The sequence below is a fragment of the Ixodes scapularis genome, unplaced genomic scaffold, assembly GCF_016920785.2.
Source record: "Ixodes scapularis isolate PalLabHiFi unplaced genomic scaffold, ASM1692078v2 PGA_scaffold12__126_contigs__length_90152505, whole genome shotgun sequence".
NCBI lineage: Eukaryota > Metazoa > Arthropoda > Arachnida > Ixodida > Ixodidae > Ixodes > Ixodes scapularis.
The window spans coordinates 62,699,265-62,771,353 of NW_024609838.1; the positions used below are offsets into that span (position 1 = coordinate 62,699,265).

General features: G+C 50.3%; 1 protein-coding gene and 1 pseudogene across 1 annotated transcript; both read left to right on the forward strand.

The window, feature by feature from the left end:
- Positions 1–19,972: 19,972 nt before the first annotated feature.
- On the forward strand, positions 19,973–29,443 carry LOC115316849 (annotated as a pseudogene).
- A 1,808-nt stretch (positions 29,444–31,251) lies between these two features.
- Positions 31,252–32,493, forward strand: LOC115316780. The gene has a single exon (XM_040220035.2). It carries the CDS (start codon positions 31,252–31,254, stop codon positions 32,491–32,493), a length of 1,242 nt encoding a protein of 413 aa, XP_040075969.2.
- The last annotated feature ends 39,596 nt before the right edge of the window (positions 32,494–72,089 follow it).

Sequence of the window (72,089 nt, forward strand, 5' to 3'; positions counted from 1 at the left end):
AATTTGAGGTTCCCTCAAGCTTTTTCGTGGTTGTAGGTGCAGTACACCGAAAAAGATTTGTGTCGCTCCCTGTCCACGACAACAAGGAAACTAAGACGCGCAAAATAAGAGCAGCGCAGAAATGATCGTAGAGAGCTTTGGCCTGCTATGCAGCGATGTTTATATGCGTAAAAGAATTAACCGAGAATCCCGTGTCGACAGGTGCTGCGTTTTTTGTACAAACATAAATACATCAACGTTGAGATAGGTCCACTTCAAGTGTGAGTCTATCATCGGTTCAGCATTTTGGGGTATACGAAGTTGATGTGTATTTCCACCTACGTTGAGCACTCATCTGCAAAATAAAAAGCGTGCAGTCGCGTTGTGGCGTTTAACATAATTAACGGCTTTCTTCTGTTGCGCAAGAGATCGTAATTTAAGAAAACCAATAAGGAAACCCACGCTCGGTAACGGGAATAGGCCCCCAGATACTAAACAGCCGTTTACCAATCGCAAATCCAGCTCATGCTTAAAGGCGGCACTTTTTTGTTCTTTTAAAACGTCGTCGCGGGAGTGCGACCTGCAAAGAATACCAACAGAGACTTTAAAAACTGAAACAGCGAATCTCGAAGGAAGTTGCACCTACCTTGCCATATTAAAGGCCCTGTCACACTGAGGCAACACGATTCCAACAGCAGCACAACATGTTGTCCAGCAGTCGGGCGACTTGTTGCTCGTTCCCAGTGTTGTCCGACAAACTTGTCACATCCCGGCAACAGCAGCACAACATGGACGACAACGAAAATGTTCCCTCGGTATGACAGCTTTCGGCCACAAAAACAGCAGCAACTTGTGTTGGACAACGCGTGTTGCCCTGATCACTGGCTGAGCAAATTTCAGGCCGGCAACACGACAACACACATAGTTTCGATGACATAGTTCCCTATCATTAACGTCTTCATTATAGGAAACAGCGCGAAAACAGACGAGGACGTCGAAGAAACACACGGGACGAGCGCTGACTATCAACTGAAATATTTTATTAGGAAAACATGCGAAAACGACCATTCATCCTTGGTCGTACGACCCCCCGCCTGCGTATCACGGGACAAGTCATAACAGCGTGATAGTGATACACGCGATGAAAAGCGATATGACGTTTGCCCCAATCCAAAAACGCCACGCCACTATCTAGCAGTGCCAAAGATGGTTGGTTGGCTGACACAGGAGGATCGGAATTTTTTATTTGATATGCTCTAGGCACTTGGTCCTGGTGCTTTAATATATACAAAACTTCGGGTGTCACTCAATCTAGGTTCGCACTTACAGTCGCGGCAGCATCGAAAGATGAGGTCATGTACGCCCCTTCAATGAACTCTAGTGCTCTCTTAAACGGATGTTCAAACAGCGCCCCGTTTGACCAATTATATACCCGCCCGCATGAAAGAGGTATCTTATACACTGCTCCAACGATGCACGATACGAACTGTGTGCCATGCCTTACGGTGCAACGCTAACCATGCGGTTTTTTCCCTTCACTAACACGCTTTTCTATGGTAGGGGAAATCTGGCTCAGCTTGTTTTTGGCGGAAAAAACGACACTCACTGTGTATCCTGCTGCGACTCCCTTTAACCCGTGCGAAACGCGGTGAACGTAAGGAATGAAGGCCACCATTTTTTTTCTTTCCCGTACCGAAAAATCCGGTATAACTTTTCGCTATCCGGATTATGGAACCGGAAATCTATCTGGACTTTATCTGGAATTTAGGTTTTCAGAAATCATTCCTTTGTCTCCAATCTGGATTTCGGGTTTCCAGTAACAAATTTCCGGTTCCATAATCCGGATAGTGAAAAGTTATACCGGATTTTTCGGTAGGGTCGCTTATCGCTCAGCGCAGTTTTTTGGCGCATTGGCCTTGATACGCTTCTTTACTTTTTCACAGGCTGCGGTAATCACCGGATCTGAAAAACCTGCTCCTCGGAGCCTAGCTGTTTGGGCTAAAACGCTCTCCTTCATTTTGCCGCCTGTACGGTTTTGATCGCTCATTCCGAAGACATGATACAGCAATACCTTTTTTATGAGCTTTAAATGGGCGGACCCAAAATCGAGCAAGGACTTAGCGGTCCTGGGATGGTGAGACCAACATATTCGCGGCGAGAAGTTTCGGTATCGGCGGCTGGTGGAATTTTTTCGCAACCCAGTGTGAGGATACTTCACCTCCCTCTGCCGGAACAGGCGCATGCAAGGCCAAGCTTCTATGCACTAGGGAAAAAAGAAGAAAAAAAAAGAGGTGGGGGGGATTGGTGGCCGAGTGGGCTAGCGCACACTAGCTCGGAGCACGTGGAACAAAAGCTCGCGCTGCGGAGCCCAGGATAGGCCCGTAGCTCTCAAGTTTTAAGCAGCGCTCCAGGCGAGCAAAATAGAATATTTGGCTCGCGTTTCGAACATGTGTAAATACGCTTCCCCACTAGTCTTTTCTGCTCAGTCCCATTCTAAGTGCGAGCGCAGCAAAGGCTACAAGAGCGAGCTCCGAGCTTTCAGTGTCCCTGCCAAGCACGCGCGCTCGTGCAGTGCAAGCATCGTCCTGGGAAACAAGCTTTAGCAAGTAGCTTCGGCTTCGCAATCAAGTAAAGTGAAACATACGGGCTTACGGAAGCCATGAAAGAAACACTAAAATAAAAAAAGCTGAAAGGAATGTTTAATGGGACGCTGAGGCCTTGAGCTGCATAGTTCTTTTTTATTTTAGTTTCTTTTTTTATGCGTTTTGTTATCGCGCGTCTACAGATGCTGACAGATGCTTGCATTCGAACGTGGCACGTGCAAAATCGAACGTTACAGCACCACCTGGGTGGTGCTGCCAGCATAACATGGTCGCGTCTTGCGGACGCTCTCGCGCCCCCTACCCGAGAGCAACGGGTCATCCCTGCCCGTTTCGATCTGGATGAGCATTGTACCGGCGTGTGGTCATGTATCACTACTGCGTGATGCACGTTAAAGACCCCAGGCTAGCGGTTGTACTGCACTGGCTAAATTGCTCCTCTACAGCTGGGAGACTCGTCGCCCGTGATGAAACGATTTTCCTACTTCTTCCTCCTTAGCTTTAATCCTCAACTCAAATGCGAATTGTGAAATCACGTGGTCGTGACATTCCTTCGGCACCGGTACGATGACTCCTAGCTTCTACCGTGCTTTTTATGCACACCATAGAACTTGTCGTTCCCCAGTGACAATAAGTTCCGTCAGGGCACTCATTGGCCACGAACGCGAATCCAAATATTCGTCGACGGAAAACTGCATCACTTGGACGTATGGGCTCGTCAACAATCAAGTTGATTGTTGACGAGCGCATACGTCCGAGTGACGCAATTTTCGTGTCCAATGCGTGAGCTGGGCTCTGCTGACGTCAGTTTGGCGCCGGTGACGCGCTTTTGGAACCGCGGATGTATCATAGTGAAAAGTCGGAGAGCTTTCGAAGGCAAGAAGGTACAAAATAGTCCGCTATATTTTCAAATGTTCGTACCGAAAAGCTGGCTTTTGACTTTCTAGCCTCTTTCTTTTGGCCAACTAAACGATATGCGATTAGTAAAGTCCCAATTTAAAATCCTTCATCCCAACCCAAAATTCGTTTCATGGCCCCTTTAAGCATACACACAGCCAATTGTTTTGCGAAAATTAAAGCATAACAGCGAGGGTAGCACGTGCACCACCCATAGTGAGGAAAACAGAAGCACCCTTAGCGAGCTTCTCATCACGAATATACTCTTGCTTAACATCGATACTGAGATCCAGGAATTAAATCAGGGCCGGCTTGCTAGAACAGCGTCTCAGCTGAGACACGGCGAAAGAAAGCACTGCGAAGGCTGGGACTCGCGAGCGTCTCGAGACGTGGCTTGAGACCCGCTCGGCTCGCGCGCTGGCTTTGGTAGCGCTTTCTTTTCCCCAATCTCAGCTGAGACGCTGTTTCTATAGACAATTGCAAGCATGGCGCCACAAGTGGTGCCCCATGCGTGCAAGCGCGTGCAACGGGCGGGTGAACGTAGCTTTGGCAAGCTCGTAATCGCACGGGCGTGCCTGCTCGAGCAGAGAAATGGCGGCGGCCAGTCGCCCAGCTTACAATCGTCTATAGCAAGCCGGCCCTGGTGTTCTTTGGAGGTCTCGAACGTAAATTTTAGTTCTAATCCTTTTTCAATGAAAGCCTCTAGGACATTCTGGAGTGTCTGTCTAAAATCGGGTTTTTTTACGAATAAAAGATAACCATCCGCGTATCGAAAAATTCTTTCTGTAAGTCCCTGTAACTTGTTTTTAAATGCTGGATTAACTTAAAAAAAAATCCAAGCATTGTCTTGCCATCCACTACAAGTGGACCTTAGATAAAAGGGTATACGACCTCAAAAAAATTTTCGACTGTAACACCGCATTGAGATCTGAAGTCCAAGTCCTCCATTTAGGTCTAAAATACATTCCTACACGCTCCTCATGAGGTGATCGTAGTACAGGTCTTCAACATCTATGCTAAAAGCACCGCAGCCAATTCGGGCCCTTTTCCTTCAGAAACTCAATGACAGTCAAAGAACTTGGGATGCCAAAAGGGTGACCTACTGGTATTACCATCGAGTGAAGGTTCCTTTGTAGGTACCCTGACAATGCGTGAGGTAAGGTGCCTTTCCCCGATACAATAGTACGAAACGGGCTATCAGGTTTGTGTGTTTTAGCCGCAAAGAATACCTCCAACACGAGGTTATTTTTCTTGACACCTGCGCATACGCGCCGACTACGGAGAGGCTCGAAAGTTCTCCCCCCTATCCCGAGTTCTTCGGAAATGGAAGTACCATCGCCTCCTCCGGAGGCGATTTTACTTTTAGAGCCTAGCTCTAGGCGCCCGTTTCCAGCTTGAGCGGCGTCGCCGTCGCCGTCGCAGTCGGCGTAAAGGCACGACTACATTGGCGTCGCGGAGGCCTGCGTCGCAACGGTCGGCGCTGCCGGTTGCCGACCAAAACCAGTTTTCGGGTTCAACGGCGCGACGTACAGCACAGCAGAGCAGCTCCTTGCGCGGTTCAGAGCTCGCCGCCGCTCGCCGCCGCTCGCCGCAGAAGAGAGGAGCCAATGGGAGGTGGCGTAGATAGTGGCGTTGACATGCCATGGCAACGCTCAAGCCGGTCCTCCGCGCGTCTTTCACGTTCCGAAGGACGTGTTTCTTGTCGTCTGCTATCCCTATTCCCCCCCCCCCCCCCCCCCCCCCCCCCCCGATGCGGAGTGGTTCCTCGAAACTGTGCGACTGTTTCCTTTTTTATATGACAAGACGCAGCCAGACTACCTAGATAATGACGCTAAGAACAACCACTGGGAAATAGACCGATCTCACCAGCCAGTTTGACGCCCCCGCTGCCGCAACGCATCGAGGGAACTTTAGTCTTTCTGTGCATGCGACAACCTGGCTAGAACTCTGCACGTGCAGGGTACGAACAATCTGGTACACTGCAGATGGCCTCCTGTGAACTAATGTTATGGCCGCCTCGCGCATGCGTCGAACGCTTAGTGAGATCGGTATATTACAGGAGAGGAATTTGGAATTACGAGTGAGTTTCTCCGTGGCACTTGTTGCATGTCGTATGTGTTGTAACGGATGTCGTGTTGATTTGGTTGCACTTTCCAAAAGTAGCCTTCATCCCTGGCGCACCGCTGGGGCAACAAAGCACCGACCTGTCCTTCGGTGGTTCGGTAGAACCAACTCGGCCGGACCCAAAACCTGTGCCTCCTTCCCTTCAGAGCGCGGCGACGTCGCAAGATCAAAGAGCAGGCTAGGATAATCACATTCATGCTGATCACCAGGTCATCGTGGACACCTAGCACGTAGGCAGCGAGTGCGGTTTCGACGTTGATATATGTGAAAGATGAGAGCCGAAAGAAACGGAAGAATCTAACGAAGAGCAGGCGACGAAAGAGCAGAAAATCCGACGGGAGGCGCGCGCGCGATCGCAAAAGCCAGTGCTGTCACCTGACGCCCGCAAAACGGAGGCCAATGTAGACTCCTGGCGTTGGGACGCCAGACGGCGGTGCCGCCTAGTGGCGCCGTTCACGCTAGTGTGGTCAGGCCTTTACCGTGAGGTCACGTGACCCCCGTGAGCTCACGAGCCCCCCCTGACGTCGCGCGACCCTTGTGAGGTCACGTGACCCCCGTGAGGTCACGAGGGTTACGTGAGGTCACGAGAGTCACACGAGGGTCACGAGCAGGCGACGCCGACGCTGCTCGGAGGGACGAGCAGCAGGCAGGATGAGGAGGCGAGGAAGAGGGAGGAGGGGTATATGCTCCCCTCAGTAGCCTTCCCTCCTCCTCCTCAAGAGCTGCGTTGTAATTCGGTCTTACAGAAAGTTGTAACCGGCATGCATTGTTTTTTTTTTTTACAATTTTGAAAAACTCAATTTCAGGCGTAAAAATAGCAATAAAAAAGAAAACAAGCCTGCAGACGGCAGGAAACAGTTGCGACGGCAATTGTTAAGGCGCTAAATTCGCTCTTGCCTTGCAAAATGAACAGAGAGAGGCGAAAGAAGAAGTCGGGCACCATTGAGGTGCCGGAAGAAACAAGAAAGCAGAAGCAAGACGAAGGAACTGATGAAAAAAGAAAAGTGGTCCGCCCACTCGCACTAATGATAGCAGCGAAATGCCCTTTTCTTGGAAAAAGACGACGAAGTGTTCCCACGCCGAAGCACATTCTCATCGCTCTTCAATATTTAGTTAGATAACTATTCTTAAATTGAACCTGCCGATAGTGAGGTCACCCACCATCGACCTGAACGACGCCATGGCCACGGGGGACAGGAGTCAACCGCCCCCCGATCACCAAACGGCATCTGTCAGCGGCTTGGTCCTTTCACCTGCGACACTCCAAGCTCTATCTCAGCCACCTGCGTTACTGAATGGCAAGTAAACAAACGAGGACGGATCTTTGACGCCTGAAACTAAAATGTGTATCGACTCCCTGACCCCTGGACAACAATTTCCTAATTTTACTGACACAGAAAATGGCTCTACCACAGATGACGAAGGTTTCACTCTCGTGAAATACAAGAAGGCAAAGAAACGGTGTCATGAGGCCAAGTCACTATCCTCGAGCAGCAGTACGATCATATCTGTGGGCTCAAAGAAATCGTCTCTTACTGTCATCTTTATGCCAGTAGACCAAACAAAAGTGATCACCAAATTAAACCAACTAAGACTGTCAGAGCTGCTTGAGTCGAAAGCGCCCGGCTCCATAATTCAGATCAGACCGAACTACAGGCTCAACTTTATATCTGTCGATATACGAAATAGTGACGGCCTGTCATCTCTCCTGAAGGTGACCTCTCTGTTCGGTATCTCTGTCAAACACTTCAAGCCCCGTTCTCAAGCCCAGGCAACTGGAGTCATCAGAGGAGTCGACACCAACATCGACAGTGCCGAAATTCATGCACAGCTAAAGGCCAACAACAATGCATCTGTTACATCGGTTCGTCGAATCGGTACGTCCACCACAGTAGCAATAACTGTCTCGTCGTCAAGACTTCCTGAATACGTTCTCCTCGGTCTAGTACGTCACAAGGTAGAGCCATTTTTGGAAAAGCCAGTTATATGCCATCAATGCTGTCATTTTGGGCACGTTAGGTCTACTTGCCGTAACTCTCCAACGTGTTCACGTTGCGCCGGACCACACCAGCGAAATGACTGTGACGCTGATACAACGACAGTTCGGTGCTGTAACTGTGGTAAAGAACACGAAGCGACATCGCATCAATGTGCAAAATGGAAACATGAGTTGGAAATGCGTCACCAAAGAAAAGAAGCTGGGAGCACATCAGCCGCTAAACCTGCCCAGGAGACGGTCGACAGTGCTCTTGAACAAAACAAACCTGCCCTACTAGATCCTCAACGCGACGCGCGAATCCATAAGAATACAAAGTCGAACACCGGCTCCACTGGCTACAATGAGCAACAGACGACAAATACTTTTATGAAGAACAAAGCCTCGTCTCAACAAGGACGCTCGACTGATGTTCCTGACTCCCGAAAGCATACCCAAGGCCGGTGGCAAATGACTCAAAGACAACCTTACGAAGACGCGCTGGTAGGAACGTTACCAAGAAAACAAGAGTCAAGACCAGAAAAAGACCCTCCTTCTTCGCCAGAAGCAACATCTGGGATCTGGTCAACCATTATCATAATTGCAGAAAGTCGCATACAACAGTATCTCACCCAGTACACGTCCCCAGTGGCTCACCTTGCTCTGCAAGCATTGGATATTTTTTTCCCAATTTTAATTAATTTAATAAGCTAGAATATGGACATATCAACAACTGCAACGCACTAAGATGTGCACTGCCTCCATTGAAGAACTAATTAGTGACTCAACACTATTCCAATGGAATGCAAGAGGACTCCAGTCAAACATGTCAGATTTTCGACAATTCACACATCATCATCACTTCCCTATAATTGTAATTTGTGAACCAAACCTTCCAAAAGATTTTAGGCTCTCAGGGTACGAGATTTTCACATCCCTGCGGTCAAATGGACCCAGTCAAGTTATGCTTGCTATACGCAAAGACCTTACATATGTCAATCATCTCATTACACCCCATGCAGACAATGAATACGTATCTGCCACAGTAAGAAACGGCAATCGCTCCTTTTCAGTTATAGCGGCCTACATATCACCACGTGCAAAATTTGATGGCGCGCACTTTGAAGTTGTGATGAACAACTGCGCTCCCCCTTACATCCTGTCAGGCGATTTCAACGCTCGCCATCCCATTTGGGGAGGTACGCATATAAACAATCGAGGCAGAAAACTTTTAGACTCTGAGCTCACACAGCCTAAACATATTGAACGATAATAGTCCCACATACCTACGCGGCACTACGTACAGTAGCTGCCTCGACCTAACGTTCGTCTCTCAAGAACTGGTGCCTTATAGCTTGTGGTTTACTGATATCGAAACACGCGGCAGTGACCATACCCCAACTTACACCATCCTGAAGGGATTTTCAAGCCGAAAAATTCGCCACACTATTCGTCGTACGAATTGGCAAGCCTACCAAACATCAATGGAGTCTTTCTGCGAGTCTTCTACTAACCTTCAAGACTTCAGTGCTGCTGTTGCTGTTGCTGCCAACAGTGAAACCAGAAGCTACAATGTTCCTGCGACCCGGACTGCAATCGATGGGGAGTTTGAACATCTACGTGCTAAGCGTCGTCGCTCGGAAAGACGGTACCGAAGGACCAAGGATATGCAGGATCTACGTGAATCTCGCCGCACGCAGAAAAAAATAGGTCGATACCTACAGAAACTAGGAAGGGTCAAATGGAGGACGAATTGCTCAAAGTTAGATCCAAGGAAACCTCTTACGGGAGTCTGGCGTATGGCGCGTGGACAACGGACACCTCAACAGCAACGATATCCGTTCCGTGCTTTATCTCTGCGCCTAAACGTGACTGAGATGGAGGTTGCCGAGAACTTCTGCAGCCGTCTCACCCAACAGCCGGCGGGATCTAATTTATCGTTTGGTCTTATGCAAGCAATCGTGCCACCATCGTCCGACGACAGAATGGATTTTCCCTTTCGGCCAGATGAACTCCAGGCAGCTCTGGCTGCAGTGAAGCGGACCTCGACTCCGGGACCCGACGACGTTACGTATAGTGCCCTTGCCAACCTAGGCCCACGAGGTCAAAAACAACTTCTTGATTTGTTCAACAATTCATGGGAAACGGGTCAGGTACCATCAGTATGGAAGAAGGGGCGTATCATATCCATTCTCAAACCAGGAAGGTCGCCTTACGACATATCATCTTATAGACCAATAGCTTTATCAAGCTGCATTGGGAAGCTAATGGAGAAAATGGTAAATTATCACCTTGAATGGTACCTAGAAAATACCGATCAGTATCCGGACGTAATGTCTGGATTTCGACGTGGACGAAGTTCTTTGGACAACGTCATAGACCTCGTCACCTTTGTAGAACAGAACAAGAAGGAACGACGAATAACTACAGCCGTCTTCCTTGATGTTATGGGCGCATACGACAATGTGACCCACAAGGCCGTTCTAAATACGGTAGAGGAACTTGGAATTGGTGGCCGCATGTTCTGCTGGTTAGAGAGCTACCTCACAGGAAGATCTATATATATGTCAACGTTCGACGGAAATACAAGTTCTCACATCCTCACAAAAGGCGTACCACAAGGTGGGGTATTAAGCCCAATTCTGTTTGATATGGTTTTGATAAATCTAATCCGCGAATTACCAACCACGGTACATGCATCTATTTATGCTAATGACATTTGTATTTGGGCGACCGGTGTCACACGCGAGACTCCAAAGCGCTCTGAAAGTTACCCATAAGTATCTCATCGAACGTGGACTTGAAATATCAACTTCCAAATCAGCTGTGATTACGTTTTCCCGCAAGTTAATGGACAGATACCCTATTACTATCTGCGGAGAAAAACTTCCGTACGTCCGGAAGCATACGTTTTTAGGGATAACTTTGGATCGAGGCTTAACGTGGACGCCTCATGTATCCCGACTGAAAATGAAGCTGACATCCATAGTGCATTTCATGGGATTCATCAGTGGCACAACATGGGGCGCAACTGTTGGTTGCCTACAGCGACTGTTCGAAGCCTTCTTCCTCGGACTTCTGAGGTACACCTTACCGGTCATCAACAACACCTGCATTACCAATATACGAGCCCTCCAAAGCATCCAGGCGCAAGCTCTACGAACCTGTTTAGGGCTACCCCGCTCTGCTTCCACGCCCGGGACAATTGCGGAGGCTCGCAGGTTTCCAATTGAAGCATACATGGTACAAGAGACGCTGCGGTTGCACTTGAGGCACCTTACACAACATTCTCGCCCTCACTTAGCAACGTTACCTACAAACAGAACAAAGTCCAGCTTCTCCAGAACGATAAGAAAGCACAATACTACTCTAAATAATTTCAATCGACCATCTATTAAGAGCATACCGCCATGGACATTCTTGACTCCAGAAGTAGTGCCGTACATCAAAGGCATTCATAAGAAGTCATCAACTCCACTGCCTGTACTGAAACAACTGGCATTAAGGATCATTAATGAAACATACGGCTCGACGACACATGTATACACCGACGGATCCTCTTCTGAAGAACAAGCTGGAGCTGGGATTGTAATACCCGCCCATAGTAATTCCTCCAGTTTTGAAATAGGACACAAAACGACATCAACGGCATCTGAGTTAGCGGCCATACGAGAAGCAGTAAGGTACATCCTATGTCAAGCACCCCAGAACTGGACCATCTTCAGTGACTCAAGACCAGCGCTACAAATAATCCAGTCTTCTATGAAAAATAATGCGTACGACTTTCTGGCATACCAAATCTTCTGCACCTGCCACCGGGACCTCCAGCAGGGTCATCACATAAGTCTTCAGTGGATACCAGGTCATTGTGGTGTCGCCGGCAATGAGGCAGCAGATAGTGCAGCAAAATCAACCAGTAACGGCAAGAAAATTTGCATACCCTACTCCAGGTGTGACACGAAAATTCTGGTTAAAGACGTGGCAAAATCAATTTCACAAAACTACTGGATGAATCCACATTACCACCATCCCAGGCTATACTCCCTTGATCCCCAACTTGCATTCCGCGTTCCATCTGGACTTTCAAGACAGCTAGAGGCGGTCCTGCACCGACTAAGGCTTGGTGTGGCATATACACCGCAGTTCCTTTATCGGATTCAAAGGAGAGATTCCTCGAACTGTCCAAGCTGCGAAGTTGAAGGGACAATTTAACATATCCTGTGTGAATGTGATAAATTCGAAGGGGATCGACAAGTGCTGGAACAGACATTAATGGCGTTGGACTCGCGGCCTTCCTGCCCATCAAAAGTGCTTGGTGCCTGGGACACAACTGACCAATTCATGAAGGCCACGAAGGCCTTGGTAATGTTCCTCACGAACACGGAATTATCAGACACTTTGTAGGGTGCTTAAAAATGCCTGTGAGATTTTGAACATTTGTACCATTGCTCACCCTCATTGACAACTTCACCTCATCTTTCTTCCTCATCGTCCTACCTTTTCTTCCCCCTCCCCCTTCTCCCCAGTACAGAGTAGCCAACCAGAACCTACGTTCAGGTTAACCTCTCTGTCCTTCCTTAATAAACCCTTCTCTCTGCCCTTTTCTTCTTTTTTTTTTGCGCCCAATGGCGTTTTAAGAAGTGTCCCCAAAAACCTGTAAAAAAACTAACAAAACAAAGTTAAGCATGAACAAAAGGAAATCTACGTGTTGTCTACGATATTGTCACGAAGGACAAATGATGAGGCGGCGAAAAACTGAAGAAATGAAACATTTAATGGGGCGAACTTGTGCCCACAACAACAGAGAGAAAGAAAGCCCATACTCTGTTTCACCTTATGTTGTACCGCAGAGAAGGCTAGACGCGCGAGCTCATAGCGTGGGGAGCTGCTCTTAACGCACGAGAGCTTGTGCCTCCGAGATGTGCCCTAGAACAAGGAGCTCGCGCTTGTAGCCTTCCCTGCGGTACATCATAAGGTGAAACAGAGTATAGCGTCGCAGGCGTCGATGTCGGTGAAACAGCAGGATCGAGCTATGGGGCGAGACTGACTCCGGCTTGCCACGCAGAGCCCCTTTTGCACACGCGTGGGCTTTTGGAGCAATCGGCGTAGAAGGTTCGGCGTGTAGAACATTCTAACCTCGAATCAGCAAAACGGTTCTCGAATTTACCAGACACTAGCGTCAACAAAAATGCGTACCCGCGGCCAGGAATTGAATCTTGGCTTTCTGCGTGGAAGGCACGCGCGATAACCGTTAGCCCCACTGATCTCTATTGAAGTAGGCTGGATCGCGAATCGGGGGTCCGTCGGTGCCGCCGCCGGTGGCCGTTTCTTGACGCCAGGCAATACACGCAAGTCTATGTGAGAAACGCACAAATGTAAGAATATTGAAGCATGTACTCTGTGCTCGGAGGTGTGTATTTTATGGTGTGCTGCGATCCTTATGTCGGGTGTTTCAAGATCGAATGGGTATTTGTCAAACGTTCAAACACCGATTATAAAGACTAAACGTACCGGAGCACCTATGGTTGAGCTGGCAAGCTTGCTCTCGTAGTGGAGTAAACCAAGGAACTTGCCGTCAATGAGACCTTCCTCGGGGAAGCCCAGAAGTTGATGAATGACAAAGAAGTTTCATCTCGACAGCGGCTTTCCGGGAGTGAGCGAATTCCGCGTAGCAAAGCCTTCGTCGCTTGTCGTCCTCTAATCCCAACTTAACGAAACCGCCACCGCCCCGGTCACTCTAAGTAACTCTCGCCTCATTGAGCTACACTACATTCCTCGCCCAGCGGAGTCACTCTCGACCAAAACACATTTATTTATAAGAATTGTGAGGGCTGTCACTTTTATTGTTTGTACACATGATATTTGACAGGCTTACCGAAAAGCATCCAAAAAGTTTCAGTGCCGACAACAGCTTAGAAACGGGGGAAACGACACTTTTTCTCGTTCTTCCCATAGAGGCCCATGCATTTGATGGCGTCAATCAATGGCCGCTGGTGGCGACACTCGGCCCCAAATGTCGAGGCCGCGGTCCGCGATCCAGCCTACTAGATCAGTGGTTGGGCTACGAGTGCGCTGCCTACTTGGTCAGCTGCGCTCGCGGCGGTTGGGGGGATCGGTGGCCGAGTGGTCTAGCGCACACGAACCCGGCGCTTGCTTCACCGGCAGACTGTGCGTAGGTGTGTTGGTGAAGGGGTGACGGAGGGGTAGGGGTTTTCGCAGGACCAATAAAGAGGTTTTCCACCACCACACCAGCTCGGAGCACGTGGAGCGAAAGCTCGCGCTGCAGAACCCAGGGATCCTGGGTTCGAGCCCCACCCCTGCCCGTTTCGATCTGGATGAGCATCGTACCGGCGTGCGGTCGTGTATCACAACTGCGTGATGCACGTTAAAGACCCCAGGCTAGCGGCTGTACCGCACTGGCTAAATTTCTCATCTACAGCTGGGAGACTCGTCGCCCCTGTGAGGCAGACCAAGTTCTAGGCTGCATAAACACACACACAACCCAATTTTTTTGCGCTCGCGGCAATTGGCGCCGTGCTGTTTTGTCGCGTGCTATTTTGACGCGTGCTGTTTTGTCGCCGTGCTGTTTCGACGCTGTGCTGTTTTGACGCGTGCTGTTTTGACCGTGCTGTTTTGTCGCGTGCTGTTTTGTCATGTGCTGTTCTGTCGCGTTCCCGCCCAGGAGATATTTTCCAACATCGTGGATATATCCACGACAAAACGAAATGAAGGACTAAAAAGCAAAGTACGGAATCCAATCGCTCTTAGCAACGTCGCCTCCCCCCCCCCCTTTTTTTTCCTCTCCCCCCCAAAAAAAAACACATACACACAAAAAACTCAAGGGGAACATGTAAAGAAATATCAGTGCACGCCAGGCTGACTAAAAACCTACACTGACGCAAGGGGCATTGTAATTCACGGACTGAAGGTGACTTGTCAGTTATGCAGGAGGTGCTCTTTTGTATCGTAATCCCGTTTCTTTTTTTACAGGATGAAACAAGGAGACGGCAGGTTCTTCAAATCGACCGGAAAATTCGGTTTCTTAACCTATCGCGCCAAGACTTTGTGCAGCGTTGCCCACAGATGGTGCATTATTCTTGTAAAATTTGCAAAGAGCGAACTTACCTGAGGAAAAAGTAAAGAAAGAAAAAGGCTTAGCTCCTATGGAAACGCAGTGAAGCCACCGGTCTGCAAACAACACGGCGCCGTTTCGCGCGGGAGACAAGAGATGGCGCAAGCGGTCGCGACGCCAACTGCCGCCAACGAACGAGCAGACGACGCCGAGAGCCGGCCTCCTTAGCAGAGTCCTTGCTGTTACAGCGCCCGTCTTTTTTGCTTCTGCGACTGTCGCCGCCTGCGGAACGCGCGCCGCTTTTGAGTCGAAAAGATCGTCTGCTAAAAAGACCTGCTCTCGGCACCGTATGCTCGTTCGTTGGCGGCGTTTGTTGCGCCAACTCTTGTCTCCCGTGTGAAACGGCGCCGCGTTGTTTGCAGACCGGTGGCGTCGCTGCGTTTCCATAGGAGCTAAGCCTTTGTCTCTCTTTACTTTTTCCTCAGATAAGTTCGCTCTTCGCAAATTTTACAAAAAAAAAAAATGCACCATCTGTGGGCAACGCTGCACAAAGCCGTAGCGCGATAGGTTAAGAAACCGAATTTTCCGCTCGATTTAAAGAGCCTACCGTCTCCTTGCTTCACCCTGTAGTTGTAGTCTATGGCTTAGCCGCCGAGGCTTAGCGGAGCGGGGGTTGGGCTCTCGGTTAGAGGACGAGGGGGGTGTGGCGTGAGCCTCTTTTGAACTTCCCACTCCGCGCCAGCACCGGCCTCGTCGTCTTCCTGGCACACGATGTTGTCGAAGTGGCCGACGACGTCCACGATCCTGTCGACTGCGCCAGTAATGTTTCTTGTCTATCGTGGGGTGCTGCGCTGGCTGGTGGGTGGCTCGTTCCCGGTGGCTTCAGTGACGTTCACGACTCGGAGGTTGGATAGATAAATATATATTTACAGATTATGAACAACTTTTTACAAAACACAACAGGAAAGCGTCGCGCTGCTGATGCCGCTCGCGGCAACCCAACGCCAACAATGGCGCCTCGGCGCCAAGTTCCTTGCGCGCACGGCAAGGCCTCTGTCTCGCGAGACAGAATACGCGGAGCCCTCGGGACCGCGGGAGAATAACGTCTTGCTCCGCGCACGGGCTCGTTCAGACTCAACTTTCCCGAAAAGGCGCACCGACATTCCGGAGGGAGGCCGGACCTCCCTCTCTCCCCCAAAGTCGCCGACATGGCCCTGACAAGGTCGCTTCCCCAATTACCACGGCGGCAAGGGCGACCACCCACTCCCGCCTAGAAGGTTTCGTTTACTTTCCACGCGGGGAAATCTGCTTCCACTTTCGGGAGCTGGCCGCCGCTTGCCGCCACAGGGAAAACGTGAGACATCGGGCGCCTCCGAAGGACGCTTCGGGTGACCGCGCCGCCAATTCCCCGAGCTCTTTCGGCTAACTCCCTTCGGCCATCCCTACACGTCCCCCCGAAAACTGCGCTAGGACTTCTGGACTAGCCAGCAGTTACAAAAATAGGATGGCCGAAACTCCAACAAGAACACAAAAACAAACCGCTTAAACTCGAGCGAAAAATAAAAACAACAAAACGCATGGCTGGAAATAATCAAGCCAGGCACCTCTAGCACCAATTGCTAAATGAAAATTAAAACAGGGAGAACACTTATTTCTGCTTGTGGAGACAAAACCTTGATCACACACTCAGCTAGACTCTAGCGACACCAAGAACGCTGCAAGCGTTGCCGTAAACAAAAGGACAACAAAACTCTAAAAGCGCGGCAAACACTACACAGCAAGTGTGAGTTCAATGGCACCTCGCAAGGGCCACGGCAATGATCGCTTCCCCACATGCACGCCCGCTGACACCACGTGCATGAGCGCGACAAAGCGCTCCCTTGCCGCCATACAATCACCCCTTACTCGGGCACCTGTGTCGAGTGTCACGAGGACAGTGTAGCTCGCCGAAGCTTCATTAGGCCCACGAAGGCGTGCTCGGCTCGGCCTCTCCACGGAACCGCGTTCGGTACTCGCTTCGCAGTCGGCTCGTTCAGAGGAAGGACCAACTCTGCGCCCATGGCGCGCCATCGCCGTCCCCGCTCCAACATTGCCGCCCCACGGCGATTCGTGCTTCTGCACGTGCACCTCCCCGCGCCGCCCACTTGGTGGCACCCACGGTGTCGCACCCTCACCACAAGGCCCGTCGTGGGGACACCGAAGTCCAATCTAAACAACTGCAGTAGCCGCCCTCGCGACATCGGCATCTACCAGCCTCCCCAGTGCCGGGCCCGACCCCTGGTTCTCCGGGAGCTCCTCCCTTCCAGCTGCCCGGACGCAGGAAAACCCTGGTTCGCAAGCGGCCCGATCGGCCTCAGACCCCACGGTAGTCTCCGGTCTCAATACGGCACGATCGGCCTTGAACTTTACGACAGTGTCCGGTTCCTGGACAGCGCGATCGGCGTCGAACCCCCCAGCAGTCTGCGGTCCCAGTACGGCACGATCGGCCTCGAACCCGACAGTGTCCGCTTCCTGGAGAGCGCGATCGGCGTCAGACGCCCCGGCAGTCTCCGGTCCCAGCACGGTATGACCGGCCTGGGGCCCCACGGTAGTCTGCGGTACCGGTACGGCTCGATCGGTCTCAAAGCCCACTTCTTGGAGAGCGCGATCGGCGTTGGACCCCACCGAAGTGTCCGGTTCCTGAACGACACGATCGGCCCCGGACTCCACGGCTGCCTCCTGGTCGCCTCGCCCGTCCGGTTCTGTCCCCCTCACATAGCGAGCCTCGGGCGCCGTGTCTTCCGCTGCCCGATACTGCGCCTCTTCACGGCGCTGCCCTAGGAGCCGCGCTCTCGCTCTCCGCTCCTCCGCCCGGAGTTCTGCCACTCGAACCTGCCGCTCTAGCTCCTTTGTCTTTTCCCTCGCAAGGGCCAGCCGAACGCTAAACGGAACTGCTTCCCCATCCGACCTCTTGTCGCCTCCGTCACTAGGGCTCCCCCTCCCATGCAAGTTACACTTCGCCATGCAGCTAAGCACGCGGGTGTCAGCCGGCGACGAAAGGGAAAGCGACCACGTACCTGGCGGTGCTGTAGAGCCCACGAAAGTCGTTGACGCCGTCGAACTCGCGAGTTCCCGGCGTCGATCAGCGCACGCAGAGTCCGTTCTGTGAGACCAGGCTGTCACCGCTGCAGGCGTCGGGTGTCGCCAAACCCGCAGGTCACTGGCGTCGATTGCAGCCGGTGACGTTCGCTTGCCTGAATTTGTTGTCGCCGTCGAAGGCCCCAGGCCTACGGCAGTTGACGATGGCGTCGAACCCGCAGGTCACCGGCGCCGATCGCCCCACGCGACGTCCGCTTCTCGGCTTTCGCCGCTGTCGGCCACAGGCGTACTCGTAGCCGTGCCTCGTTGTGCCAGGCTGCTGGTCGTCTCGACTGGTCATGGGCTGCTGCCGATGGACACCGCCACACTCCGCGCCAGCACCGGCCTCGTCGTCTTCCTGGCACACGATGTTGTCGAAGTGGCCGACGACGTCCACGATCCCCGTCGACTGCGCCAGTAATGTTTCTTGTCTATCGTGGGGTGCTGCGCTGGCTGGTGGGTGGCTCGTTCCCGGTGGCTTCAGTGACGTTCACGACTCGGAGGTTGGATAGATAAATATATATTTACAGATTATGAACAACTTTTTACAAAACACAACAGGAAAGCGTCGCGCTTGGCGTACTGTCGCTCGCGACAGGCCAACGCCAACAATGGCGCCTCAGCGCCAAATCCGTTGCCGCGGCAAGTTCTTTGCCCCGCAGGACAAAGTACGCGGAGCCCTCGGGACCGCGGGAGAATAACGTCTTGCTCCGCGCACGGGCTCGTTCAGACTCAATTTTTCCAAAAAGAGACACGCCGACATTCCGAAGAGAGGCCGGATCTCCCTCTCTCCGCGGAATCGCCGACATGGCCCAGACAAGGTCGCTTCCCCAATTACCACGGCGGCAAGGGCGACCACCCACTCCCGCCTGGAAGGTTTCGTTTACTTCCCACGCGGGGAAATCTGCTTCCACTTTCGGGAGCTGGCCGCCGCTTGCCGCCAAAGGGAAAGACAAGACATTGGGCGCCTCCGAAGGACGCTTCGGGTGACCGCGCCGCCAATTCCCCGAGCTCTTTCGGCTAAGCCCCTTCGGCCATCCCTACACGTCCCCCCGAAAACTGCGCTAGTAATGTTTCTCGTCGATCATGGAGTGCTGCGCTGGCTGGAGCGTGGCTTCTTTCCGGTGGCTTCAGGGATGCTCAGGACTCGGTGGTAGAGTAAATAAATATATATTTGCAGATTATGAACAACTTTTTACAAAACACAACAGGAAAGCGTCGCGCTGCTGATGCCGCTCGCGGCAACCCAGCGCCAACAATGGCGCCTCAGCGCCAAGTCCCTTGCCGCGCACGGCAAGGTCTCTGTCTCGCGAGACAGAATACGCGGAGCCCTCGGGACCGCGGGAGAATAACGTCTTGCTCCGCGCACGGGCTCGTTCAGACTCAATTTCTCCAAAAAGGCGCACCGACATTCCGAAGGGAGGCCGGACCTCCCTCTCTCCCCCAAAGTCGCCGATATGGCCCTGACAAGGTCGCCTCCCCAATTACCGCGGCGGCAAGGGCGACCACCCGCGAACAGAGGTATGTTTACTTCCCACGCGGGGAACTCTGCTTCCACTTTCGGGAGCTGGCCTCCGCTTGCCGCCAAAGGGAAAGTCAAGACATCGGGCGCCTCCGAAGGACGCTTCGGGTGATCGCGCCGCCGATTCCCCGAGCTCTTTCCGCTAAGCCCCTTCGGCCATCCCTACATTCCCGCTTTCTATAAGCGAGGCACGCACGCGCGTGCCGTGAGGCCCGTGACTTGTGCAGGGCCACGAGGGAATAAACATTCTTTTTGGTTTGCCGTGAGCACCATGGCCATGACACGGAGTCAGTCGCATTTCTTTCGGGTGCCACCGAGCACCGATACATGGTGTCAGAATTGGGGTCCCGCCGCCTCTGATGCTCCGGGCGTCGCCTTGCGGTTGCGGACCGCACCGAGTCATGGATCGGGCAAGCGTCGCCACCGGACTCGCCCTCAGGCCGCCTGAACCCTTCCACCTTGGGAACGCTTCGGAGTGGCCGGCGTGGATCGCCGAGTTCGACGATTTTCGTCACGCAACCGGACCGGTCGCACAGAACGAGGAAACTCAGGTACGAACGCTTCTCTATGTCATGGGTCGCCAGGCTAGGCAAATTTTCAACACCTTCGGGTTATCTGACGCCGTCGCCAGGAAGTACGACACCGTGAAAGAGAGGTTCGACGGTCACTTCATTCAAGTCAGGAACGTAGTATACGAGTCTGCATGTTTTAACAGACGGGAGCAGGGGCCCACTGAAACAGTGGACCAATACGTAATCGTGCTATACAACATGGAGGACCGATGCGACTACGGAAGCCTGCGTGACCGCCTGATTCGTGACCGTTTCGTTCTTGGGCTGCGAGACAAGTCACTCTCGGAAGCTCTTCAGTTAGACGCTGCGCTCACTCTAACTTCCGCGCTTGCCAAGGCTCGACAGAAAGAGTCTGTTCACAAGCAGCAGCAGTTGTTGAGAGACTGAAGCGCAAGCGCCTGTCAAGACTGAAGACGCAGACTTGGACGCAGTGGCGAAAGACTCGTCATCTAAGCCCCGCAGCGCTCCATCTTCTTCGAATGCGAAGCGAACCTCAAAAGCAAAACAACCAAGCTCCACGTGCGGTTATTGCGGAGGATTACGTCACGCTCGTTCTGAGTGCCCTGCGCGAGCCGAAAAGTGCGCTCGATGCAAGACCAAGAGTCATTACGCACGTGTCTGCAAGAAAATGCCTGGAGGAACCAAAGGCATTTCCTCAGTGGAGCAGAATTCAACAACGACGGTTTTTCTCGCCGCCGTCGGGGTAAACGTCCAGACGCCAAGTTCGTGACGATAACCGTGAACAACGTTTCGCTGACTGCAAAAATCGACACCGGTGCAGAGGACTCAGCGGTCCCAGATACATTTTCGGGAATACTGTCTTCTGGAATACGCTCAGCAGAAGAGGTCCTTTCGGGGCCCAGTGGACATGCCCTGAAGGTGTAGGGGAAGTTTGGCGCTGTCATGAGATGGAAGGACAAGTCCACAATGCAAGAGGTTTACGTCGTACAACAACTTCGCACTGTCTTTCTTGGATTGCCTGCCATAGAGAACTTAGGACTCGTGAAGTTTCTCTGCAGCACCGAACGCCTCGAGAAGCGCTTTGATAGACTCTTCAGCGGCCTTGGGACACTTCCAGGAGAGTACACCATCCGACTAGACCCAGCGGCGGTGCCTTACTCGCTGAGCGTCGCACGTCGCGTGACCATCCCTCTGAGAGATGCTGTCGTTCAAGAACTCAGAAAGATGATAGAAAAAATCGTAAGGGTGCAGGCGAGCTGGTGAATATTAACCGTGTTGAAATAACCTGAGACTGGGGTAGAGAAGACGTCGTCCTGTCTATTTTCTGTCCCTTCTACGCTTTGATGCTTCTTCTCTACCCCAGTCTCAGGTTATTTCAACATGGTTCAGAAAGATGGTGGATCTGGGTGTCATTCGCCCAGTTGAAGGTCCAACCGACTGGTGTGCCGGGATTGTTTTAGTCCTGAAGCCTTCCGGAGAAGTAAGGATGTGCATTGACTTCACTCACCTCAACACCTCCGTCCGACGAGAGCGCTATGTCCTTCCAACTCTGGAAGAAACGCTTGGCCAGCTGGGAGCGGGCGGTAGTGTTTTCGAAGTTGGATGCTAATTCCGGGTTCCATCAAATCCGTCTCTCTCCCTCGTGCCAAGAGCTGACCACATTCATCACCCCAATTGGCCGTTTTTGCTTCACGCGACTACCTTTTGGGATAATGTCAGCTCCAGAATATTTCCAAAAACGCATGTCGGAGATCTTGAGCGGACTGCCCGGAGTTCTCAACCTCATGGATGATATACTTGTCTTCGGCAAGGACCAAGCTGAGCATGATGCAAATCTGCACAAGACTTTCAAGCGCCTAGAGCAAACTGGAGTCACCCCCAACAAAGCCAAGTGTGTCTTCAGCACAAGGGAAGTTACCTTCCTTGGATGTATCATATCCTGCCACGGTGTTCGACCGGACCCAGCAAAGGTCAAGGCAATCAGAGATCTTCCGGCTCCAGAGGATCCTGCCGGCGTCCGTCGGATCCTTGGAATGGCGAACCACCTGGCAAGGTTTCTTCCGAACTTGGCACAAATTACGGCGCCGCTCAGAGACCTGCTTCGAAAAACGTCGGAGTGGACCTGGGGTCTCCCACAAGCAGCCGCTCTGCAAGGCGTCAAGGATCTTCTGCGTTCAGATTCTTGCATGGCTCACTACAATCCGTCGTATCTTACAATACTCTCGGCGAATGCGTCTTCACACGGATTAGGAGCAGTCTTGATTCAGGTCCAGCCGGATGGGAAGGAAAGAGCTGTGGCCTTCGCATCAAGGTCCCTTACCCCGACTGAAGCCCGATACGCTCAGGTGGAAAAAGAAGCATTGGCTTTGACCTGGGGAGCAGAGCGATTTCAAGACTTTTTGCGGGGCCTAACAGCAACATTCCAGACCTTTGCTGACGCTCTTGGGAAATTCGGCACTGAATGTGCTCCATCCTCGTATCCAGCGCTTCCGCATGCGTCTGATGCGGTTCAGCTACAGAATGCAGTATGTTCCTGGCAAAAGCATCGCGACGGCTGATACTCTATCAAGGGCTCCGGTGGGTGAGGAAAAGCCAGCGGAGACACTGACCTGGGCTGAGGTTCAGTCATTCACTGTTGGAGCAGTGATGGGACTCCGAAGCAGCACTCTGCATCCAGTCAAAGGAGCCCAGGAGAAAGACAAAGTTTGCCAGATGCTGCGGGAGTACTGCATAAACGGATGGCCATCAAAGTCAAGACTTACTCTCGACGTGTCGCCCTTTTGGCAGTGACGAAGGCTGGAAGAAAAGTGTTTGCCCCCCAGCGGTTAGGTGAATAACTACAGACTCTCGAAACTTTTATTTATCCCCAGAGGGAGATGTGGCCTGAGCCTCTTTTGAACTTCCCGCTTTCTATAAGCGAGGCACGCACGCGCGTGCCGTGGGGCCCGTGACTCGTGCAGGGCCACGAGGGAATAAACATTCTTTTTGGTTCGACGTGAGACGGAGTCCGTCGCATTTCTTTCGGGTGCCACTGAGCACTGTACTGCCCTTTTTGAAGTGCAGAGGAAGCCTGTCCCACTGCGAAGGCTTTCTGCTCTACGGAACCCGCCTCCTTATTCCTGGCTCCCTCAGAAAGGAGATGCTGAATCGACTCCACGAGGGACATCAGGGAATCGGACGGTGCAGGCAGCGCGTGAAAGAAGCTCTCTGGTGGCCAGGCTTGTCGTCCGAGGTGAGAAGGGTTGTCAATAACTGTGTTGTATGCACAAATGTACGTCAACAAAACGCCGAGCCTCTCATGGCAACGGTGACGCCATCTCTGCCATGGCAAATGGTTGGGCTGGACCTGTTTCACCTACGAGGCAAGGAGTATTTGCTCTGCGTTGACTACAGGTCTCGCTTTCCCGAGATCGCCTATCTATCGTCAACGAAAGCGGAGGCCGTCATCGAACGTCTAAGGAGCATATTCGCCCGCCATGGGATACCTGCAACGGTAGTAAGCGACAATGAACCACAGTTCTCATGTGATGCTTTCGCAGACTTTGCCCGGAACTACGGTTTCCAGCACACTACCAGCAGCCCTCGTCATCCTCGGGCGAATGGAGAGGCCGAGCGCACCGTGCAGACCATGGAGAATCTGCTTGAGAAAGCAGAGGACCCGTACTTAGCTCTACTTGCGTACCGGGATACCCCGGGTCCGACAGGGCGGACTCAATCCGAACTCCTCATGGGGTGACGTCTGCGGGCGCGGATCCCGGTGTACCCAGCTCTTCTGACTCCCGGCCAAGTCAACGACAACGTCGCGACTAGACGCGACCGTCAAGTCAAAGAGCGCCAACGGGCACACTTCGACCGCCGACATGCAGCTTCACGGCTACCCAAACTGAGTCCCGGATCGACTGTGTAGTTGAAGGACCTCAAGTGCCCAGGGGAGGTCCTCCGTCAAGCGGACACGCCAAGATCTTACTAGGTCAGAACCACAAGAGGGGACGTCCGTCGCAACCGAAGAGCCCTCAACAGAATTCCGGCTCATTCTGGTCAACGCGACGAGCTGGTATTGTGGCCAGCCAACACGACCGCTCCTGATGGACCTGCTTTACCCGGGGAAGACGTCATGGAGCATACACCAACATTGCAGCAGGCTTCGCAGTCTCAGTCATCGACGAAAGACTGCAGAGTTCCCGTGGCAGTGACGAAGGCTGGAAGAAAAGTGTTTGCCCCCCAGCGGTTTGGTGAATAACTACAGACTACTCGAAACTTTTATTTATCCCCAGAGGGAGATGTGGCGTGAGCCTCTTTTGAACTTACCGCTTTCTATAAGCGAGGTACGCACGCGCGTGCCGTGGGGCCCGTGACTTGTGCAGGGCCACGAGGGAATAAACATTCTGTTTGGTTTGCCGGGAGCACCGTGGCCGTGACACGGAGTCAGTTGCATTTCTTTCGGGTGCCACCGAGCACCGATACAGGGGGGGGGGGGGGGGGGGGGGGACAGGCAACGGTGATAAGGGTAGAAAGATGGAGCGGAGGACGTGAGGAAGAAGTGGGAAACGAAAATTGCTTTCGGCCTTTAAATCATTTACGACGCCATTTTCATTTCAGTCTAGTTGCACTCGTGTAATCATTACTCCGTAATCACGCTAAAGACCCCCGGTGAAAAATCATACCGCACTCGCCAAATACCTCATTTAGAGATCAGTCATCTCTATTTGGTTAAATAACCAGACAGACATATAGTCCACTCTATGAGGATATTCTGTACTGTTTCCCCGTTGCAGTGGCGAAATCTATCGCTTAGAGCTTAGACGCCTATTTATGTCATCTCATTAAGCCGCTGGCCTTTTTTAGCCTTTTTGGGCCTTTAATAGACTGTCGTATATATGCAGCCAGAATTTTATTTATTTACAACTGCATGCAACATGTTCAGGACATGTTCATTATACCCACAACAAGATATAATAAGACAGTGCATTTCTTTGCTGACCAGATGAAGCCTTCAGCGAAGTTCAGCAATGATTTCCCCATGAGGATTTGAAAAACAGTCGGCAGTCGGCGCAATCTCTGGAAATGGTTAATGAAAAAAATAGAACTGACGATGAGTTACGAAAACAGGTGGTAATAAAATCAAGGAGTCTAAACCGAAAAAAAAAAACACACCAAGATTCATCTTTTTCACTAGGGCATCAAGTGACATACCTATCTATTACCTTAGTCACACTACCGCTCTTAAAGGGGCGGTGCAATGATATTCAATTGGAATGTTTTTCACTTTACACGAGCTTACTGGCACTAGTGGGACTCAAGGATACTCGCACGCAACGCCATTGACCAAGAAACTCCTTTGTTGCGCTGTAATTTCGAGGACAAAACCTTGATTTTTCATTCAATCTCTCCTTCGCAAAACCTAATGACGTAGCTGGGCGGTAGCAGTACCGCCCAGTGACGATATTTGAATGCGGCTCATAGATTGGACCTGAGCATGGCGTGGACACTCGATTTGTGCTCGTGATAATCGATAGCTCGAAAAGCGTTCGGGTAGTGTCTTCTGTCCAATCGCTGCAATGACGGCAACAGCCGAATCATAACAATGCCTGGAACTCAGCGCGTGTCCTGTGCCAATTGCCAACCCCAGCGCATGGCTATGATCAACATTGGCGGCATATAATCGGCTCCAGGTCACGTGGCTGCTTGTTCTGGCTGCGAGTTGAGGGAATTAACTCTGCTCGTTTTTCTTTATTTTTTTCCAGCGACTTCGATCGCGTGCGGTGAAAAACGAACGGGCATTTCACAGGTCATTAACGTCAGGGATCCGTTCTAAGCGGTATTGGCGCAAAATGCAAAAATCGTTGCACCGCCCCTTTAAAGGGGTCATAAAACGATATTGGGTTGAAATGTTTGACTTGGCAGAGGCTTACTGATCCTAGTCAGGCCCAAGAATACCCGCACAGACCGCCATGATTAATGGTATATTCGCTGGTCGCTTTTCAGCCTCTTGGAGAGCTCTGAAAAGCCGGTGTGCATTCGGCCAGTCGATGCCAGACGCTCCAAGTATATTCGCCCGGTTCTTTCGGAGCGCTCTCGAAGCTCCGACTTTCGCCGTCCTCCGAATCGGAGCGGTTTGAGGCGCTCTGGCATGGGGGTGGGAGCGCGCGAGAGATCTGGCTGCCGACCGGTCACGTGACTCCAGCCATTCCGCCATTTCGCTTTTGTGTCGGAAGCGGACGGCAAGAACGCAGCTACTCCGCAGAAAAAGGTCTGCGAAAAACAGCCGTCAGTCTCGACGCCGTCACCGTTGTGTTGTGCTCCCCGATTTGAGGTGAAATGTCGTTGAAACGAAGACGTTTAATGTTAGTGGTGGCACCGTCAGTGCTGCTCGCGAAGCTAGCAGACAGCGACAACACCAGGAGCTCGGACGACGACGACGAGGGCCGTGTTTACGAAGCGAAGTTTGCCGAGTTGTTTTACGAACCTTGTACGATGCCCAAGGTCAAGGCCTATGTGTCTATAGTGCGAACCTACTCGGACAAAGCGGTAAAAACAAAAGTACGAGTGTTTTCAAGCTGTAATGTTGTCTTTTTTTATAGTTTCGCAGGAACTTCCGCTTGTCACGGCTGGCTTGCGATGTCCTTATCAGCGTCCGCGTTGACGGCTGCCATTTTTCAAGGATTGACGGATGGATGGATGACTGAATACTGCTGAACCCCTTGAATCCGAGAAGCAAAATGTCCGTTAGAGGGCGGCTCGCGACGTCCTCTAGTGGCGCAGGCCACCCTCTATCCGCTCGGCTTGCCGCTTCCAAAAGTTTAGGAGCGTTCGGCTGGGCGCGCCGATTATCTCGCTCCGATGCGAAGGCGCTTCGGGATCTGGTAGCTCCGACTCGGATGATTGGAGCGCTCGAAGGTGACGAGCCGAATATACCATAAAAAAGCTTATTTGTCGCGGTGAAATTGCGACATTAAAAGGGAACTAAGTTTATTTCAGTTTTGCTTTGGCAAATCTTGATGACGTAATAGTGAAATAAAAATCACCCACCTGACGACAGTCTAGCGCGACTCATGAATTGGACACGAGAACTGCGTGAGCACTCGACTTCGGCTCGTAACAATCAATGCCTTCGAGGACACTCGGGTAGTGGCTCGTCTCCATCCAACCACTCCGGTGATGAGAATAGCTGAACTCTGACAATGCCTGGAGCTGAGCACGCGTTTTCTATTTTGCCCATTTTAGCGCGTGACTGTGAGTAATGTTAGCGGCATTTGATAGGGAGCAGGCCAAATGGCCGCTTTGGCCTGCTCCCTATCTGTGGGCCTGGCTGTGGGTTGAGGGAATGAACTATGCTAATATTTTTCGACTTTTTTTGGCGATTGTCATTGCCTAGAAAGAAAAGCTAAGGCAGGTTTATTCGATTATTAACGCTAGGAAGTTATTCTAAGTAGCATTTAGCAAAAGAAAAAAAAAACGTGTCATCACTCCTTTAATTGTCATTAAGCCAACGATCGTTCACATCTCCGAACTGTCACTGAGCTCAACTAATAAGTTGTCCCGTGTTACGCGGTACGTAGGCCTAACAACCCCACTAGAGACGCGCGTCAAGGGACACAGTTGAAATCAAAACGAAATCAAAACTGATGTAACATTATCTTTTGTTTTTATATAGCGATGGCAATAAATTATACGCGCACTTTTAATTCATTATAAACGCCTAAAACAAAATAAAATAAACTTAGTTTTTCAGCGTACAAAAAACACTCAGAACGTTTTACACGAATTCAAGTAAGGCAAACACAACGAAAGTCTTTTTGGCACCGACATTACACTGGCCGCCCCCGCGAAGATTTGGCTTTCGAGACGTGCCGTGATCGTTCTAGCGGCAGCTCTGGCTCCGAATCATACCTCTTCCGAGAATATTTTCTGCTACGAAGCTTTCCAGATACCTTCCCCAATCTTCCTCAATAGTAAGTGCTCGCTGGTGCTGGCCATGGACTGCGATGCGGTAGGCCCTCAGTTCAACTCAGTTATCGTTAGCGGTTAAATGAGAGTTGGGGCCGCTGTGTAACCCCGGCCCATCGCGATAGGATCAGCTGTTGTTGGCTTAATGACAGTTAAGAGCGCTAGTGTAACTAGCGTATTAGTGGCACTAGTGTATACCGATCATGGTGGAAGAAACTCCTCGATAAATATACAACACCCGGTCAGCTTCTTCAGGCTCTCCGTGACAAGTACATCATCACTCCCATGCAGCCCGCGTACAGCGACTACGCCGGGCGCAAACCTGACGACCACTCATTGTCGGAGGACATCACACTCGCCGAACTCAAACAAGCAGTAGCGGAAATCCGAGTCAACCTGGCTCCGGGACCCGACAGAATTGCACCGCAGCAGCGGCGCAACCTCACAGATCAGGATTACGAGGCGCTACTCGCAGTCATGAATGAGTCCTGGTTTTTTGGCTTACTCCCAAACGAGTGGAAGACGGCCATGATCACCTTCATTCCCAAACCGGGCAAACAACACGATATTGAAAACCTTCGTCTCATATCGCTCACCTCATCTGCGGAAAAGCTTAAGGAGAGAGTCATCCGTCGCCGACTCTACACTCACTTAGACAATACAGGACACCTTCCACACTCCCTCATTGTCGACCGGGAACACATCTCGACTCAGGACGCGCTCCTCCAACTCCAGGAGGAAATATTCTCCACTCCCAGCACTGCCCAATTGGAGGCAATTCTCGCAATCGACCTCCACAAGGCTTTCGATAACGTCCATCACGACAGTGCGCTGGAAGAGCTCTAGGCAACCAGTTGCGGCACCAGGCTCTACAATTATGTCCAATGCTTCTTACGCGGACGCACATACTCCCTCAGTTTAGGTGGAATCACATACCCTACCTTCGATTATTCCCAACGCGGCATTCCACAAGGCTCAGCACTCTCACCTACTCTTTTCAATCTCGCCATGTGCCATATACATCGAGCGCTAGCTCCCATACCAGACATACACTTCACTATATACTCCGACGATATCACCCTCTAGATAAATCGGTGCTCAATAGGACACATACAGGATACACTACAACATGCACTCAACAGAATCCAACAAGCCGCCAACCACATGGGCCTACAATGTACTCCTACTAAGTCGGAACTGCTTCTAGTTCACAGGCCGCGCTGGAAACCGCCACAGATTCACCTTGAGCAAAACGGTACCCCCATCCCACAGACTAACAGCATCTGCCTTTTAGGACTCCACATCCAGCGTGATGGCGGTGGCTCAACCACGGTTAATCATGTCCTCAAACAAGGCGAACAGGTTCTGAACATGCTCCGCCTCGTCTCCACTTCCTCTCGCGGACTTAAAGAAAGGAGTATGATGAGGCTCAGTGACGCCTTACTGATATCCCGCCTCCGCTACCACCTCCGGTACACCAAACTCACACGAAGACAAAAAATTAAACTAGATGCTCTCATTCGTAAAGGCACGCTCGCCATGGGCCAACCCATCACCACTAGCACCCACCGCCTCCTCGATATGGGCTATCACAATACCGTAGATCAGCTCGTTGCTATCCACAAACGCCGTCAGGAAATCCGCCTCCTTTCACCCCCCAGGGAAGACACATACTAACTCAACTGGGCCATAATGTCTCATCCTCACCACCTCCGAAAGAAGCAGCTCTCCCCACCACGACCCTTTCACATCTTATCATAGCACCACTCCCTCGACACATGCGCCCGATGCTGAATTTAGTACGACGCGCTCGACGTATTGCCTTTTCCACACGTTACACCACCCACACTCCTCATCGCACATACCTCTACACAGATGCCAGTACGACTGATATTGGCATGGCCATAGCGGTCACAGATCATCATTTCAGTACAACACACACCGCCGTTCTTCATCCCATATACCCATGCTTGGCGGAACTACACGCCATTACAGCGGCTATCAGATATACCTCCGCAGGCTCTTTTACCTCGTCTATTCCCATCATCTTCACCAACTCTATGACTGCCTGCCGGCGACTTATACGCGACTCGCTTCCACTTGCCATCGCAGAACAAATAGAGCGCGACCTACTATCACCCGTTGAGATTGTCACGGGGGCATGCCGGGAAACCAGAAAGCAGACCTGCTCGGCCGCGAGAAGCTTCACCGGGTACCCGGCATCCCCTTATCTGCCCAGACGTTTCCCGTGGCCTTACCTTCCCTCCAGTCAAATAGACAAGCCCGTCGAGTCTTCCCCCCGCCCCTTCACCCTCACCTCACACGCCAAGAAGGCACCATCCTCCGCAACGCCCAAAGTAACACTCTTCCGACCCCAGCCTGCATCCACCTTCTACGAGGTCTACTCCCTGAGGCTCCTCCCCCCTGTATCCACTGTGGCGACCGCCTAGATACCCATCACATCTTATGGATCTGCCATTCCCCGCCCCCACCCCTCCCTAACCCCACCTACCTGTCCTTCGCCCCCAACCCCGAGTGGCTGACTACGGCCACCACATTATCAGACCAAGTTTACCTGGCTGAGTACATCCAGTCCTCTCTGGAGTACGCCAGCAGAGGGGCACTGGACTGAGGCCCCTCTGCTGTCGAAACTTAGGCCCAAAAAGGACCTAAGTTTCGACAACCTTCGACCAATATCTCTGACCTCGTGCCTTGGCAAAGCCTTTGAACGCATCATCAACTCGAGGCTGGTGGCGCACGTGGAGAAGCAAGGACTGCTGTCACACACGCAGTTTGGCTTTCGTCCGCACGTGTCCTCCCAAGACATACTACTGTGGCTCTACAAGGACCTTCTGGAGAGACCATCAAGGACGCAGACCAGAGCAGTCCTTGCCCTGGACCTCAAAGGCGCTTTCGACAACGTCACTCACGAGAGCGTCCTGCAAGGTTTGGCGAGCATCGACTGTGGCCAGAAGACCTACCACTACATCAAGAGCTTCTTGACGGACAGGACCGCTATCCTGAACATCGGGAGTCACACATCGGACCCGCACCAGCTAGGGCCCAGGGGGACTCCTCAGGGTGCAGTTCTGTCGCCACTACTCTTTAATCTCGCGCTCAAGGGACTGCCAGAGGTCCTTAACAACATTCCCGGCATCGAACACGCCATCTACGCCGACGACATCACCATCTGGTGCAAGTCTGGAAGCGACGCCCAAGTCGAAGAAAGCCTCCAGAGGGCAGCGAATGCCGTGGCCTCGTACGCTAAAGACTGCGGCCTTCAATGCTCTCCCCAAAAGTCAGAACTTCTGGTGTTCAAGAACCCGTACAGCAGACAACCACCTGCGGACCTGAACAACTACATCGACGGACAAGAAGTACCCAAGCCCAAGGAGGTGAGGATCCTCGGCCAGATCCCCTGCCAGTCGGGAAGAAATTTTAGCACCATCAACAAGCTCACCACTTCCACGACGCACGTCGTCGGGATGCTGAGGAGAATCAGGAACCAGTGGTCCGGACTCAAAGAGAAGGAGGCTATACAGCTGGTATATGCCTTTGTGGTATCTCGGGTCATGTACGCCACCCCGTACCTGAGACTCACTCAGACCGAAGTCAACAAACTCAATGTCATCATTCGAAGAGCTTTCAAGTGCACCCTTGGACTACCAGAGTCCGTGGCCACGGATGACCTGCTCAGCACGGGCCTCTACAACACTATCGAGGAACTCTGGGAAGCCCAGCGTATATCACAAATCAAGCGCCTCAGCGAAACACCGAACGGAGGATGGCTCCTGGAGCGGCTGCAATTGGCCACACCGGGTGGCATATTACACCAAGAACCCAAACAAGAATTAACACCAACTGTACGAGGCAAGATCACGGTCGAGAAGATCCCAAGGAACATGAACTCGGAAAGGAACGCCAACAGAAGAAGAGTTCGTGCACAGACCATATCCAGGATATGGAGCAAGAAGCCCGGAACCCTGTACGCCGACGCGGCCATCCTACCAAGAGGCAACACCGCCACCCTGGTCGTGGCCGATCCTCGTGGCAACGTGGTGAGGACGGCGTCGGTCTCCACGACCCTCACAGAACACGCAGAAGAAGCCGCAATTGCTCTGGCTGCCACAGGTACCAAACAAGACCACATCACCGTCATCACAGACTCGCAACGGGCGTGCCGCAACTTCGCCAAGGGTGAAATAGGCGAACAGGCGGCGAGAATCCTCTCCAAGGCGCAGTTTACGAGCATGAAGATCGTCTGGGCACCAGGTCACGCGGGTGTCGAGGGAAACGAGGCGGCAAACGCCGCAGCCCGAGCCTTTCATTCGAACCGGGACTCGTCCGCACCTCAACCACACTCCCCTGACCCCAACATGAAGTACAACGAATACTTGAAGACAATTAGGGAAGCCAGGATGACTCTTCCAGCGCCACCTTCGAAGTTCACCAAGGAGGAGGAGCACCTCTATAGAAGACTGCAGACAGGAACCATGAAGACGCCAATGAAGCTCCATCAATGGTACCCCCAACTCCATCCTTCACCAACTTGGGGGGACCTGTACCACTTGATGTGGGTGTGCAAGCACATTAAAGGTTTGGATCCGATTCTGAACCCGACGAGGGACAGCTGGAACGCGGCACTCCACTGGAGCGATCCGGGAAGCCAACACTGGTTAGTACGGAGAGCGACGGTGGTGCAAGCCGCGATTGGAGCCCCGGACTAGGGGCACCGAGCCAGAAATGATTCCTCGATCAATATTACCTATTTCTTTCTGGTACTCCTATCCCCTTCTTTTAATAAAATAAAAGATGTTTTCGACAACAACAACAACAACATCTCTCTAGCCCATAGGCGTAGACTACGGGGGGGCGTCGGGGCTCATGCCCCCCCCCCCCCCCCCGGCTATAGTCCTTACCGAGACGCTGTTTACGTGCCATGTAACAAGCTTCTAGTAGTGGCATGTAAACAAAATAATGCCAACGTTGCCTTCATTGACAAAATACATGGGAAACGGAATCCCAGCGTGTTTTCGTTAGCTTCAATCTCTAGTTCTGGCGAGAAGGTAAGGCGGCACCGATCACTTTTACGTCCGCTTGGTCTGCTTCCACGGCAGCCTGCCATTTTGCGATGTCCCGCCAGAAGAAAAAAAGATAAATGAAGTAATCGGAAGTTTATATAAAGGGCGCCATCCGGAGCTGTTCCAAAAGTCCGTTTAGTAGCGACCCCGACGAAGTCACCCGAACCGGAGTCGTGGAGTCACAACTTAACGCGCCCAATGAAGCGATAGATGGCGCAGTCGTCCGCGAAGAGCCGCATGCGTTAGAAAAGTGTAGCCGTGCGACACGGCTGCGCTTGCACGGTGACTGACATTGACCACGGCCGGACTGGAAGCGCGCGCTCTCTTTCTCTTCTTACGGCCTTTGCAATCGCCCGGGAGTCAATGCCATTTTTTCTCCGTATGTAGTTCACTTGCTTGCCGCCAGGGGCGCAACGACCTCACCCCACTTCATCCCACTCGGAGAGTCCCTTCGAGCTGCTTTGCGCTGGTGTTCGAGCTTCGTAGGTTCTCGTTTTGGCAACGGTTTATTGAACTTCGATCCGATTGAAGTCACTCTACCGCGTACAAATGTGCACGAAGTTCTGCAACTACTCATTGTGCTCTATCTTGAAGATGCGCCAATCCTAAGTTGCCCAGAGGGCATTGACAACAGTCACACAAAGCGCTTGGCTGGTTTAATTTGCAACAAGTTCCGCAGAATACTTCTGATTAACCATGCAAAGACCATCGCGGACGGAAACGAAAAATCAGCTGGATATCTGCACAAGCCCTCGAGGAAGCACTTTAGGCTGTAATATGCACTGTGCGAAAGCTGTACAGACTACTGCACCCTCGTCTAGAGCAGCTGACCGACTTCATGTGCGGCCTATGAAATGATGATGCAGTCCACGGCAATGGATATATTGGGCCTGCTTACATTTCACAATAATGTACGAATTATTTATCATTTAAAGTTCCTCCACGTAAAAGGGGTCCGTCTCCTCCTGTTCTTGAGCTGCAACAGAAGTCCTGGAGGTAGACGAGTATAGTTTTTACGCAATTGCATTCGCTGTCTCTACTTACCGTAGTACGTTTTGCTGCCAAATGTCTCGGAGATGTGCGTCAAATATTCACCGTCAAATATTCACCGTCAAATATTCACCTCGGAGGGAGGGGGGGAGGGGGGTGACGTGACCTCAGGGGAGTCGCGTGACTTGGGGAGTCACGTGACCTTGTGTGTCACGTGACACCGGGGGAGGGGTCACGTGACCTCTGGGGGTCACGTGACCTCTGGGGTCACGTGACTTGGGGAGTTGTGACCTTGGGTGTCACGTGACCTTGGAAGGTCACGTGACCCTGGGGGAGAGGATGGCCTTGGTGGGTCACGTGACCTTGGGGTGACCTTGGGAGGGGCCACGTTACCTTGCGGTTACGCCGACGGCGACGCCGACGCCGCTCAAGCCGGAAACGGGCGCCTAAGAGCTGCGCTCTAAAAAAATTGCGCGGAAAAGCACCTCCCCCCCCCCCCCCCCCCCCCCCCCCGGGAAAATGGAAAGTCTACGCCTCTGCTCTAGCCTCAAATGAGGAGTAGTTAGTTCCGCGCCGGCCGCGGAGGGCGCTGAGCTGTGCGCGCCGCGGGCATGAGGTCCATCCTCTGCGGCCACGGTGTCGGCGGCATAGCGCGCTTGCCTTTTTCGCGGTGTGGTGGTAGTGTGAGGCGAGTGGCTGGCCTCGTGTTTTGCTTTGGTGCTGTGTCGATCACAGGTGCCACCATCGTGCATGAAGGTGAGCCTTAATCCGAAGAAGTTACCCAGACAACACCCGACATCCTCAGGACGTCCTCAGAAGGTACAAACGTCCTCACGGTTTTCAAGGCATCCTCAGGACATCCTGAGGACGACAGTCGCTGGATCATCCTAGAAACGTCCTTCCGAGAACTTATTGAGGACGAAGGATACAAAGTTTTAGGTAATATATACGTCCTCAATTTGATTGCGCTTTTAAAAAAAATAAATGAATGAAATGGCGGTAGTATACACAGTTCATGTTTACTGCTTAACTAAATTTCACATACATATTATTACATGTAGTTGTGTAAGTTTAGGACATCTTTTCAATATAGTTTTGAACAAACAATTCTTTAATAAAACCAGGACGCACTACAATTATTATTACTTTTGTATTCGGGCAGTATTTCGAAATTCAGTTCCATTGGCTACATTCAATCTAGGTGGTGCAAGCTACCGCCTACTACAAGGCGTACCATGATTGCAATTATCCACCCATCCGAGAGACCCAAGCAAGCTAAGCCAAGACAGGACAGAAACAAACAGCCTCGAGGTTGATGATGGCTTGATAATGTGGATGCTTGGGCTAGTTAGTAATTCATGTCTGGATGGAACAGCGCGGATACAGTCACACCCGCAGGCACACAAGAAAACAGACTCGCAGCGCTGACTAACAACTCAGTGATATATTTCTCCTTCCTCAAATCGTCATCTTCTTCTCCTTCGCCGTTAATGAGAACATTTTAAAGGGAAGCTGAAACACTTCTTGAAAAAAACGAGTTAGAGGTGAATTCTGGCGTATTTTTATCCCGTGAATCTGAATATCACTTTTGTTTTCCCTGAAGATGCAACTAAAAGCGAGAAAAAGCGAAAAAAACATTCGACCAGTCGTGACGTCATACTAGGATCTTCGGGCCGCCAAGCGCGTGTCGCTCGTGTGTTCAGCGCGTGCAACGCAAGCTTGCCAGGTATATTTCCCCGCACTGACACCAGTCGTGACGTCTCTTTCTGACCTTTCTGAAAATAGCAAGAGTGCGCGTGCATAGCTTTGACAGGCGCTGAAGATGCGCGAGAGCTGCAGATGTTCCGAAGGCTCCTAGTGTGACGTCACGCCCCGGGAAGGAGGGGCTTCGGCGGTACTTTAGAAATTAATTTCTGAAGCCTCCGTGCACCAAATTGAAAAATAATCTTGATATTCCTCATTCTGGAGGTAGAATGAAGGCCATTGAAATGTTTTTTCTCAAATAGAGAACCGCTTCAGTTTCCCTTTAAATTTTTAAACACCAGAAACTAAATAGCCAATAAATATTAATAAATATTAATAAATAAATAATAAAAATAAATATTAATAAATAAATAAATAAATAAATAAATAAATGACAACTAAAAATAAATAAAATCTAAAAAAATTGAAAAACATTTTAAAAATAAAAGTTTTAAGTTTAATTTTTTAATTATAATTTATTTTAAAAAGTTATTTTTTAATTTTGTTTTTAACTTTTTATTTCTTTAGTTTTATTTATTTTTAGTTGTCATTTATTTATTCATTTATTATTTATTAATGTTTATTGGCTCCTTGGTTTCTGGTGTTTAAGAGAGAGAGAGAGAGAGGTGACGCTTTATTAAAATATTTGGGCGGACTTAGCCTTGCCGATTAGGCCGGCATTGTCCCGCCCAGAATTGAAAATGAAATAATAAAATGAATAAAACTAACTGAAATAAATGATGATTGAAGAAGAAAGGAACAGACTCACACACGCACACAACAACAACAAAAAAATCTTAGTGTTTGTCTTGTTTCGAAGATAAGTCACAAGTCCAGTCACGCACACTTCCGGTCTTTCAAGTGTAAATGGCACTTAGTATTTCATTCTATAGTTGTGCTTGTAGTCCAGTCGCCTGGAGGAAGTTTAGGAAAAGGGTCTGTAGTAGCTTTCTTCGAGCTCTTCTTCCAGTTGGATATATTAAATCTGTAATGTCGTTGATCTTGAAGTTACGCCTGTTAAGTTCTTGAGCGAAGTCTTTTCGATGACTCTCGAATTTATTACAATCACAAAGTAGGTGATTTAAATCTTCTGTGACACCACAACTGTCGCAGGAGGCTGAAGGTACCTTACCTCATTTGTGCGAAAGTTGTCTGGTGTGAGCGCTTCCGGTGCGAAGTCGGTAAAGTAGAGTTGCCTCTTTGCGGCGTAGGCTTCCACTAAGACAGGGCTGATGTTGGCTATTTTTTGCCTCCGACAAAGAGCCGAGATGTTCTTTGACACGTATGCGGAAGGCTTTCGGATCGTCAGGTGTGTACATTGTTCGCTCTTTATTGTGTGCGTTCGTAGCAAGGCTGTCCGCTCTTTCATTTCCAGCGAGTCACACGTGGGCGGGAATTCATTGAAAACACATTTTGAAACCGGAGTCCTCAAGGGATTCTGCCGCAGACCGAGCAGCCACCGCGATTTCCGATGTTCCTTGTTTTAGCTGTTGCAGTGCACACCGAGAGTCTGTGAGCACAACTACTTTTTGCGGTGAAAATCTCTTAAGAGTATGGAGTGCTTCCACAATTGCTATTATTTCTGCGGCCGTGGAGGACACCATTTGGTCGATACGGCCGCTCCACTCAAGGTTATAGGCTGGGACATTATAGGCGGCTGTGCCACTTCTTTTATGACGATTTACAGAACCAACCGTGTAAACTTGCCAAAAATCTTTAAATGTTGTTTCAATGTACTCCGTCGCTGTCATTTTCAGCACCACTTCGTTTGATATTTTCTTGTTTGGTATACCCGGGATCTTCTCATTGCATTTTGGGATGTATTCCCCCCATGGGGGCTTAGGTTGGTAGTCAAAACTATCTGGTCGCGCTTCTGATTGCCACCCTAGGTGTTTCAGAGTCTGTAAAGAAATCTGAAAGCGCGAACTCGTCCTTTTCGCGAGTCGTTGGAGCAGGCTCCTTCCAGTAGCTGTTTCGTGCAAGCGGAGCTTGTGTAGAGGTAGGCGTTGCGTTGTCAAAAGAGGCAGTGGCAGAGCTCCTGCCTCTATGTACACCAGGTTATTTCTGAAAGAACTGGAGACACCAAGGTTTGTACGAAGTCCTCGTCTGTGGATGCGTTCAAGAAGTTCAGAGTCGGACCGTGATAACTTCATATAACGGAGGGCGTATAAGATGCGGGAAACTACTAATGCTGAATGGAGACGTAGCATAGACCTTGGAGAGTTCACCCACGACTGTCCTGCCACCCTCCTAATGGCATTTCTCACTACTACTGTGGACTTTGCCGTAGCCATTGCCAGTGAATGCCAATTCAGCCGAGAATCGATGGAGAAACCTAGAAATCAATGCTGCCGGACACGACGAATCGGAGTTCCGTTTACCTGAAGATCTATTCGTGTGGTGTTTCGATATTTTCCGGGAAAAAGAATGAACGCCGTCTTCTCTGGTGAAAACTGGAGTCCGCACTCAGCTTAGTACTTGCTCGAGGCTTTAATTGCAGCTTGAGCAGCATTTCGTAGACCATGATGCCTGAAGCCTGAAGTCCAAATACAACTATCATCCGCGTAAATTGACATACTAGTAGGAAGAGTGTACTTGGGGAGTGCTTCTGGTAACTTCGACAAAAAGATATTAAAAAGTATCGGCGATAGTGCACTTCCTTGGGGCAGGCCACAAAGGGATTTACGCTGCGAGCTCACTCCTCGTCCCAGCCGAACTTGGAGCGTTCGTCCAGCGAAAAAATTCTTTAGGAAGACCTGTAAATGATCCGTCATTCCAAGTTGTGTTAGCTTTCTCAGAAATGCGGAATGCTGTACATTGTCATAAGCCTGGCTGATGTCAAAGAGCATTGCCAAAGTTGAGTCCTTGTTGTAGTGATTATGCTCAACAGCACTCAATAGGTCAATCACACTATCCGCTGTTGAGAGGCCCCTTCTGAATCCGGTCATCTCTTTGGGTAATAGTTGATATTTCTCAAGCCACCACAAGACACGGAAATGGATCATTCGCTCCATAAGTTTCGCTACGCATGACGTTACCGATATAGGTCGATATGAAGATGAAGATGTTCTCGGTTTTCCCGGCTTGTGTATAGAAACAACCCATGCTGTTCGCCAAGTTTGTGGTATGTTTCCCGTTGTCCATATGATATTGAAGGAATTGAGAAGTTCCTCTAGTCGTCCGTCGGGCAATTTTTGGAGCATCTGATTTGTGATCCCGTCAGGACCTGGTGCACTTTTTCTGCGACACACTTTTAGTGCAGCGGCTAGTTCACCTGCGGTGAAGAGAGCGTCAAGAGGTGATTTCTTTTTTACCGCGTAGCTTTCCGCTCCAACCTCACTTTGAGGCGTCGAAAAATAATCCGCAAAGTTTTCTAGTATGTCTTTCAGATTTTCGCCCAGACGAAGTGCCATTGAAGCGTAAGATGTATGCGTCTCGTTTTTCCCCATGAAGCACTTCAAAATTCGCCAAATGTGGGTTCCAGGCTTGTTAGCATCGGCCGACGCGGTGCTGTCATCCCACTGCTTGCGCTTGGTCTTTTTTGCATATCGACGAATGATTGCATTTATTCTATTTAGCAGGGTTTTTACTTCACGTGTATAGATTCGGTGAAGTTTTCTTTATACTTATCTACGTTGCGCAAAAAGCTTAAATAGTGTCAAGTCTGGCTCGGGATAATGGCTTGGAAGGCGCATTCTGATTGTGGCTCTTTCAGCACTAATCACTATCGCCTGGTCTAGGGGTTCCGGTGATGCTGTGAGATCTTTTTTGTAATTGTCCCAGTGAATGAAGTGTCCAATGCGTTGTTGTGTTGAGCAAACGCCTGCTAACTCTATAAATATGGGATAGTGATCACTGCCCATTGTATCTGGATAGGTTCTCCATTGTATGCTGAGGTCTGATGAGTATGTCGTGATGTCTATTACACTGTAGGTGTTAGGTGATCTAAAAAATGTCGGACTTCCGTCATTTGCTATAGCCAAATCACAATCCTCAAAAGCCTGAGCCAGTGCTTTCCCTCCAGCATCATCTTTTGCACTCCTCCAGAGGCTGTGATGCGCGTTCCAGTCACCGCATAGCACAATAGGGTCTGAGCAGCGTTTGCAAAGTTCGGCAACCGCACTCGCAACAGTAGCTTTGCCCTTCCCCGGACGCACATAGGCTGAGCCGATGCATAGTGGATGTCCACCTACGACTACATGCGCTGCTATCAGTTCGAGATGTTCTGTGCACAGGTCACTTGTGTCAATCCTATGTTGGGGAAGCTTTTTTTGTATAAATAACGCCGCAGATCCGTGGGGAAATCCTTTCATTGTGGGATTTTTGTAGCATGTGTATCCGGAAATACTACCATTATTTGGTAGTCCTGCTTCACTAAATGCTAAGATTGGTATTTGATAAGTTTGTAAATACAAGGGCAGTGCCGCCAATCTTACTGGGAGGCTCGCACAGTTTCATTGCATTATTAATGGCACATTTCTTTGTTTAGGGGGCACTGTTGATTTATGTTTTGGATCCTGGGCCATAACTACATCCATTTTCAGATCATATCAGTAATTGTCACTTCGAAAACCATAATTCCTTGTAGTACCATCTTGAGATGGCCTGGAGGTAGTTGGGCAACGAAGCCTCGTATGGCAGAGGAAAGCAAACTTACAATGTCCTTGATATTTGATGTCCCAGGCAGATCAGTTTCTCTCTTTGGGTGTGGTAAGACATTTTCTGTCGCTCTACTGTAGAGGCGACTACCCGTCGACGAAGCCCGGTGAGCTTGGGACATGTTCGGGTCTTGCGATTCTCTGGGTGGTAAGACAGGAAACTCCTCCTCGAGTAGCGTTTGTTTCTCTGTTAGATTCTTACTGGCGCTGTTCGTTTTCCTATATTTTCGTCGCCTCTCCTGTGGTTTCATGCCAGATGTTGTTTGGCTGTCTGTAGGTTTTGACATGGCAACCGGTGCAACAGGTGATTTCTGCGATGCGGCCGTATCGTTGACCTCCACGGTCTCCACTGGCTTCAAAGCCTGTCGTGGTCCATTGACAAAAGCCTTGCTTCTTGCGAGTGCTCCGAGGCGCACTTTGCAGTTGACGTAGCTTGCGGGATGGTCCCCACCGCAGTCTGCACACTTCACGGGGTCTTCTCCCTTGCAGTCTTTGGTTACGTGTGGTCCTGCGCACTTTTTGCACTTGACAGCGTTCTTGCAGTATCTGGTTATGTGTCCGAGTGCCTGGCAGTTGAAACATCGGGGGGGACATCAACATAATCGCAGACCTCATGTATGGTGAACCCAAGGCTCACTCTTACTGGGCGCTCTGTGTTTGACCGGAAAGTTAGAACAACTCGGTCAATCGGTTTAGCCACTTCGCCAACCTTTGCGCGACGTTGGTAGAGTCCGCGGGCTGCGATCACACCAGCCGGTTCCAGGAACTACGTTAGCTCGCTGTCCGAGTACCAATCAGGTACCCCTGTCACGAGGCCGTTGTTCCGCATGTAGGTCTTCGGTATGGTTGCTTGGACCGCAACTCCACAGAGAGAACGAACCTTCAGGAGCTTGTTCACGGTAGCAGCGTCTGCAACATCTACAAGGAGATCTCCCCGAGCAGTGAAATGATGTCTTACAAGAGGGGCGTCTGCCGCTGCCACTATTTCTTCGCTTAGTTTGAGCGGATTCTGTTTTTGGAGTCGTTGGTCATCTTTGACTGGGGTCAGTAAAACTGGCACACCAGTTGTTCGCTGACGTCGGTGTGTAACGAGTATGAATCCCTCCAGGTCACTTTTCTCCTCGTCGACATGCATGGTAGAGTCTGATGTTACTTCAGACGCTCCTATATCCTCATCTTGGTCGTCATCGTCAGGTTCGTCGTCATTTTCTCCTTTGCGTCGCTTGACACCCTTGAGCGCTTGACCTGATGTTCTCTCTTGGCCTGGCTGGCCGGCTTGATCTTTCGCTAATGCCGTCACCGAAGGGCCTGATTTTGGTCTTCCATCTGATGAAGGCTCTCTATCGGAGTTTTCCACGATGGAAAATCCGGGAGCACCTTGGTAGGACCCAGATTTAAAGGGTCCACGTAGCTGGCGGCCTTCAGAAGTATGATTTGTAGGTCCGGGTATAAAAGAGGCTTACTTCTTTTATACCCGGACAACAGATCAGGCTCTAATCCAGAAGCGTCGGCAATCTTTCAAAAATAATGTGGAACGCAGAAAAAGGATCGACCATCCACAAGGTGCTTCTTCTTCTTCAAGCGTCTCTGGTGTTTAAATATTTTAAATGTTCTCATTAACGGCGAAGGAGAAAAAGCTGACGATTTGAGGAAGAAGAAATATATCACTGAGTTGTTAGTCAGCACTGCGAGTCTGTATATCCGCGCTGTTCCATCCAAATTGATGATGGCAGCAATGCAAGGCAGTGGCGAATATTATATATTTTTTCAAAGAAGTAATGAAGAAGCTGTTCGCCGACTTGGAGGAATTTCTGGAGTTTGACTCCAGTGTATCTTCGGATGAAAAGAAAAGAACGCTTGTGGTATGAAGGATTCTCAATCTTGTTATATTTCCTAACCTTTGACTTAATAAGAGCGTCTGTGTGATCCAATATATTCTTTTTAGCTGCAACAGTTCACTGGCCTTGGTGGCAGATCCATGGGGTCTGCTACCAGGAACATCTTGGAGGTCCTGCTTAGCCAGAAAGTGGCTGTCAATTTCAGCTGGGTAGGACAGAAAGGCAAAGGAAAGTTTCGGGATCTAAATGTGGCAGACATCATTTACAATAAGACACTTTTGTATGTCGTGTGCGAGTCATCTAAGTTATTCACTAAACTAGTTATGTAAAATATTGCACAATGGCCTTGTCGGGTTCGGAGCTATCGTCAAATGCAGATTGAATTGAATATTCTTGCGCTGATGGTAAAATTAAGTAAGAATGATTTTACATGAAAACCGACAAACTAACCTGACTCGGGAGTGGGAGAATGATACTATTTTCTGAACATAGCTCTGTCTAAATAGGTAAAACTTTTGCTGTGTGGGTCAGATAGCCATGTATAGTTGCGCGTTAGCACTAAGGAACATAATTTTCTGGAACATCTATTTTTATTGACATTAACTGTGATTTTTTTAGACCATCTTAGTTTTCTGCTGTGACTATCATCACAAATCAATGTTTCAGGGGTAGTGAAAGCAAATGTTGAGTGTGCAAACAAAGCTGACGGGGAGATAATCATCAATGTATGACTGCACCACGCTGGAGAGAAACTGAAAAAGCTGCAGTCAAAAGCCGGAGATGTTCGACATGATGGTAAGTTTCTCACATTACCTGCTTTTATTATTAATGCTCATGGAATTGATTTTTTTTCTAGATCCCGCTGACTATTCGGACTAGCGCTGGCCAAGATGCGAAGCCAGACTGCATGTCTGGTGCAGACATTGAAAAAAAGTCATGTATAACATTTGCTCTCCAATAAAGCATTTCTTGAACAGTTGCTTCTTTTTGCAATAATGAATGGCATGATCAAGCTCATAGTTACAGGCTAAGAACAAAGGGCAAGGAAAGACGCAGAGGAGAAAGCAGACGGGATGCTGGAGGGAAGAGGTTTTCTTTTCTCCTCTTCAGCATTCCGTCAGCTTTCTTCCCCCTTTCCCTTGGCCCTATGTTCTTAGCCTCTCACTGACTAGTAATCTAGAATTAGTGTGAGAATTTCACTTTAAAATAGTACACAACAATGAATTTCTTTCTGCAGGCAGCTCTTGCAGGCATGTTAAGTTCAAACGCCAGTTAGAGAAAACCTAGAAACAATAAAATTGAAGGCATCCTAACAGCTCAGTCAACAGCTCCACCTGCGGTGCATTGTCCTAAAAATGTACTAAAAATCCTTGGCTGTCGTGAGGACGTTCTGAGGATGTCCTGAGGCCGGACAATAGGACGTTCTTAGGATATTTCCAGGATCATTTGAGGACATCCTGAGGACATCGTAATGTCCTCAAAAGGTTGTCTTGAGGACATCCTGGGGATGTCCAAGCGTTGTCTGGGTATGCTATGAGGGTGGGAAAGACGTGCTTCGTTTCCAACTGCAATTCGGGGTACCGGAGCTGTGCACAGCGAGCGTCCTTGTTTAAAACTCTATGGAATGACGCTCTCCTGCAGCAGCGGCGTCGTGCAATCTCGAGGGCCGATCGCAAGTGACTACGTAGTGATCATGTTTGTGCCAAGCATTTCCCAGACGAACTGATATCGAAATTGTATCATGCGGAGTTCGGCGGGAAAGTTCTCCTCCACGCTGCAAAGAAGCCCGTGCTATCTGTAGATGCTGTTCCGAACACTTTCCCTGACTGCCCGAAGTACCTTGAAGGTCACTTGTAATACCTGTAAGACCTGTAAGACGGGGTGACCCCATATTGTGAGTGTATAAATGAAAATCGACGTATGTCCTATAACCGTTACTACTGTCTGACTTTTAGTCACTGTCTTTATTTGAGTCAGTACGTCATCATACTGTGTCATAATTTCAGTAACTATGTCTGTAGCAAGTATGTAGCGCCCCCCTCCCGTCCGCCCGTCTGCGGCCGCCTGGCTCGGCGGGCAACATTGGTCACCGCACCAATAAACGCCGTTGAGCGTACGCCGCTCCGGTCAGACATCGTCCACCCTCACAACCAGGCTGAGTGTCGTCTCTCCTCGGCGGGTGCTTCGGCCCCTTCGTCCACGTTCGAGAAAGATCGTGACACTGGCGACGAGGAACCGTGGCACTGGAGCCCACCAACGTGCACGGTTCGGCCCACGCCGCCGAGAGAGTCGCAACACCGCCCCCCGCTCCTGTCGCCATGCCGCCCTACGGGAGGCTCGAGCCGTTCGAGGGAGATGCGTCCGCCTGGCCAGTCTACGAAGAACAGGTCCACGTGTTTTTCCGGGCGGACATAACTTCCGAGGCGAAACAGCGGGACATCTTCTTGGCCAGCTGCGGGACCCGCGTCTTCAGTCTCCTGCTCGACCTCCTCAAGCCGGCCACGCCGCACGTCAAAACGCTGGGTGAGCTGCTCGCCACGTTGCGCTCGCACTTCAGCCCGGCGCCGTCCACGCTGATGGAGCGGTTCCGCTTCAACAACCGGAGCCGCCAGGACGGGGAGACCCTCGGGCAGTTCGTCGCTGCGCTACGAGGGTTAGCGAGCACCTGCGCCTTCGGCGACCAGTTGGACTCGCTACTCCGGGACCGGTTCGTCTGCGGCATCAACAACCCCGCCATGCAGACGCGACTCCTGGAGCTCCCCGACCCCTCGCTGGACGACGCGGTGAAGGCAGCGCAGGCGATGGAAGCAGCAGCTAAAGACGCCAGCGAGATTGCGCGTGCGGCCGGCTCACCGTCGACGGAAGCGGCGGTGAACAAGATGGCGGCAAGGAGCGGTGCCTGCAGCCGCTGCGGTGCTGCCAACTCCCCCTCACAGTGCCAGTTCGTCCAAGCAAAATACTTCACGTGCGGAAGAACTGGGCACCTCGCACGTGTCTGCCGAGGGGGGAGGACGAGCGGCGGCCAGCAACAGCAGCAGCAGCTGCCTGGTTCAAGCCCGGGTTCCAGCCAAGCCCGCGGCCAGGGTAGCCGTCGCAAGAAAACGCGGCGGGGACGAGCGGCACCAGGCCCGGGTTCGTCCTCAGCCAGGGTCCACGTCATGGCCGAGGAACCGCAGATTTTCGACGTGAGGCACACCAACAGACTTTCATCGTCTGTGCCACTTTACTTGGTGTCAGTCGAAGTCTGCGGCCACCCCATCACCATGGAGCTGGACACGGGGGCCAGCGTGTCGGTCATGCCCGGGAAGCTGTTCAAGCGGACCTTCCCTGGTGTGTCCATCGAGGCGTCTGACGTAATGCTACGCAGCTACTCCGGGCAGCTTTCCCAGGTCCAGGGTCGGGCCCAAGTCAGCGTTCGCCTTGGCAACAGGGAGGCAATCCTTCCCCAAGGGGTCGTCGCCGACGCTGCTGGGCCGGAACTGGATTCACTCGCTGGGTGTTCGGCTGCCGGAGTACCAAGAAGCTGCGCTACACGTGGTGAAAGACGTCCCAAGCCTCCTGACCGACTTCCAGTCCCTGTTCCAGCCCGGGGTGGGCACCTTCGCCGGCACGACGGTCGGCATCCACGTACCCGAGGGAGCCCGGCCTCGGTTCTTCAAGCCGCGCCCGCTGCCGTTTGCCCTGAAGGACGGGGTCACCCAGGAGCTGCAACGGCTGCAGCGAGAGGGAATCCTGGTGCCCGTCAAGTCTTCCGAGTGGGCCGCACCGATTGTGCCAGTCCTCAAGCGAGACGGCCGCGTCAGGATCTGCGGGGACTTCAAGGTCACCATCAACCCCGTCGCTACCGTCGAGAAGTACCCGCTGCCTCGGGTAGAAGATCTTTGGTCGGCTCTGTCCGGGGGACAGAAGTTATCCAAGCTCGACCTTCGAGATGCCTACCAGCAGCTGGTGCTCCAGGATGCCGCCCGGAAGTATGTCACCATTTCAACAACTATGGGACTCTTCCAGTACACGCGCCTACCGTTCGGCGTGGCCTCAGCCCCAGCCATCTTCCAGAGAGAGATGGACAACCTCTTCAGGGGCATGAGGCACGTGGCGGTGTACTTGGACGACATCCTGCTTCCAATGGTGCAGCGGAACCAGCATCCGGCGGATCCCATTCCTCTGCAGCCAGTCCAGGTACTCGGCGCTAGCGAAGGCGGGACCATTGTCGGACACAATTATGTCCGGCAATCCCTGCGCCGCGAAGACCTGCCGCAGAGCCGCAATGGTCGCGCTCGCCGATGGACTGGTGACTGGCAGTGCCTCCACCCACTTGGAGAAGGCTTCCACTACCACCAGGAAGTAGTGGCCCTTGAAGGGTCCCGCATAGTCCACGTGCAAGCGGGACCACGGCCTCTGTGGGAACGGCCAGGGGGTGATCTCCACGTGGCGTGAGGCTCGCTGGTTCTCCTCTACGTGGCGTGAGGCTCGCTGGTCGCGCTCCACCGGGTGGAGCGCGACCAGTTCAGGCGGCGCCCGGCGTTGCCACACCCGGCCCGTCGACACCTGTACCCAGGCGGGGTACGCGGCAGCGAAGACCACCCGACCGCTACTCGCCGGGGTAACCTTCGTCGTCTACCGGCCAGAACTTTGCATGACCAGACGCCGAGTTGGTGTCGGCCGTGCGCGTTGTTTATTCATTTATTTTGTTTTAGAAAAAACAAACTGGGGGGGAGGGATGTAGCAAGTATGTAGCGCCCCCCTCCCGTCCACCCGTCTGCGGCCACCTGGCTCGGCGGGCAACATTGGTCACCGCACCAATAAACGCCGTTGAGCGTACGCCGCTCCGGTCAGACATCGTCCACCCTCACAACAAGGCTGCGTGTCGTCTCTCCTCGGCGGGTGCTTCGGCCCCTTCGTCCACGTTCGAGAAAGATCGTGACAATGTCATCAAATAAAAATGTTCTCTGCTCACATGGTCTTCATGTATCACAGCACCAGTTGACATCGTATGTATAAACCATTGTTAATGATAATACCTTTCTGCGCATGTAAATAATTATTTAGGCCCCACTATGTAACATTATTAGAATTTATTTTTTTCAATAAGAAGGTAGGGTCAGGGTGGAAAAAATTCTCCCGACCTCATATAAAGCCACTCAATGTGTGTAAACAATTTACGGAACTGTTGCTATCGGACAAAACATGCGAGCACGACCGAGCTGTTTAAAGGAATTATTTTAAATTACTCTAAATTGTTGAAAGCCCAGTAGATAGTGTTGGGACGTTTTGTGTTCATACGAGTATTTTTGTCACGTTGAGTAATCATCGGAATGTTCTCGTTTAAAAAACAGCCACCGCACGGGAGAAAAGGCAATCAGTGCCACTGCGCCCACATAAATGCATCATATCAACACACAGTACAGAGCAGTGTTGCGGAGTTGCCACTCCGGAGTTGGAATGATTCCGGAATCATTCCGCATTTTCGCGACCCCGGAATGGAATGGGAATGGAATGGCGGCAACGTTGAGGTGAATGGAATGGGAATGGAATTAGATGCCTTTTGTCCTGAATCGAATGGGAATGGAATGGGGCCGGTTCTTCATATTTTATTTATTTATTAATTTATTTATTACTTTTAGCTATACCGAGCCAGTCAGGGAGTCGGTTGTTCAGAAATAAAATGAGCGGGAAACTGCGAACCCACGTAAGGCCCTAGCAAACTTATGCGAAAAAGAAAAAAATGCAATACAAAAAACAGGCGTCAAAGCATAGAACAGAGGGGGGAGGGGAGGGGGGGGGGGGCGGTGGCGCCTTTCACCAGTGATGTTCAACACATATCCGAATGCGTCTGCGCCTGTAATATTGCACGGCTGGTACGTCATCAGCCGACGTCAACGTGACCTGCTGCTCTGGTGATCCGACACCCAGGAAGGAGGCCAGACGTGGCCTCGCTGTGCGGACCCAGACTTCGAACACTTTCGACTCGTTGCGAGCGCGCTGTTTCTGGAAGAGCTCACAGCTGTGCCGGCCATCTCAGGTCGCAATCCACGAGGTCTCTGTTTGAATGATGCTAGGCGAAAATTGAAGACTGCCATTCATGCGTCGGAGGCGGAGAGTCGGCAGGAGGGACCGTCATAACAGGGATGCCACCGTATCGATTTTTCAACCGTAACAGAAGGTAATACATGTGCTTCAGGATACTTCAGGTGGTCCACTTTTCTCGAAAATTCTAAATGCAACTGCCTGCGTGGTCTTCAACGAGGTCAGCTACAACGAAAGTATGTATTGTCCTTTTATACAGCAGCGTGGGTAAAGTCTCATGTTGAAGGCAACACCTACAGATTCAAGAATACTAGTTCATCCCACCGTGACGTCATGTGATCAGTGCTGACAGGGGCCCCCTTATTGGACAGGGAAGTGGTGATGTTTTGATGGAATTTATTTTAGAGGTCGAAGTCTTTTCGTATCACTGGTCAGTCAGACAGGATGCCAGGGAAAGGACCGCGGTCAATCCTTGATGGAACGTTTTTTATACCCATTTAGGACTCTTCGTCCGGAACCACTACCTTCAAGGCGAAGTGCCAAGCCTGCGGAAAAGTAATTTCGGGACCAAAAAACAAACAAAACACTTCCACTTCAAACTTAAAGCCTCATCTCAGTTGGCGTCTTAAAGAAATTTGAAAAATGTATTGTATTATCAGTATTTATATTTCTGCGCTCCCTAAAATGTATTGTTGTATTTGTTTTTCCAAAGACTTTTTGCCTCTTTTTAAAATGTATTTCCGACACGTATCACGATACATTTTTATAGATATATTTGAGACTTGAGTATCAGTATCTTGGCAACTATTTTCATCTATCCCAGTATTTGTATTTCCAATTACATTTCTGAATATTTCTGCCCAACCCTGCAACGTAATGCAGCTGTCAAGTGGCACTTTTAACGTTTAGGAATTAGAGCAATGGAATGGAACAATTCAGCCATTCCAGGAGTGGGAATGGGCCCAGTGTCCCCATTCCTAGTAGTTGAAAGGAATTGAATTATCGACAACTCTAATTCCCCGGAATGGAATTGGAATTGAATGGGAGTGCCGATTCCGCAACACTGGTAGAGAGGGACCGAGTAAAGAATTAATAATTTACTTCACAGGCCCTTCATACGAGCCTTTACAAGCGCCTCTGTACTTGGGCGCCATCTATCCCCGTGGGAGTGAAGCGCGCTCGGTGCGCCGAACATAATGTGGTCGCCACGTCCGTCAGAGTCATCACCAAAATGCATTTCTTCCACCGTGATACCGATGCACAGTGCAACGCGCGCAAAAGCAGATGTGGTCCACCCGCAGCCTCGCGCTTGTTATTCTGACATCTCTGGCTCGCTCACTGCGGGCACCCAGGCATCTGATACCAGGGATTTCCCTAGACCCCCCCTAGGGGTGGGTTGAGACCCCTCCTAGTTTTCCTGGACCCCCCCCCCCCCCTTGAATCTAAAAAAAAGGAAAAATAAAATAAAATTATTTTTTTTCAGATTAAGTAGAAAACACCACCTCTCAGGTGTATATATAGAGAAAGGGCAGCATACTGTAGCGGCGTGCTAAGGCGCGTGCCGGGAACCACCGAAGACGACGACGAAGCGCGAGCAGACGGCGCGTGACACACTTTTAATCTGGCCTAATTTGGTTACGGACGTCCTTTTGTAAATTAAAAACGTAACATTTGGTGTCAGAAGTGGGATTCCCGGCATATTTCCTGACGGCCCAAGAAATCATTTTACAAGGCGCAAGGACATTCTCTGTGCGAGTGTCAGCACCTCATTGAGTGGCGAGGCCCTACCTGGATTACCACCGACCAGACCAGCTTCCTTCGCCATGTTCCATCACTGAAGCAACGCTAACCGACTGTCACGGTCTCCCGGGAGCCCACGCCACAAAAGCGCGTAAGTGCGCGCTAGGCTTCAATGGTTTTCGGACAGGTTGTGGCAGTTTTGCGGTTGAAAGCATTCACGAAAAATCATGGTGTCTCCTGTATTAGGCATTGCCGATGCATATCGTTGTCGGTGTTAACTTTTCAAAAGGCGCAAATGCGCTGTGAACTTAGGCACCGACATCTTCTGTGCCGGCATAAGATTTGTTCTCTGACATGTCGCCAGGGGTGACAATAAGTGAACCACTTCACCCCCTGGTATCAGGACTCTTCGCATCAATCTTCCAAAAGCGCTAACGTGCTGGACTTTGGTGCTGCAGGCGGACTGTGAGGTCGGCCTGAACTTTAGAGTGTGTGCAAATGAGCACTAAGTTTCATGTCAAGAATCTGCATGCTGAAAGGACTTCACTCAAGATAAACTTTTCGAAACAAACAAGTTCAAGCAAACTGTCTAACACCACAGCAATAGGGCGAGGTTGTGTAGCAGGAAAACGATCCAAAAATCATCTCTCCAAGAAAACAAGTCCTTAGGGGGAGTAGTGTAGCGGCGTGCTAAGGCGCGTGCCGGGAACCACCGAAGACGACGACGAAGCGCGAGCAGACGGCGCGTGACACACTTTTAATCTGGCCTAATTTGGTTATGGACGTCCTCTTGTAAATTAAAAACGTAACAATACATTACGGGTATGAGCATTTGGTTAATAGGCGTCTGTAATTTAACTAGTGGACTAAAAAAGAAACAGTTTTATATTTTATCTAGCCTCGCCTCGCATCGCCTCCCCCCCCGAGCCATTGGGACACCCCCCCCCCCCCCCCCCCCCCCCTTCATTAGAATCCTGGGTAAACCCCTGTCTGATACCCTTGCCAGACGACGTCCCGAAGCTCCTTTTCAATAACTATAGTTTCCGCTAAAGGATATTCTGCTAAAGGACCAGCTGTCATACAGAATTATTTCCGGTAAAATGCTAGTACATATATTGATTCCTTTGGGACTGGCCACACGAAGATCAAACCGAAACTATTAGGACTGGCGATACGACGATCAAACCGAAACTATTTGTCGGGACTAGTCACACGAAGATCAAACCGAAACGACGGACGCTGGCTCCAATGCCGCGCCAGAGATCCCTCCGATTCAACGGGTTCATGAAACTGTTATCTCAGCCACTGAGGCACGGAAGTATGGTAAATAACGAAGGCAGTATCTAAGCAACACGCGCAGCGCAATGGCCAAGTTCTACATAACGTGGCGGACCCATAAAGCGACTTTGAAAACAAACATGTCTCCATAGAGGAGCTTGGAAAACCGGTCCAGCGACAGGCTACCATTAGACGCTAAAGTCCCTTGATAAGAGCTTCCTACAAGTGGCGACATTCTAGCTTTTAAAGCACAGAGTGCGTGACGGTGCAGGTTTTAGGAGGCGAATGGCGGCGCACAGCAGACGTTTGAACTGAAAGCCGCCATTTCGTTCCAGCAGAATGGGCTTTGTCATTTGTATTGGTTGTTGTTACTTATAACCCAGACAACACTTGGACATCCCCAGGATGTCCCCAGGATAACCTTTTGAGGACATTATGATGTCCTGAGGATATCCTCAAATGATCCTGGAAACATCCTAAAAACGTCCTATTGTCCGGTCTCAGGACATCCTCAGAACGTCCTCAGGAGGGCAGCCAAGGATTTTTCTAGTACATTTTTAGGACAATGCACTGCAGGTGCAGCTGTTCACTGAGCTTTTAGGATGCTTTCATTTTTATTGTTTCTATGTTTCCTCCAACTAGATTTTGAACCTGAAGATGCCTGCAAGAGCTGCCTGCAGAAAAAAAAAAAGCATTGTTGTGCACTACTTAAAGTGAAATTCACACACTAAATCTAGATTACTAGTCAGTGAGAGGCTAAAACATAGGGCAAGGGAAAGGAGGAACAAAGCTGGCGGAATGCTGAAGAGAAGAAAACTTCTCCCCTCCAGCATCCTGTCGGCTTCCTCCTCTGCGTATTTCCTTGCGCTATGTTCTTAGCCTGTAACTATGAGCATGATCGTGCCATTCATTATTGCAAACAAAGGTAACTGTTCAAGAAATACTTTATTGGAAAGCAAATGTTATACATGACTTTTTTCAATGTCTGCACCAGACGTGGAGTCCGGCTTTGCATCTTGGCCAGCACTAGTCCGAATAGTCAGCGGGATCTACAAAGAAAAAATCAATTCCATAAGCATTAATAATAAAAACAGGCAATGTGAGAAACCTACCATTATGTCGAACACCTCCGGCCTTTGACTGCAGCTTTTTCAGTTTCTCACCAGCGTGGCGCAGTCATACTTTGATGATGGTCTCCACATCGGCTTTGTTTGCGCACTGAACATTTGATTCAACTGCTCCTAAAACATTGATTTGTGATGAAAGTCACAGCAGAAAGCTAAGATGGTCTAGAAAAAATCACAATTTGCTACCGAGTCTACTTTCGCACAGTGGGAAAGCTCGAAGCATTCGTTTACGCCAGGCACGTAGCCAGGAGGGGGGGGGGGGGGGGGGGGGGTCATGAAGCCCGCCCCCCCCCCCCCCCCCCCCCCCCCCAAAATCTTCCATTTTGCTGGGACCTCCTCTCCGCTTTCCCCCTCATACAGAATTTTGTCATGGGTAGGCCCCCTCAGAAACAGAATCCTAGCTACGTGCCTGGGGTGCTATGTTGCGCTTTTTGCACTCCCAGGAGACTTGGAAGAAGGAAGTGACGTCAATGACTAGAGCAAACGCAGATTGGATGTTGACAGAAGAAAACAAAATCAACATCCAATCTGCATTTGCTGCGTTGTTGACGTCACTTCCTTCTCCCTAGTCTCCTGGGAGTGTAAAAAGCGCAACATAGCCCCCCCTGGTCTACGCGCCGGCATCTTCCCCGCCGAAATTGCCGTTCGCTACTTTCCGCCATTTCGAAGAAGTACTACATTTAAAAACACACTAACCTTTGTCACTGCCTTGCATTGCTGCCATCATCAATTGACGATTTGCAAAAAAGCTGCTGTGCATGCGCGAGCAAAGTGTGTTGTTGCCAGCGCCCCCTGCTCGGTTGAAAAACAAATGGGCGTGACGGCTATTCCTAGGCGGCAATAGGCGCGGAGGCGGGTTCGATTTGTTTGTCGCCATGGCAGCCCACTGTGTTGCGCTTGGTTGCACGAATTATTTCTACGGCAAAGAGAACGCCAAGTTTTTTAGATTTCCGTCGGCCAGGCTGTATCCTGCGAAGAGAGAAGCTTGGGTAGCTGCCGTGAGGAGAAGAAACACGGACGGCTCACCATGGCAGCCGAACGAGCACTGCCGGATCCGCAGCGCGGATTTTGTCACGGGTACGTCGAGTTTGTACGCTCCTGAAAATGTCGCTTGATTATAATTTGAAATTGAATTCTAGGGCTGCCGTCAACCTTCCAGAAACACCCCGACTTCGTGCCGACAATCTTCAGCCACACGAAGATTGTGAAGCACCGGGAATCTCCATTTCCCGGTGAACCACCGGGAAATGGAGAAGAGGAAGCACGGAGGACAGCTTGCGTGCACGAGCTCCAAGGCAAACCAAAACCATGCAGCACGAGTTGTTTTCCAACCACCTTCTAGCCTCGCACCCAAGTTTCCGGCGTTGCGCGATAGGTGGCGCGCACTTTTTTGCAAATCGTCAATTTGGATGGAACAGCGCGGATATACAGACCCGCAGCGCTGACTAACAACTCAGTGATATATTTCTTTTTCCTAAAATCGTCATCATCTTCACAATCGCCGTTATTGTAAACATTTTAAACTTTTAAATGCAAGAAACCAAATAGCCAATAAACATTAATAAGTAAATAATAAATAAATAAATGACAGCTAAAAATAAATAAAACAAAAAAAAATAAAGTTAAAAATATATTTTTTGAAATAAATTACAATTAAAAAATTAAACTTAAAAATTATTTCTTTTAATTTTTTAAGTTTTATTTCTTTTTAGTTGTCATTTATTTCTTAATGTTTATTGGCTATTTGGTTTCTGGTGTTTAAAAATTTAAAATGTTCTCATTAACGGCGGAGGAGAGGATGACGATATGAGGAAGAAGAAATATGTCACTGAGTTGTTAATCAGCGCTGCGAGTCTGTTTCATTCTTGTGTGCCTGTTATATGGTATCCGCGCTGTTCCATCCAAGCATGAATTACCAACTAGCCCAAGCATCCACATTATCAAGCCACCATCAACCTCGACGCTATTTCTGTTTCTGTCCTGGCTTGGCTTAGCTTGCTTGAGTCTCTCGGATGTTTTTTTCGACGTTTAGCGCACTCAAAAAACTGTCGTTCAAGCATTTCTAGTACATCGGGCCCCTTCAATCTTTTTCCTGTGCAACCAAGCGTCTTAATTACGTGGATCGCCATTTGCATCTGTCAAGCACGGTCGTACGGGTACTGCATCCGACTACACATGTTACCTCCTGAAGTCAAGAAACAGTTCGGGGGTTTCGCCCCGTCTATAGGCCATGGAAAAAGAATTTGCAAGATTCTCCAGGCAGAATGGCATAGGCAAGCCAGGCATTACAAGAATTGCCTCTTCATACAAATGAGAGGCAACGGAAATTTCCCCTTTCGTACACAGCGAGCAATTTCCTTCTTACTGGACCATACTACAGAACATCTCTGGAGACTTACTTTACAGCATCTTCGCATCAACACCCCTAGAAAAGAGAGAGGCTCGTGCAACCCAGTGCACATAATAGGTGCAGTCTTTGTACCAGATTTTGTGCAGCACGTCCTCAATCTCGGTCCTAAGTTTGCTGTGGAGCCTAAAAAATCGCCACCGGAGCTACTTTCCATTGTGAAACAAGTGTCCAGGCAAGCTCCCGAAGCTGAGATTGATCGTTGCACTTCTGAAGGAGTGGACCTACTCCTTCGACATAAGCCACCTGTCACACCACTACCTGCAAAGAGAGTAGAGCGGTACCTAAAGGAGCATTCTCTAGCACTCATGCCTGCTGACAAAGAAGGAGGTTTAGTCCTTATGCGCAAAGATACATTCCGCGAAAAGGCAAAAGCAGCAATTGAATCCGTCTTCAACAATCATGACGAGATAGCATTAGGCAAGGTAAAACAAGCCGCAAGGCACTTTTGCCAATCGCTTGACCTCAAAAAACTTTGTTCCCACATTGACCGCAGCAAAACGTTATCCTTAGAATTATTTTTTAGTGCAAAAACCCACAAGCCTGACTGCCCCATAAGAGTCATCGTTTCAGAGCGGGGAACGTGACAAAAATCAGTTGCCTTATTCCTACAAGACAGCTAGACTAAATCTTTTAACCGTAGACGACCTTTACCTAATCCGAAGTTCCTTCGAAGTCTTCAACTTCCTAGAAGAACGAAAACACCAAGAGATGCGAGTTTTTTCAATTGACATTAAGGACCTTTACTATGCATTGCCCCGAGACTGTCTCTTAACAAGTATTGAAGACAGCATTGACACCTTTGGTGCTATTGCATTTCAGAATGCCTCAGGCATGCCCCACAATAAGTTTTTGGAATTGCTTAACATCTATTTTAAATCCACCTTTCCTGCCTGGGATGGACACACTTACTTCCAAAAGAGAGGAGTGTGCATAGGTTCGTGCATTGCACCTGTACTCAGCGACCTATATCTCGCACATATCGATAGGATTCTACAACAGAGGTTAGATGGCACAAAAGTAGTGCGCGTGTTTAGATACGTGGACGATTTTTTAATTTTTTTAGCCACCGATGAAAACATTTGTTCAAACTCGGTGGACAGCGTCCTCTCGGCATTTAAAGACTGCATGAGTCCCCTAGAAATCACCCACGAGTTGCCGGTTGAAGGATCCCTAAGATTCTTGGATCTCCGACTGGTGGTGCTACCTCACCACGTCTGCTGGTCCTATGAACCCAAGGGTAAAAAACCACTCCTCCCTTTCAACTCCGCGCACTCAAAACTCGTGAAAAGAGGCATAGTGCGGTCATGCCTTAAGAGCTCTATCGCAAAGTCGTGCTCGCATTCCATACAAAAGAGTTTCGACGGGCAAATTGCAAGACTGAAGTCAGCAGGGGTGCTATGTTGCGCTTTTTGGACTCCCAGGAGATTAGGGAGAAGGAAGTGACGTCAACGACACAGCAAACGCAGATTGGGTGTTGATTTCGTTTTCTTCTGTCAACATCCAATCTGCGTTTGCTCTAGTCTTTGACGTCACTTCCCTCTTCCAAGTCTCCTGGGAGTCCAAAAAGCACAACATAGCCCCCCAGGATACCCTTTGTTCTTATTGGTTTCAGTGCTCGAAACTCTTCTTAAAGAAATGAAGCCAGAGAACTGTGTCAAACAAACACACAGAGACAGGACAAGAAGACCAGTCATCGTTCCTTACATCCACAATTTTCCCACCGCCTCAAGAAAACAGCGAACAGAGTCAATGTGGACATCGTGTTTTCAGCACCCACCAAACTGTCCAGCCTTTGCAAAAACGTCACCACACCCTCAAATCCCGCAATCTGCTGCTCCAAGAAGCATAGGACCAACTTTGTGCCTTGCGTTGAGGGGGTTGTCTATTCATTCCCCCTTTCATGTGGAAGACAATACGTTGGACAAACTGGGCGATGTTTAAATGACCGCCTTCGAGAATACTCCAACAACATTGTAAACGGTAACTCTGGCCACTTGGGGATACACTGTCGGGATTGTGGGTGTGTCGCGCACTTCAACAACAGCACCGTGTTGGGCAAAAGTGTAAACCAATTAAGAAGGGAGAGAGAGAGAGAAAATATTTTATTTGTGGAACCGAGTGTGGGGGATGCCTGTCGCCCTTGAAACTAGACATTGGTGACAGGAGGAAGGGGAGGAAGGTGAAGGGAGTTATATACAATGTACAAGCCCTGCCGACTTTATGTAGTCGATCAGGGAATCTAATATTGCCTTCCGGTGTTCGGGGCAGCCGACCGGGAGGATCCATTCTTGCAGGCAGCTTGGTCTCACAGGCTGGGAGAGCGACTCCAAAGCATTCTTTCTTTCTTCTGCACTACTTGGACAATCCCAGAATATATGCTGCGTATCCGCGGGCACAAGGCATTCTTCGCATAATCCGGCTTGTGGGTCTTCTTCGTTGTCTTTCCATTTAAACTTGTTTATTCTGGCTGGGGTCATGGCTGTTCCCGTGCGGAGTCTTCGCAGGCACACCCTCTTCCATCGGCTGTACGACGTCGAGGGAAGCGGGTGTTCGTCTTGTTGCAGCTGTTCGTTGAGACGTCTTCTTCTCTCTTCGCGTTCTTGTGCTTTCAGATCAGCCGGATCGGTCTCTTCGATTGTGTCAATTCTGTCGACGAGGCGAATTGAGCCTTGGCCGGGCAGGGATGCCTGTAGCTGTTCCCGTGCGGCTGCATGCGCCTCGTCGTTCCCTTGGATACTTTGGTGACCAGGGATCCATCGAATTTTAATGTTATATCCTTGGATTCGAAGTTGTTTGGCCGTCGTCTTGATTGTTCGGACGGTCTTGCTGCGACTGTCGTGTTTGCTGCATTCTTGAACAGCTTCTTTGCAGTCTGTGTAGATATAAAGTCTACGTTTTAGTTTGACGTCTTTGAATTCTATGATGGCCTTCTCAATAGCTTGAAGTTCAGCTTCCTTGACGTTGGTTTCGCTGCATAGTGTAGCGGCGAAGCGTTTGTGGGTGTTAGCACAGTAGTACGCGATGGCTGTGCCGCTTTCGTCTTTTGTTGCGTCCGTGTATATAATAGCGTTCTCGTCGTCTTCGAGAAGTGCTAGCACCTCGTCTAGGTGTTTACTTGCAGCGTGCTTTCTTCTCTTCATTTCCTTCTTTCCTTGATTTTGTGGAGTGAGTCTAGTGTCAACCACTATTTCGCCTTCCCAGGGTGGGGGAGGTTCCGTAAACACCGGGTAGGTTTCTTTACAGTACCCGAGATTTTTGAGGATCTCCCGTCCCGGTTTGGTTTTCTGGAGCCTAAGCACTTGGCCTGTTTTGTTTTCTTTTGCGATCTCCTCGATGGTGTTGAGACCTGCTATTTGGTAAAGTGTTTCGATTTTGGTGCACTTGGGAAGTCCGGTGATAACTCTTAAGGCTTCCCTGTTTAGTGCCTCTAGTCCGTTCTTCTGTGCTTGGGTGAGATTAAGGTAATTGATCCTATAAGTTGCTTTAGGCACAAGGAGGGCCTTGACCATGGTCTTGAGGGTCTGATCTTGGGCTCCCCAAGCTTTTCCGGTGGTGCGTTTGATTAGGTTAAGCGCCTCTTTCCATTGGCTTCTAACTTGCTTATACCAACTTCCCGCTTTCCCGTTCTCATCGATCGGGATACCAAGAACCTTGATGGTCGGTTGTTGACGAATTTGTGTGCCGTTGACAAAAAGTTTGATTTTACTTCCCACATTTTCTTTTCGCCCCCTTCGGTCAGAAATGGCGATGTAGTTCGTTTTTTCGGGTGAGAGTTGAAGTCCCGTTCGTTCGGAAAAATCTTGTATGGCGTCGAGTGCTTTTTGCAGCGTGACACTTTGTTTGGAAACGCTGCCGCCCTTCATCCAGATGGTAATGTCGTCAGCGTAAATGGTGTATCCCAAATCTGGGAATAGCTCGAGTGAGAGTGCAAGATCCGCCATCACCATATTAAAAAGTGTCGGCGAGATCACGGCTCCTTGCGGGACTCCGATTTTATTCTCCGTCCTCGGTCCTCGGGATTGTCCAATGGCCGTCTCGAATTTCCTTTCATCCAAGAAGGACCGAATAAACTTCAAAGTTTTCCCCTTGATCCCTCTCTTTACTGCGCCACGTAAGACTGCGTCGTGTGGTACGGAATCAAAGGCTTTCTTAATGTCGATCGCGACGATCAGCCGGGGATTGTAGCAGGGTCGTTTTGAGGTGACGTCTTTGTGAGTCATTGCCAAACTGTCTTGCGTTGAAAGACCCGGCCTGAAGCCGGTCTGTCTGGCGCAATATGCCTGGCTGTTGATTTCGAGGAGCCACGTGATTCTCGCCAGAACCATTCTCTCCATAGTCTTACATAGATTCGAAGTGAGAGAAATGGGTCGTAGGTTCTGAATCGAGTCAGTGAGCTTGCCTGGTTTGGGAATAGGAATTACGGTGGAGAGCTTCCACGCTTCTGGTAGCTGTCCTGTTTCCCACACTTCGTTGAACCACTTTAGTAGTTCTGTCTTCTTTTACTCCGGTAAATTCTTGAGGGCTGTAATTGTGATCCTGTCCGGCGCCGGCGCGGTGTTGTTTGCCGAAGCCAGAGCTGCCATTAGTTCCCCCATGTTAAATGGCGCGTCAGCTGGTGACGGATGGTCGAGTTCAGGGATCACTTCTGTGTAGCGGTGTTGCAGCTGTTGCGGTGTTGGTTGCGGAAAGAAGTGTTCGCCTGCCCTTACGGCAAGTTCTTCCTCCGCGATTCCTAGTCTGATGGCGAAGTTTTGAGCAGTGCACTTGTTTCGTTTCTTGCCGGACATACCTTTGTATGTCCGCCACATTCTCCTCAAGCCAGTCTTTTCGTTGAACGAGTTGCAGTGCCGTCTCCAGATTTGCCGCTTGAGCTCCTTTGTGTAATATTTGGCTTTGGCCGTGGCGATGTTGAGTTTAATCTTGAAACGAATGTTATGTTTTGCCTTTCTGTATCGCTGTTGAGCCTGGAGTCTAGCAGCCCAAAGGTTGAGCAAATGTAGGTCAGGGTTAGGGGTGCCTTCTTTAACTTTGTAAGTCTTTGTTGCCGCTTTAATTGCTAATTGGATTTGTTGGTCTAGGGGGAGTGAGGAAGTGGCCGTCTGGATGGTTTCGCGAAACTTATCCCATCTGATGAAGGGTGCGTCTCGTTTGTACCGGTCTTTGGTCGGTAGCTCGATTTTGATGGGCAGGTGATCGCTGCCCATTGCGTCTTGCATAGTTCTCCAGTTCGCCTTAACATTCTTGGTTACCCACGTGAGGTCTGGCGTGGTATCTGCTTGCTTCGCGTGAAGTCCGATTCTCGTGGGCGTGCCGGGTTCGTTGATTAAAACGAAACCTAGCTCCTTTGACTTGCTCTTCAGCGCCTTGCCTCGAGGGTGTGAGCGTTTGTAGCCCCATTGCTCGTGTGGAGCGTTGAAATCTCCTCCTATTATTATGGCTTCCTTTTTATGTCGAGGTTTTATTTGTGCAAGCCAGCTCATATCATCTCCTCTTTTGACGGCGGGCCTTATAGAGGTCGAAGCCACCGTAAGAGTCGTTTTGTTGTGTTTGATCTGTACTACGACTACCTCTCTCGCTTCGTTGCACAGGTCTGTCGATTCCCTTTGCGCGTGCGGAACGTGCTCGTCGACTAAAATGGCCACCTGTCCTAAGATCACTGTTTCTTCTCTATCCGTGCCCTTTTTGTGCGGGATCGCTCTCGGTATGGATGGTGCGCTGTATGTCTTGTAGCCACTAAGCTTAACACTTTCGGAGTTGGTCTCTTGGAGGAGAATGACCGCCGGTCTTTTCTTGCCCATTCTTTGAAGTCGTAGTTGCAGCTCCGCTGCTTTGTTTGCGAATCCTCTACAATTCCATTGAAGAATCCAGGGGCGAGGGCTTGCGTCTTTGCTTTGCGAATCGTCCGGTTTTACATTTCTTTTCTGGCTATCATTCATTGGTGGGTACCGGGTATCTGTCTATTTTTTCCCCGATGGATTTCATTCTGGTGAGGATCTCAGTTGCTAGAGACTCGAATCTTTCAATTCTTCTAGTGTTGGATTGGATAGAGGCCAGGCCTTCCTCAACCTTTTGGCACATGGCAGATAGCTTTGCTTCCCAAGCGGAGGGGTCTCTCGGTAGGATGTCTGCAGGTTGTTCTGCTGGAATCTGTTGCCCCAGTCTCAATTGTTGCTTGTCCGCGGCTGTCGTTGAAGCCATAGGGCGGCATGGACGTACGGGGTTGAATGCTTCTTGATTCATTCTTACTCTATCTGCCCATGAAACGTCCGGCCGAGCCGACAAAGGCAGGAAAGGCGACGGCGTCAAAACAATTATATCATCTTGGAGGTCTTCGTCAACTCGCGGTGCGGGCTTCTTTTGTCGCTTCTTGTGCGAGTCGCTTCTCGGCGGAATTTTCCTTTTAGGGCACTCGTTGCTTGTGGCGACGTGTGCTCCGTTGCAGTTGACGCACTTTGGTGCAGCCTGGCAATCCTCCACCTCTCCGTGTTCTTGTCCGCATGATCCGCACCTCCGGATGTTATTGGGGCACACATCAGCCTTGTGACCAATTTGGTGACATCCGAAACAAACCAGCGGCCTTGGCCTGTATTCTGCGACCCTGTAGACTTCGAAAACGTAGCGAACGTGCCGGGGCAACGTTCGTCCCTCGAATGTAATTAAAATGGTCCTTTTCTTGATGCCCAGGGCTCTGGCCGCGATGATCTTGTGTGTGTTGCAGTTAAGTTCATTTACGAGAGTTTCGGGTTCTTCATGTGGTGAGTGAAGGTAGATGACACCTCTCACCTCGTTGGAGCCTAGTGCCTTGTAGGGCTGCACTTCTTGTGGGCCTTGTCGCTCGGTAGGAATTTCCCTGATTTGGAGAAATTTTTCCGCGAGCAAGCTGTTCCTGGTTGTAATGGCGATGGTATTCGCTTTTTCGTGTCTATGCACGGTGAAGTCACTCATGTTCTTTACGCCGGTTTTCTCGATGGCGGCGCGAATCTCCTTGGTTGAGAAGTCCTCGACGTTCATTTTACATACTGGTCGGAGAACAACCGTCTGCGTGAGCGGCTTCTGGGTCCTTTCATCAGAAGACTCACGTTGTTGCGTTGAAATCAGGTCGTATTTACGTTTCCCTCGTACCGCCTGTCGGCCATCCTCATTACTGTCCATCATGACAGGGCTGCGTTGTTCGTCAAGTTTAGGGTTTTTTTCATAGGTTGTCATCGGCAGATCTCTGGGCGAGCTACTCGCGAGCATGGGAAAGTCTTCGTACACAGCAGAAACTTGACTGCAGGGTGGTGATCTTGCGTCGATGTTTTCTCTGGAACCGTCGTCGCATTTCAGAGCTGACAGAAAGGGTTGAAGTCTCTCCCGCTGGTCTATGCATTGCTGAATAAATGCTTGATTCGCCATGCAGGTGCTAACCCATTCGTTGTTGGCGGTGCACGTCCGGAAGTAGTCAAAGTCAATTACGAGGCTGCGTTGTGGAGCTGCGGCCGGTATTGCAGCGTTGCCGCTGTTCATTTGAACTGCCTGCGCGAAAGCGGCGTTAGGCTTCGGCGTTCCGCTTCCATTGTTCATCTTCGGACCCTTGAAAATCCCCTTTCGAGGAGGTCCAAGGATTCCTTGGCTTGTCGGTGGGTTAGGCGAGGTCTCCGCGTCGGTCCTCGGTGTCCAGGGCGGCAACGAGGGGGTGCTGAGACCCCCTCGGATTGGGGCAATGGTTAAGCCTGAAGCGGGAGCTCAGGAACGTGCGTCTGGGGGGCTATGTTGCGCTTTTCGCACTCCCAGGAGACTAGGGAGAGGGAAGTGACGTCAAGTACACAGCAAACGCAGATTGGGTGTTGATTTCGTTTTCTTCTGTCAACATCCAATCTGCATTTGCTGTGTCGTTGACGCCACTTCCCTCTTCCAAGTCTCCTGGGAGTGCAAAAAGCGCAACATAGCACCCCTGGTCTCCTCGAGAGCTGAGGCCAGAATCAATTAAGAAGGGAAATCATCGAAGCCGACAATATCATACGACTAGAGGACAAATGTGTTAGTAGCCGTCGATAACATTATCACGAAAAGAGATTAATTATTTATATTTAGCCACGAATTAGCCTAAGCGTTAGACAGGAATTTTTACTCTTATGTCGTCTTTTTCTATTTGCAATTCGTCAAAAATCTGAAGAAGTGGAAGCCGAAGTAAAACACGAAATAGAAAGCTGTTAGTGAGCGCTGAGTGAAAGGCGTGTTCTTTGGGTGTGTGAATGCTTGAATGACAGTTTTTTGAGAGCGCTAAACGTCGACAAACATGAACAACCAACTCGCCCAATCTCAAGTTCTCTCTCGGATGGGTGGATAATCGCCATAACGGTACACCTTGTAGTAGGCGGTAGCTTGCGCCACCTAGATTGAATGTTGCCAATGGAACTGACTTTCGAAATACTGCGCAAATACAAAACTAATAATAATTGTAGTGCGTCCTGGTTTTATTAAAGAATTGTTTGTTGAAAACTATAGTTAAAAGATGTCCCAAACTTACGCAACTACGTGCAATAATTTGTATGTGAAATTTAGTTGAGCAGTGAACGTGAACTGTGTATACTACCGCCATTTCATTCATTAATTTTTTTTTAAAACGTAATGAAATTAGGGCCTTATATATTACCTCTAACGTTGTATCCTTCGTCCTCAATAAGTCCTCGGAAGGACGTTTCTAGGATGATCCAGCGACTGACGTTTTCAGGATATCCTGAGGACGTCTTGAAAACCGTGAGGACGTTTGTACCTTTCGAGGACGTCCTGAGGATGTCGGGTGTTGTCTGGGAAAAGAAGTATCAAGGGACTTTATTACCCGCATATGAAGGTGCCGCCTGGTGCCGACGTTCGTAACCAAAGCGAGGAGAGGGTTTTCCCTGGCAGCTACAACGCGCGCGGAGTTCACACTAATAGGCTCCTTGCACTTACGTCACATCCTATACTGTTGAACACCGTGTAAAAGGAGGAGAGGGAAGCCGTTTTTGTGAGAATTTTGAGTGACAGGTTAATCTTCTATAATCTTTTGGGAGGAGGATAGCGACGCCTGTGCAAATCCGGGAGGCAGAAAGGATGATCCTGATAAGAGGGGAGCTCCTTCCCCTTTTCTCTGGAGGTCATCGGAAATGACGTCATGTGCAAGCCACGTATAGACGTTTTCTGCTTCCGGTTCTTCTCAGTCACGTGGGTTCCGTTTCTGGTATGCGACACGAAAGAATAATAGAACATTTCAACCTGGAATATGCGAGAATACATGTGATGCAAAAGAAGAATGTGTAACAATAAAGCATTTTTCGTAAACAGCTTCCAGTGGTGTGGAGAGATCAAAACGATGTCTTACCGCATATCATAAGTGACGGCCATAACCTCTCGTCAGGCAGTTCGACAACGGATCCATAAAGCGCCCGGTCGCAGATTTAGAGCGCGAGGATCAGGTAGCACAGAGTATTTCTCGGAGAACCTGGTAGTTGTGGTAATAATCCCGTTTATGCGTTTCAATAAAACCCCGAGAGGGGGCAGCCAGTGGGGGGCGCGTGCTTAACCCAGCTCGCTGGTGCTGTTCTGTCTCTCTCGGTGTGGTCAATCCGAATTATATGGTGTCAGAAGTGGGATACGAGCGGCCACAGCAGTGAAAATGGCAGGCGTGACGAGCGGCGGTCACAGCAGAAGAGGCGTCCGACCGGGAAGAAAGAAAACGGTCGGGTAGTCCGGGTGCGTCAGAGACGAAGATGGCGGCGGGCGAGCATCGGGAAACCTGGGGTGCTATGTTGCGCTTTTTGGACTCCCAGGAGACTAGGAAGAGGGAAGTGACGTCAACGACACAGCAAACGCAGACTGGATGTTGATTTCGTTTTCTTCTGTCAACATCCAATCTGCGCTTGCTGTGTCGTTGACGTCACTTCCCTCTTCCTAGTCTCCTGGGAGTCCAAAAAGCGCAACATAGCCCCCCAGGCCAGCCTACGGTTTCGCGCCACCGATGGCGTTCGATTTTCAACGCCCAGAGGAGTGGACGGCCTGGTCCAGTCGTTTCCTCAGGTACAGAAGGGTCTCGCGACTCATATAGAAAGAACGAGCAGCTCAAGTAGACGCTCTAATATACTGCCTAGGAGGAGATGCCGAGGACATACTCGCCGCAGCAACGCTGACGGAAGAAGACAAAGGGGTCTTCGAAAAGGTGCTGGAAGTATTCCAAAATCATTGCATCGGAAAAAGAAACGTTATTTACGAGCGAGCGAGGTTTCGTCAACGCAAGCAAGAACCTGGCGAGACCGTCGAGGCCTTCGTAACGGCCCTACACAGACTGATGGCCCACTGCGGGTACGGAGCACTCAAAGAAGAATTGGTGCGCGACCGCCTGGTGGTCGGCTTACAGGACGGGAAGCTGTCAGAGACGTTACAAACTGACCCCGAACTCACCCTAGAGAAGGCGTTACAAAAGGCGAGACAAAAGGAAGCCGTACGAAGGCAGCAGGCTGTCGTGCGCCAGGAGAACCCAGCAGAAGAACTGTCTGTCGACGCCCTCTGGAAACCGTCGATTAAAGGCCGCTCCAGTTCCGGAGACCAAACAAACGAGACTGCGGGGTGGAAGAGCCCGCTACACGGTTGAGGGAAGTGCGACGGACAAAGCTTTCATGAAAAGAGCAACTGACCGGCATCCACGTCCAAATGTCACTCATGTGGCAAGAAAGGCCACTGCCAAAAGATGTGCTACAAGAAAACTCTACGAGAAGTCACCACAGAAAAGAATGAACCTTTACAGGAAAGATGGTCACTGGGCGCTCTCATGGAGGGTAGCGTGCATCAGCATGGAGAAAAGAGCTCAGCGTCAATGGAAAGCCAATCAATCACTTTCAAGATTGACACCGGGGCAGATGTAAATGCGGTGCCACTGAGGGCTGTTAGAGATGTGAGTACAGTACGACCCACTGCAGTGAAACTCTACGGTGCCGGCGGACAGCCACTGGAAGTGTTGGGAAAAGGTTCAAACCACCCTAAGCTGTGGAAACAACAGCCCCCGAGATGAGATGTATGTTATCCAAGGGCTGGAAGAACCTCTGCTGGGTCGTCGGGCGAGTACGGGTCTAAAGATTGTACAGCTGCTGCAAGCGGTTACAGCAGACCCAGGTGCCAAGTACAAAGAAAAGTTCCCAGGAATGTTCAAGGGTCTCGGGAAAATGAAAGTTGACTACCACATCAAGCTCGAGGCAGGTGCAAGCCCAGTGTCAGTAAACACGTCACGGAGAGTACCCTTGGCTTTGTTGGATAAGGTCAAGGCCCAGCTGACGGAGATGGAGAAAGACGGCATTATTAGAAAAGTCGTAGAGCCGACTCCCTGGTGCTCAGCTATGATGGTGATCCCCAAATCAAATGGGGAAGTCAGGATTTGTGTTGACCTGATAAACCTCAACAAGTGCATCGAAAGGGAGAAGCATGTGCTCCCGTCGGTAGAAGAAACACTGGGGCGTCTCGCTGGCGCAAAGGTTTTTTCGAAGTTGGATGCCAAAGCGGGTTTCTGGCAAGTGAAATTGCCTGAAGGCTCACAGCTGCTCACAACTTTTATAACCCCTTTTGGCAGGTTCTGTTTCCAGAGGCTCCCCTTTGGCATCTCCTCGGCGCCTGAGCACTTCCAAAGACGTATGAATCAAGTTCTTGAGGCGATACCTGGACTGTTGTGTCACATGGATGACATTTTGATCACGGGAAGAGATCTCAAAGAACACGACGAGAGGCTGGAGGAGGTCTTTTCGAGAGTGAATGCTGCGGGAATCACACTTAACGACAAGTGCGAGTTCGCAAAAACATCTTTGAAGTTCTTGGGACACATCCTGAGTGCGGAAGAGATCCAGCCAGACCCCGAAAGAGTGAAGGCAATCATGGACTTCCGGGCACCGGACACCGTTACTAAAGTTCGTCAGTTTATCGGCATGGCTAACCAGGTTGGACGGTTTATACCCAACTTGTCGGAGAAGCTAAAACCCATCCGAGATCTTCTCAGAAAGGACGCAGAATGGAACTGGGACGCCCAGCAGCAAGGATCATACGACCAGGTGAAGCAGACATCACGGAAGCTAGAACGCTGACACTTTATGATCCCCGACAGCAGTTGATAGTGTCGGCAGACGCCTCGGCGTATGAGCTAGGCGCAGTGCTGTTGCAGAAGGATCGACAAGGACTGGTGTGAGCCCGGTCGCTTTTGCATTCAAAGGACTGAGTGAGACGGAAGGAATGTACGCGCAAATAGAAAAGGAGGCTTATGCGGTCACTTGGGCATGCGAACGCTTTGAAAAGTTCCTGATAGGAACCAAGTTTCATGTGCAAACGGACCACAAACCCCTAATTGCGTTATTGGGTGACCGAGAGTTGAATACCATTCCTGCAAGAATCCAGAGGTTCAAGCTCAGACTCATGCGTTTCAGCTACTCCAAAGAACATGTACCCGGGAAGGATTTGTGGACGGCAGATGCTCTCTCGAGGTCCCCAGTAGAGCCCCCTGAGAAGATGGAAGAGGAGTTAGAGGCGTACGTCCAGCTTGTGTCAAGCTTCCTGCCAGCTACGAGTCACTATCTGGACGAAGTACGCACTGCTCAGAGTCAAGATCCTGTATGGTGCAAGTTAAGAGAGCACTGTGCAAAGGGCTGGCCTCACAAGACGGACATCCCACCAGAGATCGCTCCTTACTTCAGGAATAAGGACAGCCTCACGGTACAGAGCGATCTCCTCGTGAAAGACAATGGGCTAGTAATCCCGAAGTTATTCAGAGAGAAAGTGCTGTGCCAATTACATGCAGGGCACCAGGGAGTGTCCAAGTCCAGAGAACGAGCAAGAATGTCAGTGTGGTGGCCAGGACTCAGCACTCAGTTGCAAGAGGTGGTTACCAACTGCACAAGCTGCATCCAAGAGCGCATCCCAAAAGTGGAACCTATGATAGCATCGGAGCTCCCCGACTATCCATGGCAACGTGTTGCAGCCGACGTCTTTGAATTGGACGGCAAGCACTACCTTGTAGTTGTAGATTACTACTCCAGATTTATAGAAGTGTGTCTGCTGAAGCAAACAACATCGGAAGCGATTGTTGCGGACCTAAAGTCTGTGTTTGCCCGCCATGGGATACCGGAGGTGTTCAGGTCAGACAACGGACCGCAGTTCGCGTCCAAGAGTTTTGACGAATTCACAAGAAAGTACCAGATTCGCCACATAAAAAGCAGCCCACACTACCCCAAGAGTAACGGGGAAGCACAACGCATGGTAAAAGTTGCCAAAGACATCCGGAAAAAGACCGAAGACCCAGACCTGGCACTTTTGATCTACAGAACTACACCAGGCTCCTGCGGATTTAGTCCAACTCAACTACTCATGGGACGGCAACTACGTACAACTTTGCCTGTGTTGCCATCCATGTTACCCCGAAAATGCCAAACCACGCGGATTTCCGAAGAAAAGATAAGGAAGAGAAAAGAAGGTAGGCCCAAGGATACAATCAACGGCACGGAGTAAGGTGCCACAAGGAGCCGTCCATCGGTGGCTCTGTTTGGGTCAGAGACCGTGGCACGCCGGGGCAGATTGTGAGGAAAACGAACAACCCGAGATTCTTCGTGGTGGAGACACCGTCTAGACAACTCTTCCGGAATACCTACCATTTAGTACCAGCAGAAACACGGAGAAAGAGTGCTCAAACCGGGTACAATGAAGACGAAGAAACGATATCCGAACAAGTGATCAATCCAGGCGAGAGTGTCCAGACCCCGTGCGTTAAGGACAAAAAACCGACATCGGAACAGGCACTCGACCCAGATGGAGGTCCACCTATGGCTCTCGGTCCGGAAGAATCTACTCCGACATCGGAACAGGTACTCGACCCAGAGGGAGGTCCAGCTACGGCTCTCGTTCCGGAAGAATCTGTCATCGAATCCGGCACAAAGAAAGAGGAGCATTACACTTTCACTAGAACTGGGCGACGAATCATTCGGCCCCAAAGATTCAGAAACTAGTTTTAAGCCCCTCGTAGAGAAAGGGGGATGTGGTAATAATCACGTTTATGCGTTTCAATAAAACCCCGAGAGGGAGCAGCCAGTGGGGGGCGCGTGCTTAACCCAGCTCGCTGGTGCTGTTCTGTCTCTCTCGGTGTGGTCAATCCGAATTATCACGACAATAGTGATCGCGCAGCTTTTGAGCGGCGAGGACCCGAAACACACTTGTTCGCTCGGGAGAAATCGATGCGACTAACTGCTGATGACTACGGCGATTACGGCAGCCGAGGCCTGTGGTCGTCAGCGTGCTCAGCCTCGTCGTCGTTATTTTGTCTTTAGCAGTGCAAGCGCGAGTTGCTCTCGTTTGTGCCCTATGGCGCATGGACCGCCGAAACCTCCATGCAGGGGATACCGACTTTTCGACGCTGTTCCCGTGTATTAATCTTTGTAATATGTAATCAATCAGACCTGGCAGTGTGCCACACAGTTTTGAGCGCAAACGAAACAGACGAAACCGAAACGGAGGAACGGAGAAGGGGTGGCGTTCCATTCCTCGCCAACAGGAAAAAAAAGAAAAAAGAAAACAACTATAGTGTGTTTCGGCGTCTCGCCGCAGCGGGGCGCCCGTTACATAACTCTCCTCTTATCCGTTGTTTGCCGCTCTACCTCTTCACTTTCGGCGGCTGCGTCTCGTGGCGATCTGCGAGGCTTTGTTAGTATATAGGAGGCTAGTGCCTCTAAATAAGCTACGCTTCAGAGTAAATACACTTGGCCATATTGTGGCCTAAAATCATGGTTGCCAGTTATCTGGAGCTTTATCTAAAATAACCGGAAACGCTTTTCCGTCCTCCACAAATGTTTAAACAGTTTGCGACCAAGCAAAGCAATATTACGTCAGCTTCCTAGCACCGAGGATGTCGCACTTTTGAATAATGACGATCGGCAATTGCGTCTGCTCTGCACAAGCACCAAAATGTCGGCGTTCACAACCACTGATCTCAATGACAATTGCTGGATCGCGCTTGCCGCTCCCGCAAGTGAAGCCACCGGGCGTCACTCGCTTGGGATACGATTTGCCGTTTTTGCTAGCCTTTGCTGCGGTTTTCCAGCGTGCTGACGACACGTTTTCTACTCGTTCGTCGTCATTCGCCGAAGACGTTTTTTGAAGACTCTGTGTATTGTTGAGACTTTCCGTTGTGAACACGTGGAAAATTTTACGAAAGTGCAGTGTCGCAGGAAAAAGGCACAACGCGTCGAAAGGAAGGGCTGGCGGCGTGTTCAAAGCATCCTTGGCACGCCGAAGTGCCGTGTCTCTGTGCCTTCGCGCGCTTGGATACCGACCAAGAACCGACGCCGTGTGAATGTGTTTAGCGAGTGCAATGTGCGTGAAGCCGTATCAAAAGGTACAACTCGTCGAAAACGTGTCGCCGGTGTCGCGGCGTGATCAAAGCTTCCTTGGCACGCTGAGTGATGCATCTTTGTGCCTTCGCACGCTTGGATACCGGTCAAGAATTGACGCCGCGCCAAAGTTCTGAACGTGTGTCGCGCGTAGATGCCTTTAGATCATTTATATATATCGGCCACGGAGTTCTGGATCGTCCAGCTGTTCCGGTGAGTTGCTATCAATAAAAGGGGGAGATCTGTACGTATTCTTATGTTCTATATTAACCATGGCTATGTCCCAAATCTACTCTAATAGATTCCGTGGGAGCACGAATAGGGCAACGTTGTACGTGGAGCCAGGGGGGTTTTCGAAAGCAAAAGTACAAGACGGCGAGAATGAAAATCTTTGAAGCGCGGCCGATATGGTCGTGTGCAATCTGTTGACCAATTACAATTAGGCGAGTCGCGTAGGTTGATAATAAGCCAGCACTGATCAGTGATGAGGAGCTGTTGTGCACGGTATTGTGTAAATCGTCTAAGGACGAAAAAAAGACGTACCTTCTCCCCATCCTCCGTCGCTAGTGGACGCTGGATTAAGCTCGTTCCTAAACCGCGAGGGGAAAAGACGCTGATCCAGAGGCACAAACAGCTTCACGCACATTGCACTCGCTGAACACATACACACGGCGTCGGTTCTTGGTCGGTATCCAAGCGTGCGAAGGCACAGAGACACGGCACTTCGGCGTGCCAAGGATGATTTGAACACGCCGCCAGCCCTTCCTTTCGACGCGTTGTGCCTTTTTCCTGCGACACTGCACTTTCGCAAAATTTTCCACATGTTCACAACGGAAAGTCTCAACAATACACAGAGTCTTCAGAAAACTTCTTCGGCGAATGACGACGAACGAGTAGAAAACGTGTCGTCAGCACGCTGGAAAACCGCAGCAAAGGCTAGCAAAAACGGCAAATCGTATCCCAAGCGAGTGAAGCCCGGTGGCTTCACTTGCGCTGCAGCGAACAAGCGGGGAAGCGCGATCCAGCAATTGTCATAGAGATCAGTGTTCACAACATTGTCGGGGAACGGAGTGCGGATGCTCTAAGGCAGGTTGTAAGATAGACAGGTGGGGAAACGAGAGCCAAATGAGCGACCAGATTGTGTCCCCATCGGTTTTCTTTTTTTCTGTGGCGCCACCTATGTGGAGCACCGCGAACTCTCACTCCAGGTGGGCGACCGGTGGCGACCGGCTGAACTGACAGAGGTGGTTTATTTTGCGCACTCTCCCATAAAGTTGCATGCAAATCCGATTCCAATTTTTGATGGTGATGAAGGTTTGCGGCTGTTCCCTTTTGAATCGGGCGGTCCCGTAGAGTTTGGGACCTAGCCAGTGGGGATTCGGTTATCCCCGTTGGTGAACTATAGTCGGTTGCAAGCTAAGAAAAAACCGGAAATGCCTCTCAGAGGAAAATGTAATCCTACGCCGAGAAACGCCAGCCAATTGTTTTCATGACGTCACGATTCTGTGGACCAATCGCGATCCTTTTGAAAAAAAAAAGCTCAACATGGCTGCTGGCCTTAGCAACGCGATGCTATAGTTTCTCGTGACAATTATTCTGCTTTTTTGCACCGTGTTTTACGTGCCCGAGGTTACGCCACGAAATCTTGATGGTATCGGCTTGCGTTTGCAGCAGTTTTTGCGCGACAACGTGAGAATCCAGCGACGCTATCGCCAACGAAAATTTCGAAGCGGGCGCGAGGCTTAGCACTGCTGAGAGGTATGTTAGACAGTATCTTGGACAGAAAATGAATTGGGAAGACGGTACATTGGACATGAATTTCTTTCTTTCTTTACTAAACAGCTATTTCGTTGACAAAAACGTATTCTAACTTATTTAAATGTCCTGAATGAATTAAATAAATATTGTAGTAGTTTAAGACAGGTTTCCTGGAGGAAGAAAAAGCAACGTTGCTAGCGAACTACTTTCTCGACGGCGGAGGCACTTCAGATGGGCGCAATGCGCTTGTGGGTGGAGCTAAAAGATTGTTCTTAGGTTGCATCCGACTATAGCATCCACCAGTT

Excerpts from the sequence above, each read along its gene's own strand:
- LOC115316780 (XM_040220035.2), top strand. The coding sequence starts at position 31,252 with ATGCTGAGGAGAATCAGGAACCAGTGGTCCGGACTCAAAGAGAAGGAG.